The sequence below is a fragment of the Tamandua tetradactyla genome, chromosome 25 (assembly GCF_023851605.1).
Source record: "Tamandua tetradactyla isolate mTamTet1 chromosome 25, mTamTet1.pri, whole genome shotgun sequence".
NCBI classification, from domain to species: Eukaryota; Metazoa; Chordata; class Mammalia; order Pilosa; family Myrmecophagidae; genus Tamandua; species Tamandua tetradactyla.
Window position 1 is genome coordinate 692241 of NC_135351.1, and position 72089 is coordinate 764329.

Below are 72089 nucleotides of genomic sequence, written 5' to 3' on the forward strand. Positions count from 1 at the left end.
ACCTCTTTCCAAAGGAGTAATAAGCTTTCTTATATCTTTAAAACAGGTATATAGTTACAATAAGGATGTAGATACTTAAGTTAAACTCCAAGGGAACTGCAGAGATAAAGATTCTACCTTCTTTGATTTTGCATTTCAGAGAGATGAATCCCAGGTTCTTGGAAAAAAGAAATTCCTGAGTAGGAGAGCTAGGAAAAGCTTATTTAGCTTTTAAAAAGATTTTCTTCTCAAAAGAACAGAAGAAAACTACAATTATAATTTTCCTAAAGAATGTTCAAGAAAAGTGAAGGATAGTAGTCTCTTTCTTTCTCTTTTTGCACCAGGAAATGATCATGTATTCTGCTTTCTTTTTGGATTTGGTTTATCCTTACTCCAGGTACAGAGGACTTACTCAAAAAAACATTAGAAACTCTCTGAATGGTTATATTCATTTATTGACACTCTTATGAATCCATTTCTTTTTGTATTCCTGGGAATGTGTGGTGGTTGCTTTCAGTTTTTGGCTTGTTTCCTGTTTTATTTCAGTGCTACCATGGGCACAGACAATGACAATCTTCCCCAAGAATTTCTCCTGCTGGGATTTCAAGGGTCCCAGTCCCTTCACCTCTCTCTCTCTCTCCTCATATTTTTTCAGGTGATGTACACCCTCACTGCCAGTGTTAACTTTGCTATTCTGATTTTGGTGAATAATCACCCACCAGCTACAAACATCTATATAGTTCTTTTTGAACAACTTATCCTTCCTGGAGTTTTGTTACTGCCATCCCCAAGGCCAGAGAAGACAATATTGTTGGCTGCTGTCTGTTGCAGATGCATCCTGTTTTCTTGTTAACCTTCACCAAATACTTCCCCCTGCAAACATGGCCTATGACCATTATCTGGTTATCTGGTATCCCCTACACTATGTAGTTAACATGAGCAGCCTTCTTTCAGCATAGCTGGCCCTGAGTTCCTGGATCTGTGGCTTTGTGGCCACTGTAGTGTCAACAGCTCTCATCAGTGGCCTCTCTTTCTGCAGCCCCCATGTACTTCTGTGAAATTGCCCCCAGTATTTCCCTGGTCTGCACCAGCACATGGGCAATAGAACTTGTGCCTTTTGTGATTGCTTTTCTGGCAACCCTGAACTCTTGATTCATCACCCTGGTAACCTATTTCTACTTCATCAGCACCATCCTCAAGATCCCCTCTACCAATGGCAGGAAAGAAAATCTTCTCAACCTGCTCTTCTCATCTGAATGTGTGCTCATCTGGTACCATGACATTCTTTCATTTCCGTATATCAATCAAAGAACTGTTGGACATTATCAAATCCATTAACATCCACAACACTGGGAATTCCAGTTTAATAAGGATGTAAGGGACTGCTAAAGAAATGGAAGAGAAAATGAATCACCTCTAATATACCACATCTCCTGTAATTTGTTTCCATAGTTTTATAGAGGTGTGAAGTATGAATATCCAAGAACAGGACAGATCTTCCTTAATACGTGGGAAGGAAAAAAAAGACAAAAGTAAATAAAACAAAAAATAATGTGTTTGCTCTATTGTTCCTTATGTGATATTAAGGTAGTTTACAAGTTTAACCTCAGTATTATTGTATAACTTTATCAATTTATGTGTATCACTTAATGCATTTATGCATATTACTCTGTGTATGTGTGTGCATCTCTACAAATTTATGCATTCATAAAGGTATGCAAATGCAAGTTTTATTGAAGGAAGGAAGATAGAATGTCTACCATGCTATAAATCATGTTCAGGCTTACTCAAGCATGTTTGAAGATATTGGTGTGCAAACAGAGAGGCTGCCAGGCTTATTTCTTATTATATCCAAGAGCTGCCTTTTATTTTGGACAAAAGAGTTCAGCTAAGGACCAGATAATAACTCCCACCCTGCAAGTTCTATTTCTGTGCTTTTCAAGTGTTTACCACCCATTCCTATAGTAACTCCCACCTTGTTCACTAGCTTATTTAATCTAGAAATAAAGAACATTCAGGGCTCAGACTTTGGACAGAAGTCCTCTGGGCCTACTGGCAATAAAAGTTTTGTCCACTTTTCAGAGGCTCAGGTGATTTCTTGGGTGTTGATCAGAGTTTTCCCTACTTCAATATGTAGGGCAGTTTTTGATCCAAGGAAACTAGGTAGTTTTTTAAAGCAAAATTTTATACATTGCTTTGGATTTACCCTTTATAAAACTAGGTGCACATATGCAGTACACATGGTGTTTTATGAAATAAAATCTAAATACTTGTCTGTTTTAAGATTGCTTAATCACATGCACAGTTTTGAGAACAGTGTTTTGGAAATGTGGGTTAGGAGGAAAAGGTTGAATGAATAAACTTTTAACTAAAATCATAATGTGCAATTATTTCAACATATTATTGTTGATCAAATTTAGTAAAATAGATACATATGCAATCAAAAGCTGGTACTTATACCACATTTGTTTAACCAGGATTTTCAATTAAGGAATCAAAAAAGTGGAAGACGAAAAGCAAAGAGAAGATTTTGCAAAACAAACTGCAAGAGATTTTGGATAAAGCAATAGAACTCCTTTGCATAACAATGCATTGGTTTCAGCAAAGGAAAATCTGATTAAAAAGGATATCTGATTAATCTGAGCAAGTCAGAAAGACTAGGGCAACCAGTGGCTTCAGAGGAAAAATAAATTATTGTTAATTATAGTAGTTGTTTGATTTTACTCTAAAGATCTCTATCCCTTAGGGAGTTAAGGAACTTCCTTTACAACCAACAACACACCATATATTAATTTTCCTTCCTTTAAACCTTTTTCTATGGCTGTGAATTAGAACCTGAACCATGCTTCACATGAATTATGCCTGTTGTGTTCCACATAGACAAGGTGGTTTTTCCTTTTCAGAGGAAAAGCCCATAGAACTAAGTAGTCGTTACCCCTGTAAAACCTGTTTGTCATATTTAGAACCTCTCCTGGATCCCCATTCAAACATGGAGGTAGACAAATAGAACAAAAATGTCAAACATCTGAAGGAAATAGAAGAAACCATTTCATTATCAGGGTGATTAATATATTCAAAAGTTGTTTCTGTCTTGATATTCTGCCACTTAAACTACCATAATGATACAAATTCCACTTGCTCTGTTTCCCTCAATTTTTTGCTTTGAGTATGAGTTTCAAATCCATGATGAGACATGAAGAATTCCTAAGATTATTTCCCAGGGATTTAAAAAAAATAAAAACTGTTAATAAATGCCAGAATGTTCCCCTCCAAGGACAAGTAGCATTTATGTCTCAACAAGTGGGTCCCCAACTTTCAAAATCTTAAAAGCAGGTGCTAATATCTCAGTAAAAGTTATAACCAACACCATTTTCAACATCTGCTATTTACCTCATTATACAGAAAACAATGAAATAGTCTTTGAATTTTTAAAGTGAATAAGTCAGTTTGACATGGAATGTATTCAAAGCAAAATGCTAAGTCAAGGAAATATCTTAGAATATATAGAACTAGGTCATTAACTCAGGTCTTTCCTTTCTGTGTTGATGGAAAAATACTCCACAATGTGATTTTATATTGTAAAGTCAATACATTCAATTGTTGGACTTGATTTAGCTTTCCTTCTTTAAGTTTCACCAATAAGTTTTGAAAGAAAGAAACATTTTGGAGAGAAAATATTTAATTATTTTCCCACATTTAAAAATAAGAATTACATTCAGACATAGGACATTAATTTGAATTAGCCAGTTTTGCAACATCCCGACTGACTGAAAATAACTCTGGGGTGTTTTCTTCAGTTTCTTCAAATATCCATCTACAAAATTTGTGTGGTAGTATTAGTTTATTTTACATTTCCTATTTAGCTTTTGGAATGTTGAGTTACCAAAGTAGTTATTTTTAATGATGAAATTATTCAATAAATATTTGTACAGAGATTCATTATCTTTTGAGAGGATAAATATATACTCAGACAATGGCAAGACCATACATGGCAACAAAACTCTAACCATAACCTTTGTAATTACTGGGGCAGTCAGTCATAATTCAGCCAATGTGGCAAATTTCCCTAGTTTATACCCTTACTTTCAATGCAAGACCTACAAGAGGAAGCCAAATATGTTCACCAATCACATAGGATGACTGCTTATGGCTAGCCCACCTCCAGCTTCCCATGTTAATAACATCCAGTCAGAGTATACCTAAAATCTTCCTTTGTGAATTATGCAGTTTCCAAATTCTCTGTCTGCCATTGACTCTCTGTCAAACTCAAATGTGATGGTGGCTAGCACCCCTGTTATAGAACACTTTGAATTATAAAAATGGCAGTCAATGACCAAGTCCTGTCATTGCAGAGGTTGTGGTCTGGAGTTCTTATGTTGGTCTCATTCAGTCTGGCTAGGGTCAGTATGAAGCCAGAGTTGTGATGTGCAGACTAATGCTTCAGCAGCCCAGGCATGTTTGATGATAGTGATGGGTTCACAACCTGTGAGCTGGAGCTCTAATACCCATGTAGGGTCAGAACACCAAAACTGGGTCTGTGTAAAGATATGATTCATTTGAGCATGATAATATCATATGGAAGAGATATTTAAGCCAGTGTCACCACAAGCATTGAGTTTGAATAAACATGTCCTGTATGAACCATGGTTACAACCCCTAAAATTATTGTAAGAACTATAGTAGTATACAAAAGGACATTCTGAAGCACATGACAAGATAGATGTGCCTTGAGGACATAATGCTAAGTGAAATAGCCAGACACAAAAGGATAGACACTGTATGATTCCACTTCTGTGACCATAGTAAAGGTAAAAACAGAGGCTTATCACACAGAATTTAGGGAACTTAGAGATACATGGAAGATAGAGATAGATGAACCACTAGCTAATGAGGTTGAACTTAATTTTAACAAAACAGATAGAAGTGAAGGCAGTTCATTAGTGGGTCTTTGATTAATATTACTACCTTGAACAAAACTGAACAGAGAAGTATAGACTCATGTGTCCCACTGATTAAATAAGTTCTTATGAACTACTGCAAAGATATGAATCTTGTACAAATAGTATATAAATTCAGGGTATAAGGGGCAAACTGCTATTGCATCCTATGGGCTGTGTTTAACAGGAAAGCATCAACAGAACTGTAGCAATACCAGGGGTACCTAATGGGGGGAGGGACAAGAGTAAAGAGGAGGTTTGAATTATCTATTTGGTAAGGGTGTGTTTTGCTCCCTTGGGAGCAATGAAATGATCTAATATTGAGAGTATTGTTTGACTGTTGACTTTGAACATTATACGTGTGGCCCAACAGACAGAGGTTGCTTTAAGATGTGCTGACTGAGAAGTAAGTTGGCATAAAATTGTGTATACATATAATCAAACATCATGCTGCTACAAAAGGGAATGAAGTTGTGAGGCATGCAATGATGTGACTGAACACATTTAGTGAGCAAAATAAGCCAGAAGCAAGAGAACAAATATTGATCTAATTAGAAAATATATATAAAACTGGGACCTACATTGTAAGCTCTTATACCAGTCACATTTATACTGGATTGGTAATTGTTATTTCTAGATTTTGAGAGTTTGTTTTATATATGTACAACCTAGTGTTTAAGGTAAGAACTAAGCAGATCAAGTTGGGATTGAGGTAATTAAGAATATAGGGGAAAGGAAGACATTGTCTGTATTTTAGAATTTCACCTACTCTTTAAGACCAAATGAAGAAAGGTTTATATTGTCCAGAACCTAAATTTTCTATAGCATATAATCCAACTCAATCTGTTTAACTCAATCATTAAAACAATCCAAACACAGGGAACCCAGAATAAGAATGAGAGCCTTTAATCCTGTATAACTTGAGGTAATGCCTGGATAAGTTCCAGAGCATATTAAGCAGGTAATCAAAAAGTATTGCCAATGTCCCTTGAGGGATGGGAGAAAAAATATTGAACTCTTAAACTTTACCATGAGAGACACTCTGGATACTGTGTTAAACATTAGGGACACCAAAATCAATAAGCCAAGCCCTTGACCTTGAAGCTTGCTCTTGTGAAGCTTATTCACATAGTGGAGAACAGGTATGCCTAAGAGCCACATCCAGAAGGCCTCTTTTGTTGCTCAGATGTAACCTCTTTATGTATATACATAAGTCCAACTCAGCCAGTGAAATCATTGTCAACCAAGAATTCTATATCCAGCAAAACTGTCCTTCAAAAATGAGAGAGAAATTAAAGTACTTTCAGACAAAAAAATGACTGAGAGAATTTTTGACCAAGACACCAGCTCTGCAAGAAATACTAAAGGGAACACTAGAGACAGATACGAAAAGAGAGAAGAGAGAGGTGTGGAGAACAGTGTAGAAAGGAAGACTATGAGTAAAGGTAAAAAGAAGGAAAATTAGATATGACATATAAAATCCAGAAGGCAAAATAGTAGAAGAAATTACTACCCGTGCAGTAATAACACTAAATGTTAATGGATTAAACTCCCCAATCAAAAGACATAGACTGGCAGAATGGATTTAAAAACAGGACCCATCTATATGCTGTCTCTACTCAAAGGACATGAGGGCAAGGACACAAATGGACATTTGCACACCAATGTTTATAGCAACATTATTTACAATTGCCAAGAGATGGAAGCAAGCCAAAATGTCCATCAACAGACAGGTGGCTAAACAAACTGTGGTATACACATACGATGGAATATTATGCAGCTGTAAGACAGTATAAAGTTATGAAGTATGCAACAACATGGATGGACCTTGAGGACATTATGCTGAGTGTGATTAGTGAAAAACAAAAGGACAAATGGTGTATGGTTTCACTTACATTAACTGACAGTAGTGAATAAACTTGGAATATTTCATTGGTAAGAGAGACCATCAGGAGATAGAAATAGGGTAAGATATTGGATAATTGGAGCTGAAGGGATGCAGACTGTGCAACAGGACCGAATATAAAAACTCAGAATGGACAGCACAATACTATCTAACTGTAATACAATTATTTTAAAACACTGAATGAAACTGCATGTGAGAATGATAGCGGGAGGAGGGCTGGGGGTATAAATGAAATCAGAAAGAAAGATAGATGATAAAGATTGAGATAGTGTAATCTGGGAATGCCTAGAGTGTATAATGATAGTGACTAAATGTACAAATTGAAAAAATGTTTTTGCATGAGGAAGAACAAAGGAATGTCATTACTGCAGGGTGCTGAAAATAGATGGTGATTAATGTTTTAAAATTTCACCTTATGTGTGGGACTAAAGCAAAAAATGTTTATTTGGTACAAAATTTATATTTTGACTAGTGTATCTCCTAATATAACTTATGTAGATAGTTGGTTGAACACCATAAGTACATGGAACCTTGGGTAGGACGTGAGTTTTGTTGGTTTGTCCAGGTGATGCCCCAATGAATCCCAGAGTGATTCAATCAGTGAGTGGAAAAGTATTTGCAAAGTCCCCTTTGGGGAATGGTGAGGATGGGGAGAAATTCCCACTTACCCAAGTTGAATCCTGGATATTCTCACAAGCATTGTGGACAACCAAAATGCACAAAAAATAATGAGTTATACAAGGAAAATCAAAGATATGGCCCAATCAGAGGAACAAACCAGCAATTCAGAAGATGAGATATAGGAGTTGAAACAACTAATTCAGGATGTTTGAACAGATGTGGAAAATCTCATCAAAGATCAAATCTATGAGTTGAGGGAAGATATAAAGAGGTATTGGGTGAACAAAAAGAAGAAATTGAAAGTTTGAAAGAACAAATTACAGAATTTATGGGGAAGAAAAGCACAGTAGGAGAAATTAAAAAAAACACTGGAAACCTACAACAATATACTTCAAAAGGCAGAAGAAAGAATTAATGAATTAGAGGAACTGGACATCTGAAATCTGACACACAGAACAAAACATAGGGAAAAGAATGGAAAACTATGACCATGGTCTCAGGGAATTGAATGACAACATGAAGCACACAAATATATGTGTTGTGGCTGTCCCAGAAGGAGAAGAGAAGGGAAAAGGAGGAGAAAAACTAATTGAGGAAATAAGCACTGAAAATGTCCCATCTCTTATGAAAGATGTGGAGCTACGGATCCAAGAAGTGCAACACACACCAAACAGAATAGATCCAAGTAGACATACTCCAAGATGCTTACAAGTCAGAATGTCAGATGTCAAAGACAGAGAATTTTGAAAGCAGCAATAAAAAAGCTATCCATCACATAAAAGGGAAGCTCTATAGGATTATGTGTGGATTTCTCATCAGAAACCATGGAAGTGAGAAGACAGTGATATGATGTATTTAATATTCTAAAAGAGAAAAACTGCCAACCAAGAATTCTATATCCAGCAAAACTGGCCTTCAAGAATGAGGGGGGGATTAAAACATTTTCAGACAAACAATCACTGAGAGAATTTATGACCAGGAGACTGGCTCTGCAAGAAATACTAAAGGGAGCACAACAGGCAAATAGGAAAAGGCAGGGGGGAGAGGTGTGGAGAAGAGTATAGAAATGAAGACTATTAGTAAAGGTAAAAAGAGAAAATATATAAAATCCAATAAGTATAAAATAAAAAAGGCAGGGTGCATGGGTGTTCAAGTGGTGGAATGCTCACCTTCCATTTGGGAGACCCAGGTTCAATTTCCAGACTACGCACATAAAAAATTTCAAAAGGCAAAATGGTAGAAGAAAGTACTGCCTTTATAGCAATAACACTAAATGTTAATTGATAAAAATCCCCAATCAAAAGATCTAGATTAGCAGAATGGATTAAAAACAGGACCCATCCATATGCTGTCTGTAGGAGACTAATTTTAGACCAAAGGACAAAAATAGGCTGAAAGTGAAAGCTTTGCCGGTATCTTGGCATTTGATTTCTATAATTAGTTTATTCTGGACATTGTTTTCACTCTTTTACCTAGGATTTTCTTGCTGAATGGCTTTGTTCTCTATCTGTTCTTTTACTAATCAGTTCAACTTATTCTAGACCTCTAGCATAGGTTCTGTTTAAGTGACTAGGATTTTTCCATTCTTATTTTTCTGTCTTGCCCTGCCTACATGAAGCCTATTCTTTTTTTTTCTTTTTTGAAGAAGGTCTCAAAAAAGGCCCCAGTCAGATTTTCCCAGGCTGGACTGGCCTCCTCTCGAGAAGAAAGAGTCATCTACATCACTTTTCCCTGAGGGTGTGACCCCAACAGGTTGACAGACATTCCTATGAAGTCTCTAGACTCGGTGTTTTTCCTATCCTACCCAGTATGTGGCACCTGTCTGCCCATGGTTTCCCATCAGCATTAAGTGGTGTGGTGATTATAACATCAGCAGACTCTACCTACCAGGGGTGTGGTTGAAACAGAGGTAAGGTTGGAGGTTGACATTAATTGCTTCAATTTTCCAATCCCTTGGTCCTGAATTTCTTGAGGGAGGGATTCCATTTGAGCTGGGTCCTACCTTTCTCTTGGGGAAGGTACAGCCTTTAGTGTTTTAATCCTTTTATATGACTAGTTACTTTGTCTCTCAGACAAGTTCAATTCAAACCTTGTCTGGGGCAGTGCTGGAGACTGAGAAGGCTTGCAGTTCTATCTAGTGAGCTGTTAACCTAGTTAAACATAGAGACATAGCAAAAAAAAAAAAAAAAAAAAAAAACAGGCCCCCTCCTCTCCCCTGCTCTTCAGATTTTGTCAATCAAGAGCTTAAGTTGCTACATGGCTCTATGTATCTCCAGGCTCTATCTACCCCTTTTATTTAGGGTCCAGCCTTTTTCAAGTGTTTTGTGCTGTCTGACTCAAAAAGCCTGTTTTTGTTTTTCAGTCAGCCCTGCCCCCTCTCTGCCAGGGCAAAAACTCTTAGTACCTTTATCTCTTGTTCCAGTTTTATCTGAGCTGGGGGCCTATTTTCAGTAGTCAGAATCTCTTAGTTATTTCTGAAATTGGAACTTGACTGAGGTACAGTCAAGCTGCTGTGCTCATGAGGGAAGGGTGCTGGCCTCCACTGCTTGATGGGCTTACTGTTCTATGTGGGGTCACAGCAGGTCCAGCTTGTCCAGACTAGTGTATGCTGTTTGTTCATTGAACTCTCAATTTGATTTAATATATCTATCTGTATGCCAATAACACCGTGCTTTCACCACTGAGGCTTTATAACTTGCTTTAATTACTTTGTTTTTTTTGTTTGTTTTTTGGTTTTCTGGAGGGGAGGGAGTGTATAGTCAAAGAATCAAACCCCAGTCTCCCACACAGAAGGTGAGCATTCTACCACTGAACCACCTGTATAATATGCCTTAAAGACAGGAATTTTGATACCTCCCACTTCACTGTTCTTTTTAAAGAGTCTTTTGGCTATTTGAGGCCATATATGCTTCCAAATAAAATTGATAATTAGAGTTTCCAATTCTGCATGTAGTCTGTAGAATTTTTATTTACATTGCATTGAATCTGTAAATTAGTTTAGGTAGCATTGTTCTTTTTTAAAAATATTTTTGTTGATAAGCCTTCACACACACATTGCATACATGGTGTACAATAAATGGCTCAAAATATCATCACACATATGTGTATTCATCACCATAATCATTTTTTAGAATATTTACATCACTCTAGAAAAAGAAATAAAAAGATAAAATAAAAACTCATACATACAAAACCCCTTACTCTTCCCTCTCATTAATCACTGGTATTTCCATCTAATCAATTTATTTTACACTTTGCCCCCCCCATTATTTACTTATTTTTACCATATTTTCTTTTTACTCATCTGTCCATACCCTGGGTAAAAGGAACATCAGACACAGTTTTCACAAGCACATAGTCACAATATAAGAGATATATCTTTATACAATCATCTTCAAGAATCAGGCTACTGGAACACAGCGCAACAATTTCAAGTATTTCTCTCCAACCATTCCAATACTAAAAAGGAATAACCTAATAATGCATAGGAATGACCTCCAGGATAAACTCTCAGCTCTGTTTGAACTCTCTCAGCCACTGAAACTTCATTTTGTCTCATTTGTTTCTTCCACCTTTTAGTCAAGAAGTTTTCCTCAATTCCTTGATGATGGGTTCCTGGTCATCCAGGATTTCTGTCCCACATTGCCAGGGAGATTGAAATCCCTTGGAGTCATGTACCATATACAGGAGAAGACAGTAAGTTCACCTGCCAAGCTGACTTATAGAGAGAGGCCACATCTGGACAACAAAAGAGGTTCTCTGGAGGTGACTCTCAAGACTAATTTTGAGTAAGCTTAGTCTATCCCTTTCAGGAATAAGATTCATAGGGACAAACCCCAAGATCAAGGACTCAGCCTATTGATTTCATTGTCCACACTGCTTGCAAGAATATCAGAAATTCTCCAAATGGAGAAGTTAAATATTTCCTCTTTTCTCCCTAGTTCCCCAAGGTGACTTTGTAAATACTTTTTTATCCATTACCTAAATTACTCTGAGATATATCAGGACATCACACAAACCTGGAAAAACCACCAAAATCTCATGCTTTATTCAAGATTCCATGTACTTATGGAGTTCAACTAAATTGACTATACAAGTTAAATTATGAAATGCACTAACCAAAATATAAATTTTGCACCAAATAAACATCTATTCATTTCACCTCACACAGAAACTGAAGTTTTAAAATATGGATGATGTCATCCTTTACCCTGTATTCTGATTTACCTGTCCTATCCAGATCAATGTAATTCATATCTCTACTCGAAGTCTGGTCACTTTTTCAATTTTGTAAACAGTTCTGTATGGAGTACTGCTGACTTTCTTAGCTTCAGAGCTCTAACTCTGAGTATCAGGTTTCACATAAGTACCCAAAGTTTCTAGTAATTGCCAAGTTATAAACAAACAGCTCAGTATCTCAGAATTTAAAAATAGCAGTTACAAATCTTGAGTATATCCTGAATGTATATCTATCTTAATGACATTTAGTCTTCCAATCCATGAACATGTAACATCTTTCCATTTATTCAGGTTTTCTTTTATTTCTTTTAGCAATGTTTTTAGTTTTCTGTACAAAAGTCCTATATAATCTTAACTAGGTTTATTGCTAGATATTTGCTTCTTTTAGGTACTGTGGTGGTTTGTGGCTGTTTGGTACCCCAGAAGAGCCATGTCCTTTTAATACTAGACCACACTTGTGTGGACAAATCTAATGTTTAGTTTAGAAGGTTTTGTAAGATTGTTTCCATTGAGATGAGAACTACCCAGTTGTGGGTGGGACCATTTGATTAGGTGGTTTCCAGGGGACATGTGTCTGCCCATCCAAGGTGGGCCTTAATACACTTACTGGAGTCTTTTAAGAAGGAACACTTTTGGAAAAAGCTCAGAGTCAGCACAAACAGAGAACTTTGGTGATGAAAAAAATAAGATGCCCCCAGGCAAGCTGTTTGAAACCAGAAGTGAAAGAACCTGCAGATGCCAGCCACATGCTTTCTAAGGTCAGCCTTTCTCGAGTCAAAGTATCCTTCTCTGGATACCTTAGACATTTTATGGCCTTAGAACTATAACCTTGTAATGTAATAAATTCCCTTTATAAAAGCCAACCCATATTTGGTGTATTACATTTCTGGCAGCATTAAGAAATGAAAGCAGATGCTATTGTAAATGGATTTTTAAAAATTGATTACCACCTCAGTTAGCTCATTACTGGCAGCATTAACAAACTAAAGCAGGTGCTATTGTAAATGGATTTTTTTAAATTGATTATCACCTCAGTTAGTTCATTACTAGTGCATAGAAACAGCTTTAAGTTTTGTGTGTTGATCTTATATCCTGCCACATTCCTGAATTGCTTACCAGCTCAAGTAGCTTTGCTGTCCTTTTTCTTGATTTTCTAAATAAAGGATAAAGGCAATTGCAAATAGTGACAGTTCATAGGGAATTCTTCTATTGTTCCTGACCTCAAAGGGAAAGTGTATAGTCTCTCACAATTGAGTTTGATGTTAGCTGTAGGTTTTTCATATCTTCCTATTATAATGATGAGGGAGTCTCCTTCAATCCTTACATTTTAAAGTGCTTTTTTTTTTTACCAGGAAAATACACTGATTTTTGTCAAATGCCTTTTCTGTGTCAACTAGATGTTCATGTATTTTTTCCCTTTTTGTTAATATGGTACATTACATTAATTGATTTTCTTGTGTTGAACTGCTCTTGCATACCTGGAATAAAATCCACTTTGTCTTGGTGTAAAATTCCATAATATACTGTTGGATTTTATTTAAAAATATTTTCTTGGGGATTTTTGTATCCATTTTCAGTAGAGAGAGTGGTTTAAAGTTTTCTTTTCTATATTATTCTTTTCCAGTTTTCATATTGGGGTGACGTTTGCTTCATAGAGTGAGTTATGTAATGTTCACTCTTCTTAAATTTGGGGGAGAGATTGAGGAAGAATGATATTAATCTTCCTGAAATGCTTGATAAAATTTACCTGTTAAGCTCTCTATTCTTGGGCATTTCTTTGTTGGTGGGTTATTGATCTGATTCAATCTCCTTAATTGTGATTGTTTCATTGAGGTCTCTTTCTTCTGAAGTCAGTGTGCATGTGTTTCTAGGAAGTTGTCTATTTCATCTAAGTTTCTTTGCTTGTTAGCATAGAGTTATTCCTAGCAACCTCTTATGATTTTTTTCTTCATGGTCTGTTGTAATGACCTCCCTCTCATTTTTGATTTTTTAAATTGCATTTTCTTTATTTTTGTATTTGTCAGTCTGGCTGTCTGTTGATTTTATTGATCTCTGTATTGGTCAAGAGACTCTAGAGAAACAGAGTCAGCAGAAAATATCTGTAGATATAAAATTTATAAAAGTGTCTCACATAGCCATGGGAATGTAGAGTCAAAAATCCATAGGGCAGGCTGTGAAGCTGACAACTCCAATGGAGGGTCTGGATGAACTCTACAGGAGAGGCTCACTGACCAAAGCAGGGATTTTAAAAGGCTTCCAGTGATTAGATTAAGCATCACTCATTGCAGAAGACACATCCCTTGGTTGATTACAAATGAAATCAGCTGGGAATGCAGCCAATGTGATGATGATTTAATTCTATGAAATGTCCTCATAGCAACAGACAGGCCTGCACTTGCCCAGCCAGGCAAATGGGTACCCCCACCTGGCCAAGCTGACACATGAACCTGACCATGAAAATCTCAAAGAACAAACTTTTGGTTTTATTGATTCCCTCTATTGCTTTCTTATTTTCCATTTCATCAGTTTCTGTACTAATGTTTGTTATTACTTTCCTTCTGTTTGCTTTATAGGTTATTTTGCTGTTCCTTCTCCAGTTTCTACAGTTGTTCAGTTAGGTCAACGGTTTTAACTATTTTTCCCATTTGATGTACATGTGTAAGGCTGTAAATTTCCCTCTCAACATTGCCCTCACTGCATCCCATAAGTTTTGATATGTTGTTTTCTCAGCTTCATTTTTCTCAGAATATTTACTGATTTATCTGGCAATTTCTTCTTTGACTCTGATAGTTTAAGAGCATCTTGTTTAAACTTCATATATTTTGAAAGGCAGTTTTGCTGGATAGAGAATTCATGGCTGGCAATTTTCTACTTCAATGTATTAAATATATCATCCCATTGCCTTCCTTTGTTCATGGTGTCTGTTGATAGGTCAGCACTTAATCTTGTCCGGCTTCCCTTTTATATGGTTAATCACTATTCTCTTGCTTCCTTCAGAATTTTCCTCTTCTCTTGATCATTTGACAGTCTTTGTAGTATGTGTCCTGAAGTGGGTCTATTAGTATTTATTCTGTTTGTAGTATGTTTGACTTCTTGGATTTGCAGATTTATGTCTTTTGCTAAAAAATTTTCTCAGCCCTTAATTCTTTGATTTATCTTCCTCACCCATTTTCCTACTTTTCTCCCTCTAGAACATCCAATATGCATTTATTTGTGTGCTTTCTGTTTTCAATCATTTTCCATGCAACAATGTTCAAATTTTTCCATTTTTCTCCATTTATTCTTTCATCTGTTGAATTCAGTTTTTCTGTCTTCTAGTTAACTGTGGGTGGGATCATTTTAACTAAGACATTTCCATGGAAAGGTAACCCACCCAATTGTGGGTGGGGCATTTTTATTAGGTAATTTCTATGGTGATGTTTCTCCACCCATTCAAGGTGGGTCTCTTACCAGAGTCCTTTAAGAAGGAACCACTTTGAAAGAAGTGACAGAGCCAACAGAGTCAACACAAAACCCAGACATTTGGAGATGCAGGAAGAAAATGCCCTCTGGGAAGCTGTTTGAAATGAGAAGCCAAAGGACCAGTAGATGTCAACCACATGCAAACCCAGCTGGCAGAGGAGTTTTGGACCCACTGAGCTTTCTTGAATTAAGGTAGCTTTTCCTGGATGCCTTAGTTTGGAAATTTTCATAGCTGTAGAACTGTGAACATGCAGCTTAATAAATTCCCTTTATAAAAGCCCTTCTATTTCTCATATATTGCACTCTGGCAGCTTTAACAAACCAAAACAGATTTTGGTACCAAGAGCGGGATGTTGTGGTTTGCAAATATCAAACATGTTTGGATGGTTTTTTAAATGGATAAGGAGAAGATTCTGGAAGAGTTGTTTGGAACTTGATAGAGAAGACCTAGAATGCATTGAAGAGAGAATTGGTCAAAATATGGATTCTAAAGTTATCTCTGACAAGGTTTTAGAAAGAAATGTGTCATTGAATACTGGAAGGAAAGCTATCCTTGTTGTAAAATGGCAGAGAATTATACCAAATTGTGTTTTGATTTTGCACAGGAGTTTAAGAATCTAAAAGTGTTAAGCCATGGTACTTAGGTGGAGAGGTTTCTGAATTAAATGTTGAATGCATGGCCAGGCTTCTTCTTACAGCTTATAGTGAAATGTGGCAGGAAAGAGATAAGCTGAGAACTGAATTCTTGGGTAGAAAAACACCAGAAATTTATGGTCTGCATGCCCCTGGTCTTTCTCTCTGCTCCAGGTTACCATCATTCCTAATGGCAGGCTGATTTATTTTATTGATATCTTGCATAAATAATCCTTAACCTGATCACTGCATAAGAACTTTAAAAGGTATTAATTCTTCCACCCATGTGCAATTCAATGAAATAAGCAATTTCAAGAAAGAAGCCAAATGGTAAACATTAAAATGTTATTTGAATTACAATGTATATTTCACACTATGAGAATGTTTAACAAAGAGGGACAGAGATGTTATTTGACCATGATGTGTTGCATTTGTGTATGTGTATATTTATACAGTTCCAAAATAATGGCATACTGAATTTTCAAATGATTCAGTTAAAATCAGAATGAAATTTAGCTGAAGAGTTCAATTTTAACTATAAATTAAGTATCATGTCAGAGTTAACTGGCAGCCATCATCCTCCCCAGTGTAGAGAAATATATGAACTTCACAGTCTTTACTTTAACCCTCATCTTAAAGTTTATTTCCTGTCACTTTGCCCCATCCCTATTTATTTATACTGAGAAATGTGAATCTCACAGGTTGTTGTAATTGCTTTGATGGCATCAATCCATCACTTTAGCTTTTCCATTGCCTCTCATTACTCATATTTCTTACTCTATAAAGACATTATCTTGCAATACTTTTTGGTCTTCAGAGAGAATTGATGGCACAAGAAAGCCAACATATTTCATGTCATCATTAAATAACCAGTGCAAGATTGTTTTAATTGTTCCTCTGGGACCCATTATATGCAACTCTCTGAAATTCTGACTGAGATGCTGTTCCCCAGGGGCCCTTATACTTGAGTAAGGAAGCACACTTTTGTTTGATCTTAGGGAAAGTGACAATATTTAAGCAAGCATGAAAAAGCACTGTTGACAACAGGCACTACTGCCTCTATTTCCAGGTCTTTCTAATGATTTATCACAGGTCACCATTTAAACATAATACCCAGCAGAGGATGAATGTAAGCATTTGAGACATTCTATTCTCATGGTTACAATGAAATCACAAGTAGGAATATCTAAGACAAGAAATCTTTTAGTTTGCTTTTTTGCATAGACCAAAGAAAGCCCATCATGGGATTGCAATTCAATTCAATATAGATTCACCACAATAATAGTTTTTCTTTTCATTTTTCAAAAGTGTATGAAATGCAAGAACATATGATTATGGAGTACTTATGTGATGAGCTGTTTATTTATGTTGTCTGTCTGTACTTTAAAGTTACTTCTTTCCTATCAAACATGCACACATAGGAATTTAGAACAAAGTAGCTAAATTTAGGTTAATCAATGTTAATTAATGATGTGATAAGAATGATTAATGTATTTGGAAAAAATTATTTTAAAACCTCTTTCTTCAATTAGCTTAAAGATTTAATTAGCAGAATGAGTTAAAAATGAGCTTTTGAAGCTTCTCATTGCATCAGGATGCTCTCAGCCTCTTTATATCTCTCTCTGAAGTTGAACCTGTATAAAGAATTCAATTTCACATGCAAAGTGCATGCTCTTCATACCACATATTAAAAAATATGTGCTAGAGTCTAGAATAGGAAGATCGGTGACTTCAAAGTTGAATTTGAAAATTATCCATTCACAAATTTAGACAGTAGTGTGCATTTGAGTTTACTCAGGAATGGGCATTTTATTGGCTTCAACTGTTTTAGAGTGACCAACCATGTAAGCTTGCCCAGGATTGATGGGTTTCCTAGGACATGGAACTTTCAGTGGAAAAATTGGAACAGTTCTAATTCCTACCACCTTTTATCTTTCCATACTGCATGCCAACTACCAAGAATTTTCCTCTTTTGTTCCTGCCTCTGTGTCTCATTGATCCTTCCAAAAGTTCAGAAAATTGTCACACATCTTCTTTCATCTCTCTTCTAGCATTTCAGTTGGAAAGCTAAGCTCAAAAGAATGCAACATTTTTCTTGAATGCTGCTTGAACTAGAATTACCTCTGAATTAATGCTGCCTAATGGAGAGTTGCATAGAATGAAATTGTCTGGCAGAAATCATTCCAGAATGTGAGAACACTGAGTAAGTTCTAACACTCTATTCCTGTAGAATACAGTGACGGCTTTGATGAGTTCTGAGCACCTTGCCTTCTGCATAGTAGGCCCTTTGAAATTGTGTGTATCATTCATGCTGATATTGGGCAATGAAGGTGAAGATATTATGAAATAGATGATGACAATAGGATGATGATAATGATAATGATGATGTAGTTGATGATGCAGAAGAATAAACTGGGCTCTAAGAGTTGGCAGCAGTATAATATTATGAATGAGTTTTCCATTAGACTCCCTAGATTCAGATTCCAGTGTCATCAATATTTACTTGTATGACAATGAACAAGTTATTACATTCATCAAGCTTCAAATTCCTCATATGTAAACTAGAGACATCAATATTCTTTATTCTTAATTAATCCTCTTCTCAGGATTAAATAAAATAACAATGCAGTTAATGGATATAAATAGAATACCAATATGAACTGCTATTGAATGTTCTGCTAGAGTCAATTAACACTATCTGACTTTAATTCACTCCCTCTAGGAAAGAGTTTCCAATGTTTAATTGACAATGTGCTGAGTCCTGCCAAATAATTAAAATTAACATATATATTCTCTCTATATGTGACTTTATCAATTATATAATTTTTATTTTATTTTGATAACTAATTTGTATTAGTAAATCCTAATATCACATCCATGGCTTTGGTTAGCCTTGCCACTAACTTAGTCAAACCAAATAAAATGAAAATGTTATTATATGCCTCTTGTAAATTGTGCATGATTTCAACACAAGGTAGTTGATTGGTAAAGTATCTTTTTTCACTGTCAAACATGTGATAAATAAGAATATATATTTTCTACATTATAATAAAAGACAATCTTATGATGATTAGTGCAAAGTATGAGCTTTAAATATATGTACAAGCTTTAAATATTTGTCAAATAAATGAATCTTTATTGTAATTAGAATTAATTGTTATTTATTTCATTGTCCCTCCAAAATCTATTCTTTCATTATAAACTTTATTATTTCAAATATACTTTTGGAATTTTTGCTTCCACTAAATATTAAAAACTGCCTCATTATTACTAAAAATTCCTTATCCAAAAAATGACTTTTCAAATAATATGAATTTTTACTTTACTTACCTTTAATTGAGGGTTCAAAATAACCCAAGATTTGGGCAAATGATTCTGGTTCAGCATTTAATGTACAAACCACTCAGTTAGGCTATGTCCATTTAATCAATGAAGAGCCATAAATTTGTAGAACATACATTAAAAATGCAAGGTCACAGACAGAAAGTGTTGGTGTCAAGATTTAAGCCCTTTCTGTTACTATTATCCTAACTAAATTTCTCTGATTTTTCTTGCCTCTGAAACTTAATCAACAGACAGTCTTAGCCAAAGTCAACATAATTGTTAAAGTAAAATTGATCAATTCATATGAGATGACCAGCAAGGGAAAGGATCAAAAGTTAATGGATTTTAATTTGTAAGACCTGGAAAAATAGGCTTTCATACTTATTTGGTTAAGCCCTCTTTCACCAGAAGCTGTAGTCTTTTGGAGTACTAGAGTCCCTTTTTTAAGCTGAAGAATCACTCAGAATTTTGGCAGAAACTATTGGTGACTGTCTGGATGGCTGCAGATAGTTGACAGCACATATTTCTCCTCAGGACCAAAAATAAGCATTCTGATCAATGATTTTATAATTAATAGACAGTCCTTCCAACAAGTGAAATGAGTCCTGGTCTCCTTCTGAGTCAGCCTCCTCCACACACAGTGATCATCCCAACTCATGGAAATAGTGCTAAGAACAGATCTCAAACAAGGCCATTATCCCTATGAAGAAGAATGTGATGTTCTCATCCAACGCAGAGATGGAAAAGAATCTTCAGAGTCTCCCTCCTATGCTCTTAACTCAGTGATGGTGGACTTCCCTACCTCTTTTGGAACTTTTGGCATTTTGTAAAACTTGACTTTGTATCTTGGGAGTGGGATCTCTTTCTTATACCCAGCTTCAGGAGATTTTATAAGTACATTTAAATGGATAGATAACTTCGAAAAGTAACATTATTTATGTTGATAAATAATTCTTTCACGGAAAATTAAGGTTTCTTTTTCTTCAATGACAAATATATTTGAGTGCTTATTTTTGATAGATAAGATCATGAATATCATGTATGTGAAAGGGTACCTATGTTTATAGATTGGATCCTTAGAAGTTTTGATGCCTGAACTCTGATTCAGATGAAATGACCAGACTGGGCCATGTTAATATACTTTGAATCCATATTCAACACTTAGGATATTAATAATGAGTCCAAGAACATTGGAAAAACAAAGTAATGAATAAATTCACAACTACTTTAAGCACTTTTAGTAGATTTACATGATCATAATAGTTCTGACAGTCAGGATTTCATATAAATAATCAACTATATAAAAAGCCAAATCAATCAAATTAACTAGACAAAATATTTAAAAACAGACACAACAGTTGACAGAGTGCTGCAGAAGTTTTGTGAAGGAAAAAAATAGGACAGAAATTTCCTTTACATGATGTTTACAAAGAAAAAAATCTAAACACCTCTTTTCCATAGTGATCTTTGAAAACATAAATATAGTCACAAAGATGTTTTTCTTGGTGTATATAATAGCAAATATTTATTCTAAGTTATCAAGTTTTCAGATATAAGAAATATGAAATTTACAGAGGCTAATATAGTTAATTTTAAGTGATAATGTAATAAAGAGCCACTTGATTTGTTTTTTATACCCAACTCACTGGGCATTATTTGAAAATGCAGCAAGTGGATGGTTCACCTAGTTTTAGCAATATGCTTGTCAAACTGAAGAAATCTTGTCATGGCAGACACTTGATTAATTTGTTTAATATTTGAGCTGTGGTAAATTAGTCAGTGATCCCATGAATGCTCAGCCTCAGAGTATTATGTTGGGCATATTTTCTTAAACTATGGCTGCTATAATTAACCCTGCCATCTTCCATAGTTCCAGATATTCCCACTAAAATATATCTTGAGAAAGACATCTAGGGATACCATACATTGAACTAAATTTGTGCAATCAGTAATTATTTGTACTAATTTTGCATAATTTTCATATATGCAAACAATATGGCTATAGTATATATTCATGGGAAATATATGTGGTAATGTAAATTATTATCAGATGTTTCTTCTCAGAATAATAACAGTGAAATAAATTTGAAGTTATTTTTTGTATCTTTTCCTTTTCAAACACTGACTTTAGTATATATGTATGGTTGAAGGAAGAACACGAATTCTGAGAATGGTATCTCTGGAGATTAGAAGATGTCCCCTGGAATAGAGAGTGCCATTATAAGAAAACTCCTGCTACAATGTTGAATCAAATTAATAAATTCACACACACACAGACACACACACTCATTCATACACACACGTACAGCACCCAGAAACATCTGGCAATAACAACATGCAGGTCTCTTCGGCTCCCAGTTGTTCATTCTGTGTGATGGTTGCCATTTAATCACCAAAGCAGGATGAATGGCAGATTGTAATGGAGTTCATGATTCTGGACCTCACAAGAAAGCCTGAACTCTAAGAAGTTCTCTTCATTATCTTTCTTTTCATCTTTCTCATGGCTTTTTTTGCAATATACTTGTTGTAATTGCCATAACTTATAACAATACCTTACATACCTCCATATGTCTTCTTCAGGTAATGGCGTTTGTGGATATCATCTACACAACAAACATCATCCCAAAGATGCTGAGGACAATGGGAATGTCAGATAGGACCACTTCAGATGAAGGCTGCATGTCCAGCTCTTCTTTTTCATGTGATACCTTGGGGGCAAAGTTTATCTCTTTCCCACCAAGACCTATGACCAATACATTGTCATCTGTTTCTTTCTTCACTAAAGCTGTATTATGAAGCACCTTATGTGTGCTGCCCTGTTCATCACAGTCATGGCTACTGCAGTAACCAATTCCTGGGTTCACGCAGTTCTCATCTTGTGGTTGACTTTCTGTGGACCAAATACTGTTGACCATTTCTCTGAGATACCCCCACTGCTGGCTTTTTCCTGCAATGCTGTAACAATCAGTGAGGTGATGGTGTATGTGGCTGATATTATCCTGGCATAGGTGACCTCACTTTCACCTATAGTTTTATCATTGCTACTATTCTCCACATCTGCTCAGCAAAAGGCAAGAAGAAGGCCTTTTCAACTTGTTCATCCCACCTCATAGTGGTTTCCCTCTACTATTTCCCTGTGATCTAAACTTATATCTGTTCTGCTTCCAGCTACATGTTTGAAAAGAATAAGGTAGTGGCTGCACTCTACACTGTTATGACTCCCATATTAAACTCACTTGTTTATAGCTTCTGGACCAAAGACAGGCAGACAGGGATTATGAAATTCTTTGCATTTTTTAACATTCATGGTTTTAAGATGAACTTCATCTTTCTTATAAAGAATCATGCCTTGGAACATCACACATTTTACTAAAAATTCATAGTTATCTCCACCTTTATTTTCCCATTCCCTCTTAAGTTTCACTCCATTGTAAGACATTTTCTCAGCTCTTCTTTTCTAAACTACACTTATTCTCTTACCATAACAACTACACTGATTTCTACTCATTATTTCACAAGTTTCTGAAATTGCCTTTTCTAAAAACTTTCTAAAGTAGTCATAGTGGTGCCCTGTGGTTCCTGGGTACTGTTATCCATGTATATTTCTCCATGTATTTATGATGGCAATAGGCCAGAACAGTCCTGTGGTTCATGCATGGCATCTTCTCCCCCTTAGCTGCTGCCATATCCTGGACACTGCACATGGCTCTTCCTGAAGCAGTCAGTGCAGTAACACTAAGTCTTTGTATTTGCAGTCATCACATAGTGTAGTGATTTTTAATTTGGAAGGGAGTAGGAACTTCATAGAAAATTCAATAAAAGTAACAAAATAGTTCAATAAGTTCCAGAAAGCATTAATTTTCCTGCTGAAGAAGACAAATTCTTGTGGTCCTGGTCCAAATTTGATTGTTTCAGGAACACTTAAAGCAGCCAAGAAATAGGCCAAAATATACCTTCTATGATGGGTCTCTATTTGCAACTGAAGTGCCTCACTATGGGCTTATACTTGCAGGAACAATTAAATATATCATTGCAAGATACACTCACCAGAGCATATCTCATGTTGACAGAAGATTTGGATTGGTTTGTCATGATTATTTGTGGAATATGAAATTGAAAAGACACTGATAGTCAAAGGACAGAATGATATAACTAAACTGGGCATTACAGAGTATAACAGTCAGTGCCCAACAATTGAGATGAGATATTCTACCAAATGTACATCTACTATTACCAGACTTGGCCAGTGGATAGTCTTTGAAAATGACTACAAAACTCTGTATCCACAATTAATGGAATCTGTCTGATGGGTTCTGAAACAACTCTAAATAAAAGTGGTTGTTTATAGGGAATCAAAGTTATGCCTTCTCCACTGCATACAAGCCTCTACTCTCCAAATTTAGAATCTCACCAGAATTATAAGGATGTTCAAGATCCTTCAGTATTTGTATCTTTTTCTTTGGAAGAAGATGAAAATACATCTGTAGTTCTTAGATAAACACTCTGTGGACTTTCCGTAGTAATTTTGCAATCTGTGTTAACCCAGATATACAGTATGTGAAGATTAAAAATGTTGGAGGAAAATTATTCATCTTAATGGAAGCCAGATTATCACCCTTTACTATGTACAATTTCATTAGCCATTAGAAAACAAGAAAGAATTTGAGGATGTTTTTCCCATGGATTTCATTCCCAAGGGGATTAAACAGATCAAGGATGATTTTAAATCCTGCTGGTGCTGGTACCCTCTTTGGATAACCAGCTTTCAAGATTGTGATTGTGAATGATCTTGTCCTCACAAAGGATGGCCAAAAAATGAGCAAATGGAAAAAGAATTATCCAAATCCAGTTTCAATCTTTTATTTTTTTCATTTTTCTTTTTTGCATAGGCAGGCATGGGGAATCAAACCTGGATCTCAGGCATGGCAGGTAAGAACACTGTCACTGAACCACCATTGCCCACCCAAGTTTCTATCATTTTAAATATGGTGCTGATGCCCTTATATTGTATCTGATTAACTACCCTGGGGAGAGAGGAGAAAACCTCCACTTTACAGACAAGGGTGTTCAGGATGTACTGAAGAATGTGCTATTCTCTTGGTTCAATGCATATCACTTCTTTATCCAGAATTTGCTGAGGCTCCAGAAGGAGGAAGAAATAGAATTCTTGTACAATGAGAACACAGTGACAGAAAATAACAACATCACACTTGGATTTCACTGTTGACCAGTCAATGGTAGATGAAAGACTGGCCCAAGAAATCATCAATCACATCCAAAAACTTTGCAAGAAGTGAAATCTGGTCCAAACTGATGAAAATAATTTATTCTGAGGCAAAGTCTAAATTAAGGTATCTAAAAATGTTAATGAAAGACATGTAGATTTAATATTTGCCATTATAAGGGCTCCCTTGAACCCATATCCAGTTCCTGGAAAAGTTATTCAAGAAAATGAAGTCAAAGGCATCTGAACTGGAAAACACTCACCAGAAGATCATTCCTGCCAAGTCCTGCTTGTGCATATGTTAATCTTCACATTCATGTAAATGGCTGTGAGCAAGGTGGAGTATTGCCCTTGGAAAATCCAAAAAGTGATAACAGCTTGGACCTTTTAATGCTGAAGAGTATTGTTACTAGCATAGAAATCTGAAGCTGGTTATCTTCCATGGTGAAACAGAAATAAAAGGTCAAACCAACTTACTGAGTCTCAATGGAAAAACCTTGTGTATGACTACAAGATCTGTTCCTTCTTTAGTCAACAATCTCAATAATCTTTATTGTCAGTACATCAACCTGTGGCTCTTGAATGCAGAAAAACAAGAATGTTTAGTGGGAACAGTGGGGACTCTGCTACTTGAAAACCCAATTAGGCAGAAAAAACTCACCTTCCAAGGTCTTCTGCATGAAGTAGCTAAGGTGTTTGGCCTTCAGAGAAGGAAGCTAAAGATCTTTCCGAATGAGACTCAAGTACATGAAATTACAGAGGAAGTTCTCATGAAGACTTTGAATGTAGAGACTCTGTTTGTTTCTATATTACCAACAACAGCAGAATTCTAACGTTCACCTACCAAATGGTTCATTCATCCTTTCCTTGGCACCATACTCTGTGTGCTCACACACACACACACACAATGAAGTACATATGGTATGCAGCTTTTGGTCCATAACTCAAGTGGCATTTATTCAACAAGTGACATAAGATCTTTCAGTAATATTTCACTTAACCTTAAACACCTGTGTAGTCGTGTCAGGGGGAGGTTACAAAGTTATCTTAGTACTACACAGTTTATTTCTGTACATGAGTTCTTAAGTATAGAAGGTAGAAGTTATTTAAATGGCATGGTATATATACTATTTTATGGCCTTTTAAACCATATTTGAGTCCTCTCAAAGGAATGGATGCATTATATATTTCTGCTATCTAGATTTTCCTGAGTAATTTGATGGAATATTTTAAATTTCAATAAATCAGAATGATAAACAAATTTTCTCTCAAAAAAAAGTAGTCATAGTAAAATATCCTTCTTTTCCTTGCTCTGTTCCTAGGGTTCTTAGTGACTCCACAGATTTCATATGCTTCAATGAACAATATTTGGAATGCAATATACATATATTCTCACATAAAGATATCACAATGCATATTCCATCATCTTTCCAATATATGTATACAGCTTTCTAAGATATATGCATATATACATAACTTCAAATATTCTCATAAACATATATACAAATATGTACCTACACACATATGCATATCACACATATATCACAAAGAAAGTATAGTTCTAATACTATAGAATTAAATAACCTTCAAATCTCATTGCAATGAATGAAACAGCACAGCATAGGGAATCATGTAGCACTTCTGAATGGAGTCCTTTGAGATTATGTTGGATGGTTTAGAGAATGATCAAGGAACCAGAGATTTTCCCTGAATTGTTTTTTTCCAAAAACAGAAACAATTTTATCTGGAATTTTGGAAGAATAACATGTTGCTGAAGCATGTTATTGACAGTCACTTATATTAGACAAGAGAAACATATATTGGTCATTTCTGAGGCTTAGGCAAAGTTCTTGCTTTTATTAGCGCTCAGGATAGTGAATGGAGTGATTGTGTTTCAGTTTGGTGTTATGCAAATTCCTTTTTTTAAGTAATCAATGGAACTTAAATGATAAAAAGAGAAAGAAGGAAAAATAAAATCCAAAGGATAAGATGGGAGATTCAAGAAATGCTTTTACAGTAATAATTTTGACTTTTAATGGAACAAACTCACCATTTAAAAGATATATATTGACAGAATGGATTAAGAAATATGATCTAGCTATACACTGCTTACAAGAGACTCAACTTAAACCCAAGGACACAAATAGATTTAAAGAGAAAAGATGGAAAAAAATGATCCATGCAAGCTGTAACCAAAAGAAGCAAGTGTAGCTATATCAGTATCAAAGAAAACATACTTTAAATATAAATACACCATAAGAGACAAAGAACACTACCTACTAATCAAAGGGGCAACTCATCAAGAAGTAAGAACAATCATAAATGTTTTTGCTCACAATGAAGGAGCTCCAAAGGACATGAAGCAAACATTGGCAAAACTGAAAGAAGTAATGGAAGCTTCAACAACACTAGTAAGGAAATTCAATACACCACTCTTCTCTATAGATAGAAAAATCAGGCATAGGATAAATAAGGAAATAGAAAACTTAGGCAACTTGATTCCTTCTATTGTTTTTTGCTCTCCGATTCCCTTAATTTTATTTTAATCGTTGTTATTTCACTTTTTCTATTTGCTTTGGGATTAGTTTGCTATTCTTTCTCTCATTCTTATGGGGGAGCAGGAAATGAATTAGACCTAACAGATAATATAGGTTGTTACACCACAAACACCAGGATATACATTCTTCCCTAGTGCCTTTGGAACATTCTCCAGGATAGATTATATGCTGGAGCACAAAAGAGATCTTCGTAACCTTAAAAAATTGAAATTATTCAAAGCACTTTCATTGATCCCAGTGGAATGAAGCTGAAAGTCAACAACCACGAAAGAACCAGAACTCTCACAAATACATTGAGATTAAGTAATGCACTCTTAAACAATAAGTGGGTCAAAGAAGATATTGTTAGAGATGTTGGTATCTATCTGAAGAAGAACAAAAAATGAGGAAGCAACATCTTAGAGCTTATGGGATGCAGTGTAAGTAGTGCAGAGAGGGAAAGTTATGGCTCTAAATGCCTATACTTAAAAAAAGAAAGAGTAAAATTGAGGATTTTCCTACTCACCCATAGGAATGAGAGAAAGAATAGCAAATTAACCCCAAAGCAAATAGAAGAAGTGAAATAACAAAGATTAAAATAAAATTAAGAGAATTGGAGAGCAAAAAACAATCGAAGGAATCAATAAAACCAAAAGTTGGTTCTTTGAGAAGAGCAATAAAATCAAAGAAAACTTAGCTAGGCTGACAAAGAAAAAAGACAGAGAGGATGCAAATAAACAAAATCAGAAATGAGAGAAGATTCAGTACCATGGACCCTAAAGAAATAAAAAATAAATTAAAAAATTTAAAAAATGTTAAAATCAGAAGAATATACTCTGAACTATATGCCAACAAACTAGACAACTTAGTTGTAATGGACAGATTTCAAGAAACACACAAACAAGCTACTGACTCAAGAAGAATCTCAACAAACGAATCACAAGTAAAGAGATTCAATCATTCATCAACAACCTTGTTACAAAGAGAAGATCAGGGACAGATGGCTTCAAAGAAGAATTTCATCAAACATTACAAAAAGAGCTAACACCAATTCTGCTGAAACTTTTTTTTAAAAATGAGGAAATAGGAACACTACCCAACTCATTTTATGAAACTAACATCACTCTAATACCAAAAGCAGGTAAAGATGCTATAAGAAAGGAAAACTATAGGCGAATCTTCCTAATGAACTTTGGATGCAAAATTCTCAACCAAATACTATCTAAAAAATGACACCTTAAAAGAATTATACATCACTACCAAGTGGGTTTATACCAGGAATGCATGGGTGGTTCAACACTAGAAAATCAAACAATGTAATACAACACATTAAAAAATCAAAAGGGAAAAATTGCATGATCATCTTGGTGGGTGCTGAAAAAAGCATTCAACAAAATTCAAAATCCTTTCCTGTTAAAAAGCATTTCAAAATGTAAGAATCATAGGTAACTTCCTCAATATGATAAAGGACATATATGAAAAACCCATAGCCATTATAGTACTCAATGATGAGAGTCTGAAAGCCTTCCCCTTAAGACCAGGAATGAGAGAAAGCTTCTCTCTGTCACCACTATCATTCAACATTGAACTAGAAAGTCTACCTAGATCAAACAGTCGAGAAAAAGAAATAAAACGCATCCAAATCAGAAAGGAAGAAGTAAAACTTTCATTATTTGCAGATGGCAGGATACTAACCTTGGAAAATCCTGGAAATCCATAACAAAGCTTCTTAAATTAATAAACAAATTCAGCAAGGTAGTAGGATATGAAATTAATGCACAAAAATCAGTGATGTTTCTATACACAATCAATGACCTAACTGAAGAGTCAACCAAGGAAAAAATTCCATTCAAAATAGCAATGAAAAGAAGCAAGTATCTAGGAATAAACTTAACTGGTGATGTAAAATACCTCTCCACAGAAAACTATATAACAGTACTAAAAGAAATCAAAGAGGTGAAAAGTTAGAAAGGCATTCCTAGCTCATGGATAGGAAGGTTAAATGTAGTTAAAATGTCAGTTCTACCCAAACAGATATTCAGATTCAATGCAATACCAATCAAAATTCTGACAAACTACTTTGAAGATGTAGAAAAGCTAGTTATCAAATTAATGTGGAAAGGAAAGAGGCCTCAAATAGCTGAAAATATTCCAAAAATGAAGAATTAAGTAGGAGGATTAACATTTCTTGATTTTAAAGCTTATCATAAAGCCACAGTGGTCAAAACAGCATGGTACTGGCACAAAGATAAAAGTATTCACCAATGGAATTGAATTGAATTCCCAGAAAAAGACTATCAAATCTATGGTCAATTACTCTTCAACAAGGACCCCGAATCCTTTGAACTTGGGCAAAACAGTGTTTTCATTAAATGGGCATGGGAGAAATGGATATCAATAGTCAAAAAGCCTTATACCCTATACAAAAATTAAATCAAAGTTAATCAAAGACTTAAATACAAGAACCAGTACCATAAAATTCCTAGAAGAAAATGTAGGGAAATATCTTCAACACCTAGTAATAGGAAATAGCTTTCTAAATTTTGCAACCAAAGCATAAGTAATGAAAGAAAAAATAGGTAAATGGGAACTCCTCAAAATCAAATGTTTTTGTGCCTCAAAAACTGTCAAAAAGGTGAAGAGGTAGCCAATTCACTGTGAGAAAATATTTGGCAATCACTTACTAGATGAAGGTTTCTTACCCTATATACATAAAGACATCATACAAGTCAATAAAAAAAACAACCCAAGTATAAAATAAGCTAAAGATATGAATAGGTATTTTTCCAAAGAGTAAATATAGATGGCTAAAAACCTATTCATGCCCATTTTCATTAGCTACAAGGAAATGCAGGTCAAGACTGCAATGAGATACATCACACTTATAAGAATAAACAAACAGGAAACTACACATGCTGTAGAGGATGTGGAAAAATTGGGGCAATTATGCCCTGCTGTTTGGAATGGATAATGGTACAGCCACCATGGAAAGCAAATTGGTGGTTCCTTAGAAAACTAAATATTGAATTGACCTATGACCTGGTAATACCACTACTTGGTATATGTATATATATATATATATATACACACACACACACAAAGACACAGACTGATGTTTTTAACTGCATTACCCACAATTGCCAAAAGATGGAAACAATCCAAGTGTCCATCAACAGATGAGAAGGTATGCAAAATGTGGTATATACATATGATCAAATATAATGCAGCAGTAAGAAGAAATGACATCCTGAAGTACATGATAAGATGGATGGACCTTGAGGACATAATGCTGAGTGAAACAAGCCATATACAAAACTGTATTATTTTCCTTTTATGATCATGGTAAAGGAAATGCACAATTTTGAGGATGAGCTAAGGTGTCCCATTTGTTGCAGTATTTTTGAAGATCCTTGTGTACAACTATCACTCTCTCATATATCTTGTAGAAATTGTAAAACATTCTTCAGGCATCTGGTAACTTTTATAAATGGAAACCTTTATGAATTCCACTGGAGTGCCCAAATTTCAGAAGCATTATTGAGAATAGTCCAACATGTATCAGATCTTTACCCTGCTAATTTTGTATTAAGGGCCTTTATTGAAAATTACCAGCAAGAAGACCATTCAGGTATTGTCCCCTGCCTTGAACATTATTGACAACCATTAAATGTTTATTGTCTACTAGATAAAAATTAGCTTGTGGTCACTGCCTTACTATAAAATAACATCATGGTCACCCTATAGATGTCCTTCAAAGTGCCTATATGAAAGAAAAGGGCACACCCCAAAAACTGTTTGAAAAGTGAACTGACACATACTGGACAGATCTTAGTTTTCTTATTGAAAAATTTGGAGAAAGAAATCTCTCTCTGAGAAGATGGTCCAAAGTGATAAGGAAGTTGTTCTTCATTATTTGAAGGAGTTTAGTGGTAGATTAGAAAAAAAAGAAAAAGCTTTTCCTAACTGCCCTATGTGATGTTGGAAATTTGATTAATCAAGAATATGCTCCACAAATTGAAAGAAAGAAGGAAATGAGAGGGCAACAACCTGAATTAATGACATTGACCTCATCTTTGTAAGATGAATCTCCACTTAAATTTCTTGAAAAACTTGGTGATGTCCATCAGCATGTTCAGATCCTGAAACAAAGGCTACTTCCTGAGTACTAGTCTGCTGAAATCTATCCTCAAGTAAACCAAATGTTGACAGAAGAATGGTGCAGAATGGAAGTTGGACAAATTAAGAATGTTCTCATTACTGAAATTAAAATTTGTTAAAAAAGGATGTCATGTCAAGTAAAACATATGGAACAAAGATAAATAATAAGGGAAAGAAATGTTAAAATAAATTTAGAGTGAAATTCTGGTGATTGGTGAGGGGGAGGAGTGGGTGGTATGGTATGTATGAATTTTTTTCTGTTTTCTTTATTTCTTTTTCTGAATAGATGCAAATATTCCAAGAAATGATCATGATGATGAGTATGCAACTATGTGCTGATATTGTGAATTAATGATTATATTAATTATTGATTAATTAATATAAACATATTAATTATAATATGTTTTACATATAAACATAATGATTATATGTGGAACAGAATGATCAAAAGTTATGAATGTTTGTGTTTGTTTGGTGCTTTTTGGCATTAAAAAAATAAAAAAATTAATTAAAAAATAGGATGTGATGTTCCTGAACTAATAAGGATGGAAAAGAAATTGAATTTTTTAAAATTGTAAACATTGATGTAGTTACACTAATTCCATTGATATTGGTGTTGGTTCTCTTTTTTCCAACCACCATATAATAACCTTTCTGAATGAAATCACTTCAATATGTGTTCTGAACTGTCACTATCTGTTAACCTGAGTTTTTCTCACAGTTTGCATAATTTAAAGGATATAATAAGTCACATTTTATATTTGCTAAAGGAATTCATGTGGAAAATATTTTCTCATTGAAACTTGAAATCTCAAATGTTTAAATAGGCTTATTCTGCATAGCAGAAACTAACCATCACTAAGTGAACAGCAAACTTTATTAGCTGCATCAAATATATAGAAATATTTGTTGCTTCTTTCATTCTTCTATTTGGACAAAAAATGATGCATCAATGTGTCAGAGCTAGAAATGAGACAGAATGTCTGAAACATGATTCAAATAAAGTCATTATTAGAAAAATAGAATGGAATCTAGCGATTATAAAAAAAAAGAATCAATGTGAGAAGTACATGGCTTAGCTGTTTGAGTTAGACCAGCTTAGCTGACAGCTAGCAGAGGCTGTTTTAGTCACTTTTTCACTTCTTTAAGGTTTAGGTTATAGATGACCTTCTCCCTTATGCTCTTCCTTGTCAGAAAGCCAATGATATTACTCTATAGAGCATGACTGTAAATAGTCTACAGCAAAGCTTCTAGAGCTAATAAGTAAGTATAACAAAGTGCTAGGATACAATATCAGCACCCCAAAATAAGTAGTATTTCTATACACTAGTAAAAAGCAATCTGAGGAGGAAATCAAGGGAAAAAATCCATTTACAATAGTAACCAATAGAATCAAATATTCAGGAATAAATGAATAGAATATAAAAGACCTATACATAGAAAAGTACAAGAAATTTTCAAAAGAAGTCATAGGAGACCTAAATAAATGGAAAGGCATACCATGTTCATGAATTAGAACTAAGCTTAACTAAAAAATAGTTAAGTTACCAATTCTACCCAAATTGATTTATAGATTCAATGCAATACCAGTTAAAATCCTGAACACTTACTTTGCAGAACTAGAAAACCAATTACTAAATGTATTTGGAAGGGCAGGGTGCACTGAATACTTAAAAATATCTTGATAAAGAAAAATGAAGTGGGAGGTCTCACACTACCTGACTTTAAAGGATATTACAAAGCTACAATGGTCAAAACAGCATGGTACTGGCAAAAAGATAGATAAACTTATCAATGAAATCATATAGAGTGTTCAGATATAAATCCTCTTATCTATGGACAATTGATCTTTGATAAGTTTGTCATGCCAACCCACCTATGACAGAACAGCCTCTTCCATAAATGGTGTTTGGAGAACTGGATATCCACATGTAAAAGAATGACAGAGGGCCCATATCTCATACCCTAAACAAAAATTAACCCAAAATGATCAAAGACCTAAACTTTAGAGCTAAGACCACAAAACTTTTAGGAAAAAAAAAGGACAAATATTTTATAAATCTTGTAATCAGGGGTGGTTTCCTAGACCAAAGTATGAACTTTGAAAAAATAGGTAAATGGGAACTCCTCAAAATTAAACACTTTTGTGCATCAAAGGACTTTGTCAAGAAAGTAAAAAGGCAGCCTATGCAATGGGAGACAATATTCAAAATCCATATATCAGATAAGCATTTCCAAAATATATAAAGGGATTTTTTTAGCTCAACAATAAAAGGACAAACAACCCAATTTTAAAAATGGGCAAAAGACACAAGCAGACCCTTCTCAGAAGTGGAATAACAAATGGCTAAAAAGCACATGAAAAGATATTCAGCTTCATTGGCTATTAGGGAAATGCAAATCAAAACCACAATGAGATATCATCTGACACCCACTAGAATGGCTATGATAAAAAAAAAAAACCAAAAAATGACAAGTGCTGGAAAGGATGTGGAGAAAGATGCACATATATCCACTATTGGGGGGAATGTAAAATGTTACAACCTCTCTGGAAGGCAGGTTGATGGTTCCTCAGAAAGCTGAGTATGAAATGCCACATGATCCACCAATCACACAACTAGTTGTACATTCAGAAGGGCAAGGATACAAACAGATATATGCACACCAATGTTTATTGCAGCATTAGTTATGATTGCCAAGAGATGGAAATACCCCAAATGTCCATCAATGGATGACTGGCTAAACAAGCTATTGTATATAAATACGATGGATGTTAGACAGCTGTAAGACATAATAAACTCTTAAAGCATATTACAACATAGATGAACCTTGAGGACATTATTCTAAGTGAAATTAGCCAGAAACAAATGGATATATACTGTATAGTCTCACTAATATGAACTAATATTTATGAGTGAAATTGGAGGATCAAAGTTAAGAACACAGGTTATCAGGAGATAGATATACAATAGAGATTTGGCAATTGGTGCTGAAGGAATAGAGATTGTGAATCAGGACTGGCAGTAAAAATTCAGAAATGTGTATCACAATATTACCTGATCATAGCAAAATAATATAAGTATACTAAATGAAGCTGAATGTGAGGATGATTGAAGCAGAAGGGCTAGGTGTATGTATGAAACCTGAAGGAAAAGTAGAGGATAAAGATTGAAATGGTATAATTTAGGAACGCCTAGGATGACAATGATGGTGATTAAATGTACAAACAAAAAGAAACATTTTTGCATGATGGAGAATGAATGTTGATATTTCAGGGTGCTAGAAATAGATGGTCAAGGGTAAAAAGTACAATCAAGGCAAACTAGGGGCAATAGCCAACAGTAATACTGTAATATTCTTCTACTGAATGTAGCAAAGGCATTATGACAAAATTAAATATCAACAGGTAGAGAGTGCATGGGGAAAGGGTATGGATTCTTTGTGGAAGAAAAGGACATATCCTCATTTAGATTATATTGATCAAGTCATGCCTATACACTTAGGTTGGATTATATGATGTGTGAATAAAACTGGTTAAAAATGAACAGAGAGAAGCAATTATTAGAGAAAATGCAGAGAAACAAATGTATCTATTCACTGTTAGTAAGGAAACTGAGAAGTATAGCCCCTTGGAGTGCAGTGTGATGGTTCACAGGAGGATAGGGGTGGGGTTGCCATAGAATCCTGAAATCCTGTTGCTCAGTATATATCTGGAGGCAATGTGTGGGGGCAAGAATGCACATTTCACACTGGTGTTTATGGCAGCAGCATTCCTGATCCACAATGGATAGAGGTGGCCTAAGGGTCGAACAACAGAGCATACAAGGAGGAACTGTGGTATATAAATACAATGGACTATTGAGCAAAAAGGAATGCAGTTGTGAGGCATGCAACTAGGTGTATGACCCTTAAGGACTGTTTGTTGAATGAAATGTCAGGGACAAATAGACATATTATCATGCCTCAATCATATGGACTAAGTATAATACAAAAACTAAGTGAACTAAAGTTGAGAACATGGGTTATCAGGTTGGGGCCCATTGTAAAAGGTCTAAGACTGTAAGCTTTTACAGCAGTCACATATACTAAGGAGGTGTAACTGCTATTTCTAAATTGTGAGTTACTGAGCTCTTTGTTTATAACCTGGTCATTCCCAGAAACTTTAGGTATTTATTTGACATCTGAGACTCAGAATTAGAGCTCTGGAGCTACAAAAGTCAGCAGTTTCCCATACAGCAACTGTTTAAAAAGTTGAAAAAGTTTTCAGACTTTGAATAGAGATATGAATGAAGCTCATCTGGGTAGGACTAAGATATATCAGAACACAGGGTAAAGGATAATATCATCCATATTTTAAAATGCAACTTCTGTGTGAGACTAAGGAGAGAGATGTTCATTTGGTGCAAAATTTATATTTTGGGTAATGCATTGCATTTCCTAATTTAGCTTGTATAGTCAGTTTAGTCAAACACTCTAAGTACACAGAATCTTGAAAAGGGCATCAGAATTTGTTGGTTTTCCCAGGTTAATGTGATGCCCCAATATATCCAAGAGTAACTTGGGCAGTGGTTAAAAAAGTATTTGCACGGTTCCCTTGGGGGACTGGGATGAAAGGAGAAAATATTAAACTGCCTAATTTGGAGAATTTCTGATAGTCTCCCAAAGCAGTAGGGACAACCAAATCAATAAGCCAAGCCTTCAATCTTGGGGGTTGCCCCTATGAAACTTATTTCTGCAAGGGATAGGCCAAGCCTACTTAAAATTAGGCCTAAATGACACCCCAAGAGAGCCTCTTTTGTTGCTCACATGTGGACTCTCTCTCTAAGTTGATTCAGCAGGTGAATTCACTGCCCTCCCTTCTACATGGGACACAACTCCCAGGAGTGTAAATCTCTCTGGCAATGTGGGACAGAAAGCTTAGGATGAGCCAGGACCTGACATCAAGGGATGGAAGAAGTCTTTTTAACCAAAAGTTGGAAGAGAGGCATGAGATAAAATACAGTTTCAGTGGTTGAAACTTATCAAACAGAGTTGAGAGGTTATCCTGGAGGTTATTTTTATGCATTATATGGATATCCCTTTTCACTTTATGGTGCATTGGAGCGACTGGAATTAAGTAACTGAAACTTGTGCTGTGTTCCAATAGACTTGATTCTTTAAGACAATTGTATAATGATGCAACTTTTACAATGTGACTGTAAGATTGTGAAAACCTTGTGTCTGATGCTCCTTTTATGCAGGGTATGGACAAATGGGTAGAAAAATATGGATAAAATAATAAATAAAATAATAAATTGGGTGGATGGAAATATTAGTGGTCAATAAGAAGGAGGAGTAAGGGGATCATATCTATGAGGTTTTTTTCTTTTTATTTCTTCTTCTGGAGTGATGGAAATTGAAAAATGATCATGGTGATCAATGCACAACTATGTGATGATATTGTGTGCCACTGATTGTACACCATGTATGGAATGTAGTTGTGTGAAGATTTCTCAATACAAAGATTTTAAAAAGAGGTAGGGAGAATAACAAAAGAATGTAGGTAATGGGTAATAAAAGCAGCTAAAACTTTGGAATGTTTAATGAGTTACACAAAGACTAATATCATTTAGTTTGTTAGAAAATTTTACAAATTTCTAAACTATAATTACTATATATATTCTATGTATAATTGCCATATATATCTGTTATTACATATAATATTAGAAATTTTGTTATTATCTTAAATGTTTATGGAGTTGATATACTCTCTTCTAAATCAGTACAAGAAAAAATAGGAGTAGGTAGATTTTGGGACACCAAAGCCATGTTTAAAGTCAATAGATATGTATAGCAGATGGTACTGTGAAATACTCATTTGAAAATAGTAAAAATAATCTTTTGCATGGGGAATAGTCATCAAAGAACAGGAATGAAGAAACTGATAGACAGCATAGTTTGGCTTATCCTGAAAATTCTCTAGGAAATGAAACAATTTTCCTTACAAGCTGTTTAAAGTGGAAGTACTTTGACTATAAGTCAATTTAATATCTCAGGATTTTTATCACTTTCTTGATTTAATGTTCTATGAAATTAATGTCATTCATTTGTTTTGCTTGTGAAATTCTAGCCCCAGTTTTTAGGCTTTTTGAGTAAGTGAAACATCTGTGAAAACTTTAAACAATCACATAACCTTCTTGCTAAGTAAGGACATTGAATAATGTGTGCTTCTATACCAAACAAAATATCCAATTTTATTTTTAGTGCAGTGAAAATTTTACTATAAATGTGATTTATTTGTAATATGTTGTCATGTTAAATTATGAATCTAGAGATAGTCTACAAGATACTGAAATAAGTGGTCATATTAGAGGAATGAGTTCATTGTTTGGATTGATTAATTTAATCAAATGGTCAATCACATGGAGACAAGTCCAGTGGAAGATAAATTTAGGAGTTAAAATGAATCCAATGCAACCAAGGAGAGCTCCTTTTGCTATTTTGCAACATTGAGCTAATGAGTATACTATTATTCCCTCATTCCCAGTACACTCGCCAACACAGAGAGCTTCTAATGAGCAAACTGACAATGCATTGTGTAAGCTAATTGCATCTGTTCCCAAGAGAAACTTAAAACTTTTTTGTCAAAGTTTTTCTTTCATCTCATGATTGCAAAATTCCCTTTAAATGAATATGGGGTTTCTTTACTGTTCAGAATTCCATGGAGAGTCAAGGAGGAAGCCGAAGAGATGCTTTAACAAGCTTTTTGACTCCTGAGATTCAAACTGCTGATACAAATGTTTATAATGTCTCCCTTTTAGTTATAACTTTTAATTGTTATATTGTTGCATGCCAATAGGTCCCATGACACATCCAGAGTTGAGACCTCATAGGCAGGGAGGGATCCCTTTGTACTTTTCAAGCTGGTAATTGTCAGTTTCAGGAAGTTGTTAAGTAGAGAAAACAAAGCTGCTTTTCATTAAAAAAAAAAAAAAAAGCTCTGTGTGAGACAATTTAAATGATTCCTCAGTCCCTGGGTTTTTAATCTGCCTTTGTATTATTTAAAAAATCTGACTGGGAGTTGAAGTGATTCTTAAATTAGGAAAACCAAATTCCTACCGTCTCAAGGAAATGTCTTTGTGAGAACTGTCTGATCAGAACAAAGCAATCATTCTGAGTCCAAATCATTGGTTAATTATGATTTTTTTCTTTGTTCTCAAACAGAAGTTCTTTATTTTTGCTGTTGTGTTTTTTTTTCATTTGGACCATAACTCACTTTATTGAAACAGAGCAGAATGCAACACTTTTCCTCCATTAATAGTAAGACTTTATGAGAAGAGATACTAATATTTATTGATCTAACCAACAGTAGAATATCTATTTTGATTTTATAATCTAATTCAATGTATTATACTCCACTGCCCCATTTCATATCTCCTGCCCATTAATCCAAAGGAAGCAACTTCAAAAATTTTTAAAAAGACTTTACTAGCTGGAGACTAAAATATATAAATCACTGATTACTGATTGTATCATGATAGAGCAAGGATTTTAAAAATGGCCAATCAGTACAAATGAGGAAACGTTATTTTTGTTAAAATGAAATATTAGACATGATATTATTTAGGTGAGTCTATTTGAGATGTTAACAACTGGAGAAGCTTCCAATGCATACATGGGAATGAACTTTTCAAGACGAAGAACAAAGGAACATTGTATAAGGTGAATGCAAACAATTAAAATATTTGGTTGGTTACTGTAAATTCCATTTTTCTTTTAAGAATTTGGTGATTTTAGTGTTATGTATGACACCCAGTGTGCATAGGATGTCTTTTGATTCGATTTATTTTTATACAACTTTTCAGTGTCCATATGTTATATTTATCATGACATGTAACTTTTTATGAATCATTGTCACAATGGAAACATTCTTTGTGGGTAGTGAAAGCTTCATGTAAGGGTTTCTATGTTTACAGTCTCTTTGTTATTTTTTCCATCTTCATTTTCATCCCTATATGTTTCTTCTGTAAAGTGTTTTTTCACATATACATATGATCAAAATCAGAAGTGAAGCCATTCCTTATTTACATAGCTTTAGTTCATAGGGTTTCAGTATTTTAAACTGTAACTTGACATCTTATATTTTCCTTCTTTTAAATTCATATCAGCAAATGAACTTCTGCAATCTACTTTCCATAACATGTTTCTTCAATTTGTTACTTTAAGAAATGTGATATCACTTTCCTAAGTATAGCGCGTGCTTGTCTCTACCTGGTTAAGCCATTACATAAAGCAGGTAGTCTATGCTGAACAGTAGCAAGCAGCACAGATGTAAAAACAGCCATTATTGAGAGATATACAGAAGCCAAAGGGCCTTTTATCACCTTACACACTTTGATATGATTCAAGATAAGATATTCAAGAATATAAATTTAACCAAATATGGTCATGGATACTGGGCAGTATTTGATGATTGGAGCATGTATCGCTATTGGTCTATTTCTACAGAGGATGAATCCAGCTGGAACCCCAGAATGTACCACTGAGGTCCTGACTGAGTGTAGGTGATGAGTGTAGGAGAAGAGCCCTGATACCAGTGAAAAAGTGACAAAAGTAAGCAAATTATTGAATGTGTGATGTTTCAATAAACTTATTGAATATTTTATTCAATAGATAAATTGAGCCATCACAGCCTCAAACAGAATTGCCTTCACAATTTCCTGTGAGTGAAGGAATCATATTCAACTACAATCTCAGGAAATATTTAACCTCATGAAAAACATAATCTTGAGCATTTTAGTGAAGATAGCATGCTCACTTATGAGAATCCAAAATGGAGAACACATGAAAAAAAGATGTAGAGTTTAGATACTGTTATATCATATAGAGAAAACCCTGTGGCCCCCTCAGAGCCCCAAATCCTGCATTCTACTTTCTAGTTCACTCCCTCTAGATGTCTTTTGAAATTTGAAATCCCCATCAAACAGCTGACTGAGATAGTCAGTCAAGCCTCTTTTTCATTCCTTTGGCCTAATACAAATAAAGCCCACCTGTCCTCATCCCTATTAACTTTGTTTTTATGCCCATAAAAATCATTTTTTACCCCCATAACCCTAAAGGTACTTCTGTTCTTACAAGTGATTGGGCCTCCTTTCCTGCAGCAAAACTCTGGTTTCCCAAATAAAATTCTGTAGTCTGCAAACTCAGTTGATTTGTCTTTTGACAATACCATCATTCAATATCATTAATGAGAACATTGTTCAGGTAGAATTTTTAAAAAGAAAACATTTGTCTTCAACTCCTTAGCAATGCACAAACCTGAAGGAATGAACTTGGTTAACAGTGGTCTGTTCACTCATTACTTGAAAATAAGGCCATTGGTGCAAAAATTGCTACCAAAAAAGCTTTTCAAATTCTTTCCATTTTACCTCTGAATTCCTTGGGAAATCTATGCCATCCTATCCCATTGTCTCTAAGCAGAAACTCCTCTTTCTATGTGCACTCAATCATAGCTAGTTCTCTTATTTATAAAAATATTAATTGCTGATAGTTTAAATTTTAGTACAAGTTGATGACCATGTTTTAAAAATCTTTCCTATACTAATTATTTTGTAACTATCATCATCTTTTCATTTTGTTCCTTTTATGGCTTTCATTTCCATACTTAAATAGCTGGTTTGAATGTAATTTATTTTGGAATGAACCACCAACTAAAACCCAGATTTGTTCTTCCTAGGATATTATGAGTGTCATGGAAAATATACTTCATCTCACATGTAATAACCATTGTTTGGTGGTAGGTTTCTCAGGAGTCAAAGGTAATTTATGATTCACCAGGGATGACAGAATATTCAAATTTCTAGTGGTCTTAGGAAAGGGGAGTGGGGGCACATGTGGCAAGATTTAACTATCATACATTCCCTTATTCAAAAACATTCTGTATTTCTAAAATACACAATTTCATGTATTGAAGTTTGGCAGTCTCTACAATTGTTTTGACTATGACTTTTTCTATGCCCATAATATTCTAATTTAATTAATATTGTCTGATAATAAGTTAATATTTGGTGTCATATGTCCCCTAATTAGCCTTACTGTTTAAAGTATTTCCTAGATATTGCTCAAATATAATTGCATTTTCCTACTATTTAATTACATCTAAACAAATAGCTATAAGCAAATAGAATATATATAATTTACCTCCCATTCTTCAAAGTTGGCATAATCTGTAACTCTTCCATACCTTATTTTTATTTCTGATTCATGTCATTATGTTTTCTCCTTGGTTTTATTAAGCCCCTTATTTATTTTGCTTTGCATGCCTTTTGTCTGTACATCAATTCTGATGTGAGCTGGTATATCTGCAATATAAAATTCCAGAAATATAATTGACAAATAAGCAATGCATTTATAACTTTCATATATATGTAGAAATATCTTCTTCATGGAGTTTCATAGTTTTGTACTCTCATTAGTCTTGTTTTCCTACAATACTGTCATCAGAATATTTTATAAAATGCTGTACCTTTGCAAATCTCAGTGTAGGTTAAATAGCGCATTTTTATTGTGAATGAGATTGAGCATATTTTTCAGAGGTTTAGGGAGCTTTTCTCCATTTTTTCATAATTTATCTCTTCACTTCCTTTCTCTAATTTTTCTTACTGATTTGTCATCAATTTCATTCTTGGTTCCTAAAATATTTTTGCTAAGTGTATGAGTTGAATTTAAAAATTAAAATAATAAAAAGTAAATGTTTAAGGTTTCCTTTTCACATGGCAAAAAAGGTATAAAAATAAACTAATAAAAATTGCTATTTAAATATATTTTCCCTTCATCATTGTGTGTTTTTCCATGCAGATTATTATTTTTTAATAAAATTCATTAATATTTTCTTTTATCATCTCTCATTTTTGAGATGCAGAGACATCTTCCCCATATTAATCAATCATTCCCACCAGCAGTAGTACGAATTTCAGTGCCACACAAATCTCATAATTTCCATTTAGATATTCTTTGTGGTATGAGGTGCTATTAGAGTATATAAATTTAATTTGCATTTTCAACTATCAAAGTTGACTAACTTTTCATATGCACTGCTCAAGTAACTGTGTGAAGTACATTACATGTTCAAGGATTTTGAAAATTTTTTAATGGAATGACTGCTTTTTTATTATTGATTTATATGAATGTATTATATATTGTGTATTATATATATTATATAATATATATAATTATATAATATATTGTGTGTATGCATTTATTGTTGGACATTTACATTCCAAACATCTTACCAAACCCTCTGGGCTGTCTTTTCACTCTCTTAATAATGCCTGTTGATGAATAGAAATCATTATACGTAAAATAATTCACTTTTTGAGGGTTGTAAATCTCCCTAGCATTGTGGGTCATGACTCCCAGAAATGAGCCTGGCCCTGACATCATGGGACTGAGAAAGACTTCTTGGCCAAAACAGGGAACATAAATAAAACATAATAATGTTTCAGTGGCTAAGAGATTCCAAATAGTGTTGAAAGGTCATACTGGAGGTTATTCTTATGCATGAGATAGGTAGTCCTTTTCAGTTTTTAATGTATTTAAACAGCTAAAAGGAAATACCTGAAACTGTTGAACAGCAATCCAATAGCCTTGATTCTTGATGATGTTTGTATAAAAACTATACAGTTTTTATGGTGTGACCATATGATTGTGAAACCCTTTATCCTATGTGTGAGTAGATGAATAAGAAAGCAAAGACACAAAAGTAAATAAAAGGGGGAATAAAGTATATGGATGCTTTGGGTATTCCTTTTTACTTTTATTTTAATTTTCTTGGAATGATGAAAATATACTAAAATTTATTGTTCTGATGAAAGCACAACTGTATGATGATACATGCAGACAGCCTTCTATGCTTTCTTATAAAATGTTATTTTTTTACCTTTCACATTTAGATTTGCCTCCATCTACAATTTAATTTTGTGTGTGTTGTGAAAAGGAGTCAAGGTTATTATTTCCCCATTTTGAAATCCAATTGACTCAGTCATCCTGAAATGTCTACCACAACCTACTGGATATACATAATATTCTTCACATACAACCTCGACTTTGAACTGCTCTGTTGTTCAATGTGTCTGTATAACAACAATGCCAAACTGCCTTAACGACTATGGATTTGTAAGAGGAATGACTTTTTTTTGGCATGGGCAGGCTCCAGGAATTGAACCTGGGTTTCCAGCATGGTAGGCAAGAATTCTGCCACTGAGTCACTGTTACACTGCCCAAGAGGACTGACTATTTCATAAACAATGTCCAACAGCCTAGTTTTTCAAAATTGTTTTAACTACTTTCAGGCCTTTGCCTTCCCTTGAGTATAAGTGTGTCAATTAAAAGCAATTCCAACAATTTTGATTGGGATTTAATTGAATTGACAATTTCTAGATGGAGAATTGTGATCTTGTATATATTAAATCTTCATTCCATAAATATCATGCAGTGCTCCTTGGCATCCTTAAATTTCTCTCAATTATATTTGTAGTTTTAATTGTAGAGGTTTACATATTACTTAGTTGTTGGATTTCTTACTTGGAATTCAATTATTTATGCAACTGTAAATGGTATCATTTTTATGTAAATTATGTCTTTTGTTTATTTTTTTCCTTAGATAGAAATACTATTTTATTTATTTACTTGGTTGGCAAAAAAACATTAAATTTACTTAAAATTCTCACATTTCTGTGTAGCCTTTATAACTTCTACATAAGAATTCATGTTGGCTATAAACAATTAGTTTCATTTCATGCTTTCTCATTTTTGGCCCTTCTATTTCATTCTTGTTTTACTATATTTGCTTTAATCTCCTGCATGATGTTCCAAAAAAATAGGCATCATGGGCAACCATATTTCTTTTACAAATTTTGGGGGAAATGCTGAAATATCTCAACATAATATATATAGTTGCTATACTTTTTTAACATACTTTCCATTATTCTAGGAAAATTTCTATATATTATTTTGCTAAGGATAGGTATTCACTTTTGACTTGTATACATGGTATATATTTAGATATTAAGGGTATAATGCCACCTTCTTAAATAACCTTGTTAAGTATAGATCTTAAGCTTATATTAACCCAATTATAAAATGAAGATTATTTTCACTTTTCTTTCTCTGTGAGTTTGTATGCAAGATTAGTATTTTTTTCTTCCTTAACATTTAGAAAAAAATCATGAATGAGCCATCTTGGCCTGTTTTTCCCCCTTTAAATAATGTATTCACAATTTCTTATATATTGTATATATTTTTCTTATATATTGTATATATTTTTCCATTTTTTAATGTTTGCTATACTTTTCTAGCTTTTGTTGCATCACTTCTTTCTTAGTCAAATAAAAAATATTTTCTATTTTTTTTCATTTTGTGAAAAAAATATATTGTTTAATTTTGAAAGAGTGGACAACTTTTTAAATTATTGCTTGTTTTTCTAATTTCTTGTTAAATTCCATTTTAGACGTAATATGCTCGAGTATTTTACTCTTTAGAATTTGTCAAAGTGTGCTTTATGGAGCTACATATGGTCAATTTTACATTTTATTTGTCCTTGTTGGTTAAATTGTTAGACCCACACAGAATTAGAAATATGCTACCTTTTTCTTTAATTGCTAGCATCTAATACTGCTATGGCATGCTCAATTTGACTTCAAGCTCACTTTTTCTGATACATCAACATAATCTACAATTCTGTCTCTTTATATTTATGTCTCTTGTTTAAAGCATATGTTTGAGTTTGGTATTCTCTTCTAGTCTAATAATTATAGACATTTAATAGAATATTTAATCCAGTAAGATTTTTGTTATTTACTACATATATTTTAGAGTCTTCTTTTCATATATTGTATATATTTCTCTTTCTCTATATTCTTGACTTTTTTTATTAATCCATATTTCTATTATTCTATTTTCATCTATTATATATAGTTGTGTACATTTTTGGCATATAATAAGGAAATTACTGGCTTTCACTTTCAAGGAATATACTATATTAGTTCAACTTTTATGAATTAAAATTAAAATTTCATACCTCAGACACTAAAGGCCAAACTTCAATCCAAAGAAAACTTTTTGGAAGAAGTTTGCAAAGAACTAGTACCAATGCCTTCCTCTATGTATTAACAAAAATATATCAAACAATCTATAAATATACTGAATACCAAAATCCATCCTGGAATATAACTAGCTATGAGACTGACAAATTGTGAAATTGAAAGAGTTCAAGTAGTCTTTCCAATACAACACTGCCTAGATTTTGAACTGTGCTTTTAAAAATGTAATTTCTGTTCATCAAGCTTATTTATACAAAAGGCTGTTTATTCAGGTACATCATCTAGTGATCAGTGGAGGCTTAACAAAAATGAATACTTTATTTTAGGAGTAAAATTTAAGACAGGATATTCACCACCAATTTTTTAAGTAGCCATTTTTAGTATTTAATATCCTCAAACATGGATTGCTGAGGCAGATACATACAAGGAGTTAATGTCCTATGGAAGTAGAATGAGTTGAATACATATTTTCTAAAGGGAAATTATATCTACAACCTATTGTTTAAAATGAATTTGAAACTAATAATACATAATACAAATGTATGTCTAGATTTTCTATTTTATTCATTAAAAACAGATGACATTTAATCCAAAAGACTATAATACCTTCTATTGAGCTTCACGTATTTTCCACCACTATTATTATTTTATTAGAGATGTTGTGGGTTTACAGACCAATGATGCATACAATACAGGATTCCTGTACACCACCCAACCACCAACATCTTGCAGTGGTGTGAAGCATTTGTTACAATTTATAATAGCACAGTTTCAAAATTGAGCTATTAAATATAGTTCATGGTTTAACTTAGGGTTTATTATTCATGTAGGGAAGTTCTATGGATATTTTAAAATTTTTATTCAGTTACCATATATACACTATACATTTTCCCTTTTAATCATGTTTACTTATATATTTCAGTGATGATAACTGTGTTCACAATGTTGTGCTACCATCACCACCACCCATTACCAAAGCATTTCTATCATTCCAAATAGGAAACTTCCCACTCCCCTTCCCTACTCCACTTGTTGGTATCCTATACTCTAGACTCTGACTGTATAAGTTTGCTTATTGTAATTGATTGAAATCAATGAGATAATAAATATTTTTCATTTGTGTCTGCTTATTTCAGTCAACGTGATATCTACCAGGTTCATCCATGTTGTCACATGTATCAAGACTTACTCTTTCCTATGGCTGAATAATATTCTTTTGTATGACTGTACCACATTTTGTTTATCCCTTCATCATTTGATTGGTATCTGAGTTGCTACTATCTTTGGACAACTATACATTATTGAATATTTATATCTATATTCATCATTGTATTAGTAATACCAACTGGAGCAATTAAACAGGGAGAAAAAATAAAAGGCACCCAAATATGAAGGAAGAAGCAAAACTTTCACTATTTGCAGATGACGTGGTCTTATACTTCAATAACACAGAAATCTGCAACAAAGCTACTTGATCTAATAAATTCAGCAAAGTGCTTGGATAAAAAAATGAATTACAAAAATAAGTAATGTTTCTATATTCAAGCAATGACCTATCTGTGGTAATAACTAAGGAAAAAATTCCATTCAGAATAGCCACCAGAATTAGGTATCTAAGAAAAAGCCTAACCAGGATGTCAAATATTAATAAACAGAAAATTACAAAAAGTTGCTAAAAGAAATAAAAAGTGACCAAAATAGATAGGAAAGCATTCCATGCTCATGGATAGGAAGGTTGAGCATTATCAAAATATAAATTCTACCCAAACTGATCTACAGATACAATGCAATATCAATCAAAATCCCAACAACCTACTTTGAAGACTTGGAATATCAAATTTATAATGGAAGGGGAAAAGACCATGAATAGCCAAAGATATCCTAAAATAGAAGAGTGAAGTTGGAAGTTTATCACTTCCTGACCTTAAAACTTACTTAAAAACCATGGTGGTCAAAACAGCATGGTACTGGCACAAAAATAGAAGGATTGAATAATGGAATATAATAAAGAGTGCAGAGATTGACCACCAAATTTATGGCCATTTGATCTTCAGTAAGGCCCCCAATTCCACTGGGACAGAATCATCTTTTCAATAAATAGGCAAGGGAGAACTGGATTTCAATAGCCAAAGGAATGAAAGAGGACCCCGACCTTATGCCATATACAAAAAGTAATCAAAAGTGGATTAAAGACATAAATGTAAGAGCCAGTACCATAAAACTTCTAGATGAAAATGTAGGGAAATGTCTTCAAGATCTAGTATTAGAATGTATCTTCTTAATGTTTACATCTAAAGCACAAGCATCAAAATAAAAATAGACAAATGGGTGCTTGTTAAGGTTAAGAGCTTCTGTGCCTCAAAGGACTTTTTTTTAAAAAGTTTAAGAAGCAGCCAGCTCAATGGGAGAAAAATATTTGGAAAACACATATCAGATAAAGGCTTGATATCCTGTGTGCATAAAGAAATTATAAAGCTCAACAACAAAAGAACAAACAACCCAACTAAAAAATGACAATAGAAACTTTTCTGATGAGTAAATACAGATAGCTAAAAAACACATGAACAGCTGCCCATCTTCACTGGCTATAAGGGAGATGCAAATTAAGATGGCAGTGAGATATCACCACACACCTATAAGAATGGCTACTATTAAACAAATAAGAAACCATAAATGTTTGAGAGGATGTGGAGAAATTGGAACACTTATTCATGACTGGGGGGAAAGTATAATGGTTCAGCCACTGTGGAAGTCAGTTTGATGATCCCTCAGAAAACTAAATATTGAGTTGCCCTATGACTTGACAATACGACTACTCAGTATATACCCAAAAGAGTTGAGGGCAGTGGCACCAGCAGACATTTGCACACTGGTATTCCTCATGGCACTATCACAATTGCCAAGAGAGGTAAACAATCCAGATGTCCATCAACAGATGAGTGGATAAACAAAATGTCATAATATACATACAATGGAATATTATGCAGCTGTTATATGAAATGATGTCCCAAAACATACAACAATATGGGTTAACCTTGAGGGCACAATGCTGAGTAAAAGAAGTCAGACACAAAAGGACAGATATTGTATGAATTTGTTACTATGACACTGGTAAAGCCTCCAGTGTTTTGTTACAGGTACAAGGAAAAATCTGAGATGAGGGAATGGTAGCCCATGACAAACTGTGGGACCTGTTCTGTAGCTGTTGTTGAAGTATGCTTTGAAAATCATTGCTTTTTCTTTCTTTGCTTGGATTACATATGCTATACTTTACAACAAAACAAGGTAAACAAAACTATAGTCAGCTATAGTAGTTTTATATAAAATAAATTCCTGAAATGAATTTATTTCAGCTAAAATAAATTCCATTTTAGCTTATTAAGATTTTCATATGTTAATTATAAAAACATTTGTATCTATAATAACATAGGTAACTACTATAACAATATTGATATTTGTAATAACATTTTACTTTATATTTTGAGAACATTCAGTTTTGAGGACTGATCAAATGGTCTTTAAGTTAGTGTTTAATATTTAGACTTTAAGAAATGCTACTAACTAAATTTATAGAATTTTTCCTGTTGGCTTAATTTTAAATTGGTTTATGCATCTTACTGTGCAAACACAGGTTTTACAATGATTATTTGGATAGTTTATTTAAATATGCCTACAGATAAGCTAACTAACATTATCCATTTTGATGATTCTAAGGGTATTGTTTGTTTTCTTAGATAAAAATATTTTTAAAAAGTCCTTTTATGCAATGGGTCACACCCATAGTTAATGCATTAAGTTTAAGAGCCTGTTTTTCTTATAAAGATTTAGGGGTACCCCAGTAGGTCATTGTTTCTTTTATATTTTAAATATTTGTCTCACTGCCTTCTGGCCTCTACTGTTTCTGATGAGAAATCAGAAATTAATCTTATTGGGACTCTTTTGTATGTAAATGTAATGCTTTTCTCTTTGCATTTGCAATTTGACGGTTATGGATATTAGTTTGTTAATCTGTCAGAATGCAATACACCAGAAATGAAATGGCTTTTATGAGGTTTTTAATAAGTTGAAAGTTCACAATTCTAAGGCCAAGAGAATGTCCAAATTATGGCACCAATAGAGGTTACCTTCCCTTATTAAAGGCTGATGCCATCTGAAACAACCTCTGCCAATTAGGAAAGCATGTGGCAGGTGTCTTCTGGGATCCTTGGCTTCTGGAAACTCTGTCAACTGGGAAGGCACACGGTGATGTCTGCTAGTTTCTTTCCTGGCTTCTCATTTCATAAGACTTCTGCAGGGGCATTTTCCTCCTGCATCTCCAAAGGTCTTTGGCTGTGTGGGCTCTGTCAGTTCTGAAGCAAACATTCTTTTTTTTTTCTTTTTAGAAATGTTTTTATTGGGAACTCTTCAAACACATACATTCCATATAATGTACAATCAATGGCTCACAATATCATCACATAATTGTGTATTTTTCACCATTATCTTTTATTAGAACATGTGCATCACTCCAGAAAAAGAAATAAAAAGAAAAAATCATAAATACAATACCCTGTACCCCTCCCTCTCATTGACCACTAGTGTTTCCATCTACCCAATTTATTTTACTCTTTGTCCCCCTATTTTTATTTATTTTTATCCATATTTTTTACTCATTTTTCCATTCCCTGGATAAAAAGAGCAGCAGACACAAGGTTTCCATACTCACACGGTTACACTAAAGTTGTATCACTATACAATTGTCTTCAAGAATCAAGGTTATTGGAATACAGCACAAGTTTCAGGTACTTACCTCCAGCCACTCCAATGCACCATAAACTAAAAAGGGATATTTATATAATGCATAAGAATAATGTCCAAGATAACCTCTCTACTCTGTTTGAAATGTCTCAACCACTGAAAATTTATTTTGTCTCATTCCTCTCTTCCAACTTTTGGTTAAAAGGTCTTCTTCAATCCCTTGATGTCAGTTCCTTGCTCATCCTGGGCTTTCTGTCCCACATGGCTAGGGAGATTTACACTCCTGGGAGTCATGTCCGATGTGGGAGGGAGGGCAGTGAATTCACCTGCTGAGCTGACTTAGAAAGGCCACATCTGAGCAAAAAAAAAGGTTCTCTTGGGGTGACACTTAGGCCAAATATTAAGCAGGCTTAGCCTATCCCTTGTAGGAATAAGTTTTTTAGGGATAAACTCCAAGATGGAGGGCATGGTCTATTGATTTGGTTGTCCCTACTGCTTGTGAGAATTTCAGAAATTCTTCAAATGAGGAGTTGAATATCTTCTCCTTTCTCCCTAGTCCCCCAAAGAGACTTCTCAAATAATTCTTTATTCACCGCCCAAATTAATCTGGGAAATATTGGCATCACATTAACCTGTAGAAAACAACAAAATCTCACATCCTGTTCATGATTCCATGTACTCATGGTGGTCAACCAAACTGCCCATACAAGTTAAATTAGAAAATGTACTACCCAAAATATAAATTTTGCACCAAATAAACGTCTCTTCTCTTAGGCCCACACAGAAGTTAAAGTTTAAATATGGATGATATCTTTTAACTTGTATTCTGATATATCTTAGCCCTGTCCATATCAGCTTCATTCATATCTCTACTCGAAGTCTGATCACTTTCTCAACTTTTCAAACTGTTCCTGTATGGGGTACTGCTGACTTTCATAGCTTCAGAGCTCTGATTCTGAGTCTCAGGTGTCACATAAACAGCTGAAGTTTCTGGAAACCAACAAATTATATAAAAACAGCTTTGTATCTCAGAAATTAGGTTTAACAATTACACTTCTTGAATATACATGAGTTTACAATCTGGGACCCTTTATAATTGACCCCAACCTAATAACCCATATTCTCAAGTTCAGTTCACTGAGTTTTTATTACAGTTAGTCCATATACTTGAGGTATGATAATATCTATCTTTTTGTTCCTGACATTTTATTCAACATAGTCATTAAGGTTTATATACTTAATTGCATGCCTCACAACTTTATGCTTTCTTGCAGCTGCTCAATAGTCCATTGTATGTATGCACCATAGTTCACACTTACATAGCTGTCATTGAACCCTTAGGCTATTTCCATCCATTGTGGATCAGGAACACTGTTGCCACAAACACCAGTGTGTAAATGTCCATTCCTTTTTCCACACTCAGTTTCTTCCACTATATACTGAAGTAACAGGGTTTCAGGATCATATGACATCCATCCTTAGTTTCCTATGGAACCATTACACTGTCCTCCAAGGAGATGCACTGCTCCATTTTCCTACTGATGGTGAATAGGTACATCTCTTTCTCCACATTTTCTCTAGCACTTGTTCATCTCTGTTCATTTTTAAAATTTTCTTTGCACATGATACAATCCAACCTAAATGTATAGCTAAGACTGCATCACCATAATCTATCTGAAGATATTTCCTCAAAGAAGCCATATCCTTTTCCCATGAATCCCCTGCTAGTTGACATTTTGTTTTTGCATATCTTTGTTACATTCAGTGGAAGTATATTACAATGTTACTGTTGATATAGACCCTAGCTTGAAAGCAACTGTTCTTGAAGCATCTGCATCATCTAGAATCTCTGTCATTTCAGAGGTTTCTCCAAAATGTTTACATTTTAAAGAACTCTAGTGAACTAATCAAGATTCACCCTGAATGGGAAGTGGCTCATCTCCAGCTACTCAAAAGGTTTAAAAGGAATGGCTACCCCCACAAGTTTGGATCAGGATTAAAACATGGCTTTTCTTGGGTACATAATAGTTTCAAACTGGCACAGATATATTCCTCTTCAATTTTATCCTATTTGGAGTACATTGGGCCTTTTTTCATTTTCTAGCTGCTGCAATATGTATTACACATAGCTTTGGTAAAGGAAATTTCTTGGATGATGATTTTGAGGCTAGAAAACTCCACATTGAAGCATCAGCAAGGTGCTGATTTTTTCCAGTAGATTGTGTTGTGCTGGATCATTGGTCCTTGGTTTTTATGTCACATAGAAATGCATATAGAGAAATCTTCTTCCTTCTCTTCTGTATTCCATTAACTTCCAACTTCTGGCTGAGGGAGGACCCATCCTGATTTAGTTGGCATTACCTTAACTGGATTAACCTCATCAAAATTTCCTTTTTGCCATCAGTTCTCTTCCAGGGAACTTGATTATGCTGATGAACAGGTTTTCATAAGACACATAACTCCAAGCAACTACAAGCTTCATAAATGTGCATACTCAGTCATGAGTATTCATTCAATTGGGAAGATTTCTGTCATTATTTATTTGAATATTTCCTTTGCCCCTTTCTCTTTTTCTTCTCCTCCATGACTCCATAATGCATATATTGGTACAATAAATGGTATCCCACACATCTTTTAGACTCTACATTCTTGTCATTATTATTACTTCTTTTTCTCTTTCTGATCCTCAGCCTGAATCATTTCAATTCTTGTCTTTGAGATCACTGATTATTTCTCTATCAGTTTTTATCCACTATTGATTGCCTGTAGAGATTCTCTAATTTCAGGTATTGTGGTCTTCAACTTAGGTATTTCTGTATGATTCCTTCTTAAAGTTTATCTTTCATAAAAATTTAATACTGTTCATTCAGTATTTTCTTGATATCCTTTAGCTATTTCTCTGTGTTTTCCTGTATCTCAAGCATATTAAATTTCATTTTTAAATAGTATTAGTCTTGTATATCTAAAGCCTGATCTTCTGTATTGATGATATTCAGATTTTTATATTGTTTCTTTGAATGGACAATCATTTTTTGTTTCTTAGAATCTTCTATTTCACTCTGTACATTTTTATAATTTAGAGTGTTAACTCTGGGATTTAGCCCCTGAGCTGTCAGTTCCTTAATTTGTATGCAGATATTTATATGACAGATTTCTTTGAGTGTCAGAAACTAACAAAAACAAACTAATTCAATAAGCATCATTCACTGTTGAATAAGTTTGTTTTTGTTAGTTGACTCAATTTAACTCCACACTGGTTTGCACTCTCTCAAATTGACTCCACACTGGTATGCACTCTCATTCAAACTTTAATTCTTCTAAGATGTGCTTACTTTATGCAGTCTTTGAATTCTTACAACCACTTAAGTATTTTCTGAAATTTTGAGGAAGATGAACAATTTTACTAGTATATCAAAGATTTTATTGGGGAACAACACCTTAGAAGGCCTCACTTTGTCACTTTCCCAACCCTAACTAATAGATTAAAGGGTTTGACCCATCTCAGGAAAAATATTAGAAATGCTTCCTCTATAAACAAGGTGAATTTAGAATCTGGTTCTGAGAAATGGTGGGATAGAGGTCATGTGTGATTTGCTAAAATCTCAATTTAGCTAAATGCTTCGAACAAAATGTTCCCATAAACAAGGTGACACTGAAAAGCAAGACACTTCTCTTTTTGTTTAGTAGTACTCAAAAGAGCAAAATCCAAGCAACATTCCATAAATTTAGTGATCACCCAAATGCAAATATACGGGGACAAAAAAAAATAGACATAAGACCTACAATTAAAAAAGAGATGCTGTTGGAAGTTTAATTGCAGTAGGCAATAAAATAAAATTATCCCTTCCTCACACTATAGTGGATGGAACAGCAGCTCTATCCCTCTAGTCTCTTGTCACTGAAAAAGGAATTCATCTCTTAATGATATGTAGCAAGAGCTTTTAGAAACCTCTTTCTTTTCCTCATTTATTTAATTATTAAAGTTGTATGTTTACAGAATTTTGCAGAAAATACAAAGATCTCATATACCCACCTCCAATCCCATTATTATCACTGCATTAGCATGGTACATTTGTTACAATTGATAAAATAATTTCAGAATCATCATAGTATTATCTATAGACCATGGTATACATTAGGGTTTTCTGTTTGTGTATTTTGTTTGTTGGTCTAATTTTCATTCACATTATTTAAGTACAACCTAAAATTTCTATTTTTAACTATATTCTAATAAATAATTCAGTGCTATTAAATTCACAGCTGTATGATGCCATTACCACCATCCATTATGAATACGTTTCCATCATCCGAAGTAGAAACTTAGTACAATTTAAGCATTAACTTGCCATTTTCTACCCACTCCATGGCCCTGGTGTCCTGTTTTAGTTTATGACTTAGGAATTTTCTTATTCTAATTATTTCATATCAGTGAGGTCATACAATATTTGGCCTTTTCTGTCTAGCTAATTCACTCAACATGAAGTCTTCAAGTGTCATCCATTGTGTCAAATGTATCAGAAATACATTCTTGTTATGGCTGAATAATATTCTATTGTATGCACATACTGCATTTCATTTATTCATCTGATGATAGCCGTGTGGCTTGCTTCCATCTTTCTACAATTATAAATAATGCTCCTATGAACATTGACATCCAAATATCTGCCTGAGTCCTTGCTTTCTACTTTTTAGTACATATACCTAGAAATGAGATTGCAGGTTCTTATGATAATTCTACATTTGACTTTCTGGGGAATCACCAAATTGTCACCCACAGCAGATATACCATTTTACATTCCTACTGATGTTGATGGTATTCTTATGTCTCCATGCCTTCTTTGACGCTTGTAATTTTCTGATTTTTTTTTCAAACACAGCTATTATAGTGATGTGAAATGGTATTTCATTGTTATTTTGACTTGTATATCTTTATCGGCTAATCATATTAAGCCTATTTTCATGTGCAGTTGACTATTTCTAAATTTTCTTTAGAGAAATGTCTATTCAATTTTTTGCCCTGCTTTTAATTGGTCTCTTTTTGTTGTTGTTGAGTTCTAGGGTTTCTTATAGATCTTGGATATTCAACCTTACTGGATAATTATGTTCCAATTTTATTCTATCCGGCAGGGTGTCTTTACATTCACAACTAAGTCCTTTGATACAAAAGTGTTTTTATTTTTGATGGGGCCTAATCTACCATGATTGCTATTTGGTAGATTCAATCTCATCCTATTGAAAAATGAATTCAGGCCCATCCATAACAAAAACTCAATTATCTTAATCTTTTAAAAATATTTACTAATGATTCTCAAAGTTACCTCTTATGTAAATTCCTCATTTAAAAAAAATATGTGTTTTTTCTTCCTAAAACCCCAAGATAAAAATGTTTTCACTATTAAAAATAATAAATTCCAATTGCCTTCAGTCCATAATGAATGAAATCTAAATTATTTGGCACTAATATTCAAGGATATATGCAAGTGTATTCTGTTTTATTTATCTAACCTGATTTACCTTATTCCTTACATATGAGCACTACTGAAATCAAATTAGTTTCATCATTTCACTTTGAACATTGTAGAATTAGTGACTCATCACCTATTCTCAAAAACCCAATTTCTGTCACACTGCACTTATTTTCCTTACTTCCAGTTTCAAATCATGTTCTCTAGGTCTTCTAATCTCTTCCACCTCAGCCTTTCCCACACTCTCCCACTTCATTCCTGCAGAGTTTAGCAGCTCAACCTTTCATTTATCCTTAATATATGCTACCTTATGAATATTTATTCCATATTTGCATATTGATTGAAATCACTGTTGGCTTCAAGGGCTATGACATATATTTTGTAACACTACAGTGCAAAGATACATAACAGATGCTCAAAGTTATGAAAATAATTAAACTTAGTTATGAATATTTTCATAGTAAATCAAATGCTCAAAGATGAAAGGAAAAATCAGGTCTCCTACTGCCTATTCCTCTTCAAGAATAATTTCCTGCATACTTTCATGCCATGAGTTAATATATTGAATTTAATATATTAATGACCATAACTTCCTTAATTTAAGATCTAAATTACATCTTCCTTGGCAATATGTTAAATATGTCAACAATTCAATAATTAAATGTCAGAATATTAATTTGCCTAATGAAATAATGCCTGCACTTAGGACACTTTTGACTATAGGAAGAGAAAATCCTTTAAGTTTCAAAGCAGTCTTATTTATAAAACATGACCTAAAAGAGGAGTAGATTGTAATGAATTACAGTATTTTTTCTAATCTCCTTGATATTTTAATATAATTTTATTGAGATATACTATATATTCACATACCATATAATCATCCGAATTGTACAATCCATGGTTCACAGTATCCTTATATAGAGTGCATTTGTAATCACAATATATTTTTTAATGTTTTCATTACCCCAAAATACAAAATAAGATCAAAGTAAAAATAAAAGTGAAAAAGAAAATTCAAAACATCCCATACACCTGCTCCCCCTATTAATTATTTATTTTTTGTCTTCTTTTTTTCCTTACTCATCCATTCATACTTTAGATAAAGGGGATGCCAGGCACAAGGTTTTTACAATCACATGAAACTTAAAACTCTATAGTTTTTCAGTTATCACCATGATTCAAGGCTATTGGATTACAGTTCAACAGTTTTGTGTATTTCCCTCTAGCAACTCCAATACACCAAAAACTGAAAGAGGATGTCTATATGCTGCCTAAGAATAACCTCTAGAATGGCCTCTCAACTCTATTTTAAATCTATCAGCCACTGAAATTTTATTTTGTTTCATTTCTCTTTCCTCTTTTGGCCAAGAAGATTTTCTCACTCCTACAATGCCAGGGCCAGGATCATCCCCTGGAGTCATGTCCCACATTGCCAGGAAGACTTATGCCTCTGAAAGTCATATTCCACATAAGAAGGAGTACAATTAGCTCACATGTGGAATTGGAGAGAAAAGCCACATCTTAGGAACAAAAGAGATTCTCTGGGGGTGGCTCTTAGGCACAATAATAAGTAGATTTAGCTTCTCCTTTGTATGAATAAGTTTCATAAAGGCAAGCCCCAAGAACGAGGGCCTGGTTCATCAAATTGGCAGTCCCCAGGATTGTGAGAATATCAGGTCTTCCTTAGGTAAGGAAGTTTAATATTTCTGCCTTTTCCCTATTCCTTCAAGGGGACTTTGCAAATACCTTTTAATCTTCTGCCTAGATTACTCTGGGATGTACCGGGGTAGCCCCACCAATCTGTACAAACCAAACAGGTCTCCCTCCTCATTCAAAGTTCCATATAATTCTGGTGTTCAAATAAGCTGATCAAACCAATTAGATTGATAGTGTGCTACTGAAAATAAATTTTGCCTCAAATAAATGTCTCTTCCTTTGGTCTCACACAGAAGTTGAAGTTTGGAAATACAGACAATATCATCTTTTATACTCTAGTCTGTTTCACTTTAGTCTTCCCCACACTGTGTTTATTCACATCTCTGACTGAAGTATAAATCATTTTTTCAGTGTTTTTAAAAGTTGTTATACAGGGTAATGCTAATTTTCATAGCTTCAGAACTTTACTGTGAGTTGCAAGTGTCACAAAAATACCCAAAATTCCAGGGAATGACAAAGTTATACACAAAGAGCTCAGCATCTCAGAATTTAGTTACAATACCAGAATAGATGTGATTGCTGTAGGAGCTTACAATTTAAGAACCTTTACAATAGGGCTTCACCTGATAACCCATGCTCTTGAATTTAATTCTCAGAATTTGTGTAATATCCTTAGTCCACATTAGTGAGCTTAATAATATTTATCTTTTCATTTTTGGCTTATTTCACTCATTTCACTCAATATACTATCCTCAAGGCTCATTCACCAAGCTGCATGCCTCATGACTTCATTCCTTCTTGCAGCTGTTCAATAGTACATAGCATATATACAACACAGTTCAGTCAATGTGCCTGTAGTTTACCTCCATCCATTGCAAATTGTGAATACTGATGCCATAAACACCAGTGTGCACATGTCCATTAGTGTCCCTTTGCTCAGTTACTTCAAATATATACATAACTGAGGGTTTGCAAGATCATGTGGAAACCCCACCTCTAGACTCCTGCAGAGCTAGCACACTCCCCTTCAGAGGGAATGCACCTCTATTTCCCTAATGGCAGTGAATAGGTACATCTCTCTCACCAAATTTTCTCTAACACATATTTCTCTGTTCTTTTATTCACACATCCCAGAATCCAACCTAAGTAAAAAAAAAATCAATGAATCCCAATATAATTATTTCCTTCCCTACAGGCTCTTCATAGCTCAGTACACTGTTGCCACAGCTAACACCTGGAGAATGCAGTAGCTCTGTTGTTGCTCAATATCCCCACCACCTTGGTACTCAGCCTTTCTCCAGATACCACTACTGTACCCCAATTTAGACCTATTCACCTCACTTGTAACCCTTCTTTCCTGTTCATTCTGTGAACAGCTGTCACACTTACCACTGTATCCGCAGGTTTCTCCCCTGCCTTGGTGCTGGATACATATGTACCTCTTGTTGTGGAAGTGTTTATTGGAGATGTTTGTTGACCTGCACTAAAGACACCTCTCTCTCAAATGAAAATAATTTCATCCATTCTTTTACTGAGTCAACAGATATTTATTGAAGGATGAATATGCATAAGGATGTTTGTATTTTGCAGCTTGACTGTCTATATGACTGTATAAAGTATGACTGTAGAAAAAGACAAAATCCCTTCTCTGAATTTACATTGTAATTGGGAAGATAGAAATACATATATATATAGATTCATGTAAAATTAATACAAGCATAAAGCATATTTTAGATTGTGGTAAGTGTCAAAGAGAAAAAAAATAAACAGGAAGAAGGAATGGAAATTGTGGGATTAAATACCAAATATGAAAAGTCTCATGAGAGGGTGAAATTGGAGTGAAGACCTGGAGAAAGGACTGAGTAAGCTAAGAAGGATTCTGGGGAGACTGTATTGAAGGTAAAAGGAACTTATTGTTGTTAGAGACTCAGGCAGCAGGTCATACATTACACTTGAAAACAGTGTAGGGGATTGAATTGTGCCTCCCCCAAAAGATTTGTTCAAGTCCTAACATGTATTCTTGTGAATGTGACTTCATTTAGAAGTAAGAGCATGTTAAATGTAATTCATAAGACAAAAGCCAAATCATGTCATATTGGATCCTAATACAATATGACTCATCTTATTATAAGAAGAGGGAAATTTGGACATACAGAGAGACACAGGGGAGAAAGCTATGTGAAGAGGATTATGCTGCAATTAGCCAAGAAAAACTAAGTATCCAGTAACCAACAGAATCTAGGAAAATTCGCTAGGGCAGTCAGGAGAACATGGGGATGATGGTGGCTTGTTATCTGAATTTTAGCCTGTAGAATTGTAAAACCATACTTTTCTCTTGTTATAAGCCATATAGTTTGTGATAATTTGGAATGACAGGTCTAGGAATCTAATACAACAAGGAAGATGACAAGAAGCTCTACATCACATTGGGAATTCATCAGGGATGAATTCAAGGATTCCAGATCCCAAAAGTCCTATAATTCATGATAAGCATATAAGCTTTCTCTATGAATTTGTTCAAAACTTCTGTGTTGTACAAATTATGGCATAATGGCATCAGTATGAACAGTGCTAAGATAATAATGGATGGAGAATAGAAAAACAGGAAATAGTGAGGAGGCTATTTCAATACTGCAGTCAAGATTGATGAAGGCTTGGGTCACAGTAGTCAGTTATGTATGCCTTGAGGAGCTAGAATGGACAAAAAAGTTAAATCGTTCAGATGTGAAGTGTGAAAAGGAGTAGTCAACAAGGATTCTACAAGTTTGACCTGTGGAACTTGAAATATGTGTTGTCATATATTGTCATATATTGGATGGGCATAAGTTTATATTGAGGGAAATATGGCTAATGAATTTCAGTAGGAGGTATAGGAGAGACTTATTGCTCATTCTTCATTTGTTTTAGCAAGTTATTGGTGAGAAGCTGGGTGGCACCAGCTTGTTTCTTTAAAGAACTACTGAGAGGGAAAGAACTGGTAGCAGTCACTATGTCCATCAGTCAATCATTAAGAACACTGAAGTTTACTAAGAAATGGTTACAACAATTTCTAGATAGAAGATTCATGTTTGTTAGCACATAGGTCTGTGAATTTCACTCAAAGACATACAAAGCCAAGTCAAATTCCAGCTTACCTGAATACATTAGCTAAATATAGCATACATGTAACAAGGGGAAACGCTACACATGATCAGGCCCTCAGTCATTGCTCAATCTTTGCTCTGGTTTTGTAATAAATATAGTAAACATTCACCCACAGTATGAATAATGGTCCCTCATAGTAGATCTGTGCAGTCTGAGTAAGAACAAGATACACTTTCAGACTGGAGGATGAGCAATTTGTTCTCTTCTAACTATGTATGACCAGTTAAATCTCTATAGACTCTTTGAAAATGCCATGGTTCATGGAGGGTCAATAGCATAAAAAGACTGTAATTGGTTCATTGCTGGGACCAATATCTATGGAGAATAAAACAAATATCCCCATGTGTCATTTTGCATTAAATAATTCTGAGCAGAATACTCCCAATGGAAGTCAGAACTATCTTGACATAACTTCACAGTCAGTTTGCTAACCTTTTGGGATATGAAGCCCTGTGTTTCTATAAATTAAGACAAAATGACAACTATGGCATCATTATAGCCCATAAACTTCTTTTGTGTCACTAATAAAAAGAAATTCCCTGAGATACATAAATATGAATCGGTTGTCAATAGGACTACATCATAACTTTAATATCTAAATCCTGACTAGAGAACACCTTGCCTACAGAGCATACATACTCTGAAGTTGAAGGGAAAGTGTGCCGCCAAATCGCCACAGTAGACATTGATTTTATGGCATCTTTTGAATGATGCTTAATTATATCACTTTTGTCATTGATTATCCCTATCTCACTGCCAGCAATTTTTCTTCCCTTCTGATAAAAGGAAGGTACTTTCATTTCCCTCTGTCAAAAGGAATTCCTCTAATCTTTCCCATCATCTCTATTGCATCCATGATTGCTGTTAGTCTGGTTTAAAATAATGTATAAGTCACCAAATTATTTATACAAGTACCAGTTATCCAAACCTAATAAATTTAGATGCTCTCCATGTTGTTTCTTGAATTTTAAAGGAGTACCTCTTTTAAGCTAGAATATTCATTCACATTGCAGCTTAAGTCTCAGATACATCCCATGAAAAGTTACCCAGAACCTAATTGTCAAGTAATGTGATTCAGACCTCTCAGACATCTGCAGCATTAAGGAAAGACTGCAAACTATGATATCTTCAAAAAAAATAATGCCAGCATTAAAGTATGGTCATATCTAGATTTAGATAACCACATCTACATGAATCCAGAGAAAGCATGCAATTGACCAGTCTCATTCAGCTTAAATACATGATGAGTTTGGTTCAGCAATCCTGAAGTATCTCAGCAGGAATCAGAGAGAAATCCCCCTTTTTACTTATATTTCAAAAACATTTCTCTACTTAGGAAAAATTAGATTTTATATGACTTTATCATTTTATAAAACCTATTGTACAGCAAAACTGTAGTTTATTATACTTGATAAAATCTGAAAGTTGTTTAACGTTTTCAAATAATCTTTTCCAGTTTTGTCCAAAGAAGCCTAATCTGTGTCAGGCACATTTCTAAATGCGTCAGAACTATTTCTAAAACCAGATATAATTGGGCTTCAAGTGGTTCTTATAATTCAGTATAACACTAATAATTGATCAGTTTGGTGAAGAAAAATATTCAATTTAGTGATGCAATATTAAATAAATATTTGACATGCAGTTATCTAAAATGTTCAACTGTTAGAGCTTTAAAGTATTACTTAATTTTATGTATCTCATTAACAAATCCAGTGATATTTTTTATACAATGGGGTTATACCTGATTCTTTCATATTACAAATAACCTCTGCTATGGAGAATAAATTATGAAACTATATTTTTGCTAATCTTTGAAGATGACTAATAGATTAATGACAGCCCAAGGGAGGAAAGAACTGTATTTCTTTGAATAATATGAGGTCATTGCACTAGGTGAAAGGATCACTGCACTTAGTCATAAAGAAGGGAGAGCTTGTGGTTATGAAGAAGAGAGAATATAGTGAATGCCAGAGTGTGACTAGTCAGGAAATGCAGAGAATAGGTGGATATTGCCTGTTAAAAGAAAAAGAAATGTGATCACTATACTGGGTCTTATTTATTTTATTATATATATATATTTTTTACATGGGCAGGTACCAGGAATTGAACCCGGGTCTCTGACATGACAGGCAAGAATTCTACCTACTGAGCCACTATCACACTTCCCTGGGTCTTATTTTTAGGAAGTAATAGAAATGTATAGAGCTGGAGAATATTATGAAGAAAATTATATATTATTGCTGAATTAAATATGTGTACTGCATGAGCAGTGATCCAGAGGAAATTTTGAATTTCTAGAGTTGAAAAGATGAGAAAATCAAGAGACAATAGCAAATGATCTGTGGTCAGAAATGACTGCTCTCTAACCACAGAGTTAAGTGCTGAACTTTAAGAAAATGCAGAACTTAATTTTGGCAATTTTAATCTCAGTAGCTCAGAAAGTTGATATAAATAAGAAAAATATTTTGTATCCAATTAAAAGGTACATCCATGTGCAATCATGGTAAAAGATCATTTTTTTCCAGCTTTGAACATATTGAGGTTAAGATGATGGTTGTAAAGTCAAATGAATTAAATTTCTAAGTTCAGAGATAGAGGAAAGTAAATGTTCTGCTTGGCGGGATAGGTGGAAACAAGAATGGAGGTGGTCACAGGTAAAGGAGAAAATTGAACAAATATAGATTAAGTGGAAACTAAATATAAAGAAGAGGAAGGGTGCAAGGAGAAAGGAGGCATATGAGGATAAACAGGTAGCTAATTAAGGTAAAGAAAGTAAGTGAAATATCTACAGATAGATTAATATAGAATAGAAATAAGCAGATATGATTTAAATGGCATAGAAAATCCAAATGTTATAGATGGAACTATCTAAAGGCAAACATGGGTATAGTTTAGATATAGGTAGAACTATGGATATGGAATGGACATTCAAAATGTGACTTCAGATCCAAATTTACATAATTAGTATAATCTTTACCACTTTATACCAGGATAATTATTAACATGTCTTTTACTTTCAGAAATGTTTATATTTGGATGATAATTTTTATGATTTCAATAGATAAAAATGAGATAGCCATATGCATAACTCGAGGAATATTTGTCTATGCATGTGAGGGTTTGAATTTAATATAAAGATGCATATCTATTTTATATAGCTAGATATCTAGATATGGCTATTATTCTATGAATTATTCCATTTCTTCGATTGGGCACAGTAAGTGGAGTGGTGATGCCTTTTGTCAATACTATCTGGTCTGTAAGCATGTTTATGACATAAGCCCTTCTGAGCACTCCTTTAACTTCCGTTCCTCACACAGTAGGAGATGCAGTTGGACGTCGAGCAATGACAATGCGCAGCAGAGAGATGGGCCGCCTCTGACTTGGAAATATTGACTGAAGTGGGTGGATTTAGGCAAATATTGCTTTGTCATAAATAGACATTCTACAAGGAGGTGGGAAGCATGTGAGAGAAGTCCTTGCCTTCCCTTTCACCTGATGGGATCTTTAGGATGGTGGATGTGGTATAGACCTAAGAGATAAAGCTGGTCAGAAAGGTCTTGAGCCCTAACACACCTCACACCCCTAAAGCCAGCATTTCTGCCACAAGCACGGAAGAACAGGAGGGCCACCATGGGTGGGATGTGACAGTAACACTGGCTCACCCAGTTGGATTCACAGAAAGACAAGCGGAATGTGACCACTGTGCAGGAATTAAGAAACAATGTGCCTTAGTCGTGATAAGGGTGTAGTAAAATGAGGAAACATTTATGGCCACACACCAGTCATAAGCCACGACAGCAAGAAGGAAAATCTTGGTCTCTGCCAGGGCCCCCAGGAAATAAAGCTGCAAAGCACACTCAGCCAAAGAAATGCTTTCCTTTTCAGTCAGGAGATTCTAAGCATCTTGGGAGCAGTACCTGATGTATAGAGTATGTCTAAGAGGGACAAATTGGGCAAGAAGTAATACATGTGTTTGTGCAGCTTTTTCTCAGTCCCAACGGCAAGGAGAATGACACTGTTTCCCACCAAGGTGACTAACAGATGACAGCAAAACCACAAAGAGGATATTGCACCTCCAGGAGATCAGAGTGCCCTGTGAGTAATTCGTGGTGGTGAGATTGTAGATGCCCACTTCCTCCCTCCACACAGGTCTTTCTAGAGAAAAGGAAGCCAACATAGAAAGTTTGGGATAAAAAACCCTAGTAGCTTATGAGAAACGCTTGGAAATATTTTGGGTGTGGTTGATGCTGAATTTTGTTAACCTTTATTTAATTACAGATTTTAATTATTAGAATCATTGATAAAAATATCCAAAGCATTTATTATTTTTCTTAGAATATTCACTCAGTTCCTTAGCAAGAAGCCATTGTTGATCCTTCATTTAAATAAGGATATTCACATATGATATTGAGTATACCTCAATACAAATCAAATATGCTTAATGTAAATTAAATTTAACCTATTTAATATAAATAAAACCTAGTTGAAATGTCTGCACTTGACCTCAATAAGAATTATATATTTGCATATATATTCAAGTCCCTTTCCCTTTAAAATGTAAATATTTAACAAAATAAGTTCTTTCAAATATGATAGCGCATACTGCTCTTATTTACCCTTATTTTGTTTTCTAATTACATTTCAGTATAACATAGTAGTCCAAATCGCCACAATGTTTATGACTATTTATATACAGGTAGTTTTTCATAAAAAGTGAGTATAATTTAATTTACTGAGAAATGCTATATGATGTACAGATGGTTATTTAATTGGAAGCAAGTGAATTGCAAATGAAATAAGCATACACAGATAGCATATTGTAAACTTGGGGGGAAAACTAATTTCTTTTGCTTAAAAAATAGAGTTCATGATAGAAAATGCTATCATTTTCTATGGTTCCTCTATTCTGTTTCCTACTCTTCATTTATTTCACCTGGTGAAAATTTTTCATGATTTCTTAGCTCAGATAAAATGCTTATCTTTAATAATTCCAATGGTACTGGATGATTTCTTTGAACAAATAGTGTTATTATATTCTGCCAAATTGTTTTATTCCTAGAAAGACTTAAATATGAATTTCTGAGATTCATTGGAATATACTAATGTTCTTTCCTTAATAGCATTGTTATTATTTCTATTATTTCCATAAAGAGCACCAACTCTGCATTCTATTTGAGAGAAAAACTCTTTTAAGTGATGCCATCTAAAAATGATACTTTGCAAAGTATATTAAGCACAGAATGTTTAGATAACATCGTTCAATGAATGAAAGTTTGTCAAATGAGTGTATAAGGAAAGATGGAAACAGCACATATCTACAGTGTTAATTCCAAAGTTCTCAAATATTCAAGATTCTACATCATATTATATTTGTATTTTTCCCCTTTTTTTTCTTTGCATGGGCAGGCTCTGGGAATTGAACTCAGGTCTCCAGCCCGGCAGTCAACTATTTTAATACTTTGAAAAGATAATAGTGAATGTAAGAAATTAAGGATACCTTTATCCCAAGGAATATTAATATTTTGAGAAAGTAAGTATTAAATTTTATATTGAATATTCATTTTTCTTTATGTTTACACTTACTAATTTAACTTATTTTCTAAATAAGATTAATAAAATATAAAGTCAATAATCTCCTGAGAAAATCACCAGGTGGATTCTACATCAGACTACATGATCATTATGTATCTCAGGTAATGATAATATCTTTTGCACAAATTTTCCCCATGAATGTTTAAATTTCTTAAGTCAAAGTTCTGGTCTTTGCACAATTTGTTCATATAGGGAGGGAACTTATTTTAAAAAAAACTCCTCGTTTTGAAGTAAACAAAATTAAATTCCAGGTATTTGCCCATATAATTAGAAAAATAGAGGTTATATATTTGTTTAAAATATAGGTCTGAGGAAAAAAATTCTATTCCTTCCTTACTAACTCAATGGATCAATAGCTTATTTTCTCCAGAAGCAAAATGTCCTTCTACAGCCCTATCTCCCAAATTGCTGTGTGAGATTACTAGGTGTAAATAAGCATTAAAGTACAAGAGTTAGACATGTTGAAGCCGGCTTTTTAAATAGTTATAAACAGCCTACCATCTAAGGAGTATCCACAGCAAGGGGAATCTGACTACATTGGAGATAAAACAGAAATGAAGATTTCTTATTTGTGTGACTTACACTTTTACATATGGTCAAAGGCAAATACACCATATATGAGGCGCCTCTCTGTAGCAATTAATTAATTCGTTTCCTCTATATAGAGAAACAGAAAATAATTTCATTAAGGAAAAGTATCACTGATAAATTTTTATTTTATTTAATACATCAATAACATAAATGTAATAACTTACATTTAAAATTCCTTTGAAAAAATAGTCTATTTAATTGTCTCATAATATATTGCTAAAGAAGAGTTCTTTCATCTTCCTTTTCAGTAGCAGATAAACTAGAAGAATCATAAACCCTTCCACAGGGAAATCTCTCTCCCTGCTCGCTTGTGTCCTTGTTGTCCAGCAGGTCTCACAGACCTGATAATCTAGGGCATATAAATCAAGGGGGAGTCAGATTTATATTGAGAGCAGAAATTTATGTAAAAGTATCGGACACATATTTGTGACTAGTACTTTTTTTTAGGACTCAATTTTATACATTTATTTTGCCATGCATTCTAATATTACTTAAGAATAAACACTTTATTTTACATAATTAATATTTCATTTAAACAAACTCCTTAAATGTTGAAATTTCCACACTGTATCAACATCTTTATAAACATCTATTTCTTTTATCTTAGATGTTTCAGAATTAAGCAAGGAATTTTCTTGCTTTCCTGTTTTATAGATTTCATAATCTTTATGAGGTTTCAACAAGGTGAAAGTAAAATGATCCAGGCAACGAAAACACAAACATGTCACTTATATAGAGAATTCATATTAGAAATTGTTCTATAATTTATATTATTACCCCAGTCTCTTATAAAAAGCAACAGTTAAGACTCTAGAGGGAATATGCTTCTTTGCTTGATAAGATTGAATTACTATTAACCTAATAATTAGAGCTCATTTTATATATAACCAATTTAATATGTTGAAAAAGAAATACAAATTGTAGAAGAGGACAATTTTGTTTCTTTTAATGTTCTTGAGTAAAATATAACAGTTTATTTATTTATTTATTATTTAAGAAAACAAACAATACACTTAGAATCACCAGCAATGGATATCTTAGTTAGCTTAATCATAGGCATGCTTAAATAAAGTATCTATATAATCATTGTAGAGGCTATTTTTTGCACAATAAGTTTCATAAACCAATTTAAAATTAAGGCAACAAGGAAAAATTTACATATTCAGATAGTAAAGTTCTTAAATTCTAAGTATTAAACACTAACTTAGATACCATTTGATCAGCTGTCAAAACTGGGAATGTTCTAAAAATTCAAGTGGAAAGTTCTTACAAATGTCTGCATTGCTATAGTAATGAACTATGGTACTAAATATTTTCCTGATTACAGGAAAATATGAATATACAAATATTTTTACAATTAACATATGGAAATCTTAACTACCTAAAATGGATATCTTAGCTTATCCATAGTCATATTTTAAAAAAATCTAAGTAATGATTGTAAAGCCTGTTTGTGCAATATGTTTCATAAACCAATTTAAAATTAAAGCAAGGAAGGAAAAAATCTACAGATACAGATATCAGAGTTACTTGAATTCTAAACATTAAACAGTATCTTAAATACCATGTGATTAATTATCAAAACGGTGTACATTCTCAAAATATCAAGTAAAAAGTTACTACAAATATCAACTTTGCTATAGTAGTGAGCTATGGCACTAAATATTTTCAAATTTTTGATTTCAGGAATTTATTTTATGTAATATTACCATAACTACTTACAGTTTTTTTAATTTATTAGTTGTAAAAATAACATATATATATATATATACACAGAGGAAAAAAGCAATAATTTTCAAAACACACTTCAACAAGCTGTTACAGAACAGTTCTCAGAATTTGCCATGCCCTCATCTGAGATTTTTCCTTCTAGCTGCTCCAAACCACTGATGGCTTTACCAGAGTCATAATAATGGAATCACACAGTATCTATCCTTTTGTGTCTGATTTATTTCATTCAGCATTATGTCCTCAAGGTTCATTCACATTGTCATATGTTTGGGAACATTATTTTGTCTAAATGCTGCATAATGTTCCATTGCATGTATATACCACATTTTGTTTATCTACTCATCTGTTGATGAGCATCTGGATTGTTTCCATCTCTTGGCAATTGTGAATAGTGCTGCTATGAACATGGGTATGCAAATGTCCTTTAGTGTCACTGCCCTCAATTCTTCTGGGTATATACTGAGTATTGGTATTTGCAGGTCATAGGGCAACTCAATATTTAGTTTTCTGAGGAATTGCCAAATTGATTTCCACAGTGGCCGAACCATTTTGCATTCCCACCAATAGTGAGTAAATGTTCCAATTTCTTTGCATCCTCACCAACATTTATAGTATCCTGTTTGGTTAATTACAGCCATTCTTATAGGTGTGAGGTGATATCTCATTGCCATCTTAATTTGCATTTCCTTCATAGGCAATGAAGATGAGCAGCTCTTCAAGTACTTTTTAGCCATCTATTTTTTTGCTTTTCAGAAAAGTACCTATTCATTTCCTCTGCCCACTTTATAATTGGGTTGTTTGCTCTTTTGTTGTTGAGCTGTATAATTTCTTTATGTACACAGAATATCAAACATTTATCCAATATGTGGTGTGCTGATTTAAAAGGAAATATGCCCCCTAGGAAAGCCATGTTTTAATCAAAATCCCATTTCATAAATGTAGAATAACCCCTATTCAATACTGTATGTTTGAAACTGTAATCAGATCATCTCCCTGGATGATGTGATTTAGTCAAGAGTGGTTGTTAAACTGGATTAGGTGATGACATGTCTCCACTCATTTGGGTGGGTCTTTATTGGTTTACTGGAGTCCTATAAAAGAGGAAACATTTGGGAGAATAGGAGATTCAGAGAGAGCAGCACCACAAAGCAGAGAGTCCAGGGCCAGTGACCTTTGGAGATAAAGAAGGAAAATGCCTCCTGGGGAGCTTCATGAAACCGGAAGCCAGGAGAGAAAGCTAGCAGATGACACTGTGTTTGCCATGTGCCCTTCCAGCTGAGAAAGAAGCCCTGACTGTGTTCACCATGTACCTTCTCATTTGAGAGAGAAACACTGAACTTCATTGGCCTTCCTGAACCAAGGTATCACTCCCTGGATGAATGCCTTTTATTGGAAATTTCTATAAACTTGTTTTAATTGGAACAATTTCTCAGCCTTGGAACTATAAATTAGAAACTTATTAAATTCCCCTTTTTAAAAGCCATTCCATTTCTGGTATATTGCATTCTGGCAGTTAACATACTAGAACATGCGGTTTCCAAATATTTTCTCCCATACAGTTGGCTGCCTCCTCACCTTTTTAACAAAGTCCTTTAAGGCACTCTTGATCTTAAAGAGTTCCCATTTGTCTTTTTTTTCTCACAGCTTGTGCTGTAGGTGTAAAGTTTTAGAAGCTACCTCCTATTACTAGATCTTAAAGATGTTTCCCTACATTTTCTTTCAAGAAATTTTATGTTACTGGCTCTTACATTTAGGATTTTGGTTTATTTTGAATTAATTTTTGTATAGGGTGTAAGATGGGGGTCCTCTTTCATTCTTTTGGCTATGGAAATCCAGTTCTTCCATGCCCATTTATTGAAAAGACTATTCTGTCCCAGTTAAGTGGATTTTGGGGCCTTATCAAAAATCAAATGTCCATAAATTTGGTGGTCTATCTCTGCACTCTCAATTCTATTCCACTGGTCAGTCCTTCTGTCTTTGTGCCAGTACCATGCTGTTTTGACCACTGTGGCTTTATAGTGAGCTTTAAAGTCAGAAAGTGATAGATGTCCCAGTTTGCTCTTCCTTTTTAAGGATATCTTTAGCTATTCAAGGCCTTTTTCCCTTCCATATAAATTCCATATAGTTCTTCCAAGTCTTCAAAGTAGATCCTTGGGATTTTTATTGGTATTGCATTGAATCTGTAGATCAGTTTGGGTAGGCTTTACATCTTGAAAATCTTCAACCTTCCTATCCATGAGCATGGAATATCTATCTAGTTAGGTCATTTTTTATTTCTCCTAACCATTTTTATGTAATTTTCTGCATACAAATTCTTGGCATCCCTGGTTAGGCTTATTCCTAGATACCTAATTCTTCTAGTTGTTATTCTGAAGGGAATTTTTTCCTTAGTTGTGACCTCAGATAGGTCATTGCGTGTGTATAGAAGCATTAGTGATTTTTTTTAACTTTTTTATTAATTAAAAAATTAACAAACAAAACATTTAGATATCATTCCATTCTACATATACAATCAGTAATTTTTAATATCATCACATAGTTGCATATTCATCATTTCTTAGTACATTTGCATCGATTTAGAAAAAGAAATAAAAAGACAACAAAAAAAGAAATAAAAAGACAACAGAAAAAGAAAGAACATGGTAATAGAGAAAAAAAGACTATACATACCATACCCCTTACTCCTCGCTTTCATTTACCACTAGCATTTCAAACTGAATTTATTTTAACATTTGTTCTCCCTATTATTTATTTTTATTCCATATGTTCTACTCTTCTGTTGATATAGTAGCTAAACCGAGCATCAGACATAAGGTTTTCACATTCACAGAGTCTCATTGTGAAAGCTATATCATCGTTCAATCATCATCAAGAAACACGGCTACTGGAACACAGCTCTACATTTTCAGGCAGTTCCCTCCAGCCTCCCCACTGCATCTTGAACAACAAGGTGATATCTACTTAATGCATAAGAATAAACTCCAGGATAACCTCTTGACTCTGGAATCTCTCAGCCATTGACACTTAGTCTCATTTCACTGTTCCCTCTTTGGTCGAGAAGGTTCTCTCAATCCCTTGATGTTAATTCTCAGCTCATTCTAGGGTTTTTCTCAGTCCCTTGATGCTGAGTCTCAGCTCATTCCAGGATCTCTGTCCCACATTGCCAGGGAGGTCCACACCCCTGGGAGTCATGTCCCACGCAGAGAGGGGGAGGGTGGTGAGACTGCTTGTCATGTTGGCTGGAGAGAGAAGCCACATCTGAGCAACAAAAGAGGCTCTCTTGGGGGTGACTCTTAGGCCTAAATTTTAAGTAGACTTGACCTATCCTTTGTGGGGTTAAGTTTCATATGAACAAACCCCAAGACTGGGGGCTCAGCCTACAGCTTTGGTTGTCCACACTGCTTGTGAGAATATAAAGGATTCAACTTGGAGAAGTTGAATTTCTCCCTGCTCTCACCATTCCCCAAAGGGGGCTTGCAAATACTTTTCCAGTCACTGATCAAATCATTCTGGGATTCATCGGGGGATCACTCTGGACAAACCAACAAAACCTCATGTGCTACTTGAGATTCCAAGTACTTATGACATTCAATCAAACTATCTACATGAGTTATATTAGGAAATGCTCTAGTCGAAATCTAAATTTTGTAACAAATAAACATTTTTGCTTTAGTCTCACATGCATTAGTGATTTTTGTACATTAGTCTAGTATCCTACCACTTTGCTGAATTTGTTTATTAGCTCAAGTAGTTTTACTGTAGATTTCTCAGGGTTTTCTATGTACAGGATCATGTTATCTGCAAATAATGAACATTTTACCTTTTCCCTTCCTATTTGAATGCCTTTTATTTCTTTCCACTGTCTAATTACTCAAGTGAGTACTTTTAATATAATGTTGAATAATAGTGGTGGCAATGGACATCCTGTCTTGTCCCCTATTTCAAGGGGAATGCTTTCAATTTCCTACCATTAGTATGATGCTGGTTATGGGTTTTTCATATATGCTCTTATGATATTAAGAAAGTTTCCTTCAATGCCTAATTTTGAAGTGTTTTTATCAGGAAAGGATTC

General features: G+C 34.2%; 1 non-coding gene and 4 pseudogenes across 1 annotated transcript; all 5 read left to right on the forward strand.

Moving 5' to 3' along the window:
* Nucleotides 1-19757: 19757 nt before the first annotated feature.
* LOC143668735 (olfactory receptor 13G1-like) lies at nucleotides 19758-22474 on the forward strand (annotated as a pseudogene).
* A 194-nt stretch (nucleotides 22475-22668) lies between these two features.
* LOC143669385 (small nucleolar RNA SNORA84) lies at nucleotides 22669-22807 on the forward strand. The gene has a single exon (XR_013168897.1). It is a non-coding gene; the product is annotated as a small nucleolar RNA SNORA84 (small nucleolar RNA).
* On the forward strand, nucleotides 22804-23748 carry LOC143668736 (isoleucine--tRNA ligase, cytoplasmic pseudogene; annotated as a pseudogene).
* Nucleotides 23749-24296: 548 nt separating this feature from the next.
* LOC143668737 (isoleucine--tRNA ligase, cytoplasmic pseudogene) lies at nucleotides 24297-25158 on the forward strand (annotated as a pseudogene).
* Nucleotides 25159-30213: 5055 nt separating this feature from the next.
* LOC143669330 (tripartite motif-containing protein 59-like) lies at nucleotides 30214-31820 on the forward strand (annotated as a pseudogene).
* The last annotated feature ends 40269 nt before the right edge of the window (nucleotides 31821-72089 follow it).